The sequence below is a fragment of the Aegilops tauschii genome, chromosome 2, assembly GCF_002575655.3.
Source record: "Aegilops tauschii subsp. strangulata cultivar AL8/78 chromosome 2, Aet v6.0, whole genome shotgun sequence".
Lineage (NCBI taxonomy): Eukaryota > Viridiplantae > Streptophyta > Magnoliopsida > Poales > Poaceae > Aegilops > Aegilops tauschii.
The window spans coordinates 90034583-90105555 of record NC_053036.3 but is presented as its reverse complement, the minus strand read 5'-3'; the positions used below and the strand labels follow the sequence as shown (position 1 = coordinate 90105555).

At 44.2% G+C, this 70973-nt stretch overlaps 5 protein-coding genes across 11 annotated transcripts; 4 read left to right on the top strand and 1 right to left on the bottom strand.

The window, feature by feature from the left end:
- The first annotated feature begins 9015 nt into the window (after window positions 1-9015).
- LOC109774429 (uncharacterized) lies at window positions 9016-14925 on the top strand. The gene is made up of 12 exons (XM_020333145.4): window positions 9016-9288; window positions 9395-9456; window positions 9560-9639; window positions 9745-9888; window positions 9979-10061; window positions 10331-10382; window positions 10952-11044; window positions 12627-12695; window positions 12783-12884; window positions 13016-13084; window positions 13515-13571; window positions 14490-14925. Exons 1-12 carry the CDS (start codon window positions 9212-9214, stop codon window positions 14574-14576), a joined length of 975 nt encoding a protein of 324 aa, XP_020188734.1. The 5' UTR covers window positions 9016-9211; the 3' UTR covers window positions 14577-14925.
- Window positions 14926-15989: 1064 nt separating this feature from the next.
- LOC109774430 (uncharacterized) lies at window positions 15990-22989 on the top strand. 7 transcript variants are annotated; one of them, XR_005770658.3, is made up of 13 exons: window positions 16089-16490; window positions 16601-16662; window positions 16760-16839; window positions 16946-17056; window positions 17147-17229; window positions 17599-17650; window positions 18208-18300; window positions 19893-19961; window positions 20047-20148; window positions 20281-20349; window positions 21228-21284; window positions 22149-22447; window positions 22540-22989. XR_005770658.3 is itself a non-coding variant. In XM_040401713.3 (12 exons), the coding sequence occupies exons 1-12, from the start codon at window positions 16414-16416 to the stop codon at window positions 21992-21994; spliced, it is 990 nt and encodes a 329-aa protein (XP_040257647.1). In that variant the 5' UTR covers window positions 15990-16413; the 3' UTR covers window positions 21995-22136. The 7 variants fall into 7 exon arrangements, 3 of the variants coding, with proteins under 3 accessions (XP_040257647.1, XP_040257649.1, XP_040257648.1); XR_005770660.3 differs by having other exon boundaries at window positions 16112-16490; window positions 22149-22443; window positions 22545-22989; XR_005770661.3 differs by having other exon boundaries at window positions 16112-16490; window positions 22545-22989.
- Window positions 22990-29777: 6788 nt separating this feature from the next.
- On the top strand, window positions 29778-30572 carry LOC120973563 (uncharacterized). Its single transcript, XM_040399363.2, has one exon. The coding sequence runs from the start codon at window positions 29778-29780 to the stop codon at window positions 30570-30572; it is 795 nt and encodes a 264-aa protein (XP_040255297.2).
- Window positions 30573-38051: 7479 nt separating this feature from the next.
- LOC109774431 (cytochrome P450 734A5) lies at window positions 38052-41177 on the top strand. The gene is made up of 3 exons (XM_020333151.4): window positions 38052-38488; window positions 39645-40480; window positions 40575-41177. Exons 1-3 carry the CDS (start codon window positions 38188-38190, stop codon window positions 40992-40994), a joined length of 1557 nt encoding a protein of 518 aa, XP_020188740.1. The 5' UTR covers window positions 38052-38187; the 3' UTR covers window positions 40995-41177.
- Window positions 41178-41272: 95 nt separating this feature from the next.
- On the bottom strand, window positions 41273-46449 carry LOC109774432 (uncharacterized). Its single transcript, XM_020333152.4, has 11 exons — window positions 46187-46449; window positions 45104-45268; window positions 44912-45030; window positions 43773-43847; window positions 43191-43284; window positions 43030-43089; window positions 42836-42901; window positions 42654-42752; window positions 42076-42120; window positions 41836-41938; window positions 41273-41651 (listed from the first exon to the last, which is right to left on the bottom strand). Exons 1-11 carry the CDS (start codon window positions 46292-46294, stop codon window positions 41575-41577), a joined length of 1011 nt encoding a protein of 336 aa, XP_020188741.1. The 5' UTR covers window positions 46295-46449; the 3' UTR covers window positions 41273-41574.
- Window positions 46450-70973: the final 24524 nt, after the last annotated feature.

Genomic DNA, 70973 nt, shown 5'->3' with positions numbered 1-70973 from the left:
AGCTGGGCCAGCCCATTATGGTCCACAAAATCTCGCGGGCCTTTAGCTGGGCCGGCCCATTATGGCCTGCAAAATCTCGTGGGCCCTTAGCTGGGTCGGCCCATTATGATACGCAAAATCTCGTGGGCCTTTTGCTGGGCCGGCCCATTATGGACCGCAAAATCTTGTGGGCCATTAGTTGGGCCGGCCCATTTAAACTTTATGGGCCACTTTTGGGCCGGTCCACGTGTCAACATATCATAGGCGCATCTCGCCCATTGGATGAGTGACACCTGTGTCAACGCGGAGCTGACACGTGTTTCCGTCAGCCAATCAGAATTTTACACGTGGAAAATCCCCATTGGTCCGGGCTGTTAACGGGTTATCGGATCCAAAACCGGACCCGATAGCTTAACGGCGTTCCGTTACGGTGGATGCCACATGTCGGTCATCCTAGACGAAAGCACTTATGTGACGCGCGATTTATCGTCATGGAAGTGGACACTTCTGTGATGATAATTTTGGTAATGTCATGGAACACTTCTACGACAGCACAGGTATGACTATCTTGATTCTGTCATAAATTTGTCATGGATGTACATGCATGACAGAAAACGTGGCCTACTGTGACAAACACGTATCATCACGGAAGTGTATTTTTTTGTAGTGCTAGCTTGGAGAAGGATGAACATTGGAGCAAGAACAAGCATGGAGTTGATGGCATGCACAAGGGAGACAAGAACAGAGTTTCAAGTGATGATTTCAGGACTTTGAAGCCACCATAATGAGTGCGTGAAGCCTTGGACGAAATATACAAGATGCCACTTCATAATTTTCATCCAGAGGCTATTCTAGGTGTTGCGTCACCTTATTTTTGGGCCAGGCCCATGTATTTTCGAAATACTTGAATATAGGTTGTTTTTAGAGTCCGTATGTGTGGGGAAACAAGAGTTAGGGTTGGTTTCGGACCTCTCCTCCAAGGGCCATGAAATTTCCCCCTCTTCCTCCATATATACAGCCCTTAGGGCATCGTTTAGACTTTGGGTTTTGTTTAGATTAAAAGTTCGCCATAGCTGCAACTTCGCGTACTTCGTTTGTGTTCAACGACCAGACCAAGACGTCACAGAACCCCAGCTTCATTAATAAAGCTTTCCTCTTTTATTCGCAATATCCAGATTGCAATCTTGGTTTCTTGCTTGTTCTTCGTTTGCTCGCAGGAAATAGACCCTCGTGGTTAGGTTGATCGTGCTCCGGCGTGGTCAATAACCCCTCGGAAGTTGGTTTAGCGATTGCTAAGGCGCGACGTCTTCGCACATTCGTAGTCGGATCGTCAAAGTCGACTCCCTCAGAAAACAATAGCTATCTCATCGAAACATCGGGACACCCTCACCTCTATCAAGTGTTATCAGATTTCCAGGTTGCTCGATGAGATTTTATAGCTTTTCGTAGTTTAGATCGAGTCTGTTCTTCATACCTACAGTCCACGAAAAACCATAAAAAATTTAGGGTTAGTTCATCATATCCGAACCAATCTGAGCCTTGGCATAATCTTTTTAGGGTTTTTGCTTTGTTGAATTTGCGATTGCATCCTCGTGTCTAGTTGCTGGTCTTAGAGTCTAGTCTTTTAGAGTTTCGAGTTCTGGTCATAAGTTGTCACGCCGCTGCCGCACCATCATCATCGCCCCTGCCATCTACCACCACCGCTTATCCGCCACTGCTCTAAAACCGTATCCATATACCACCACCAGGTAGATATGTTCCTGATATATATCTTACTTGGGAGTTAGAAACTGAACAACGATTTACATGTTTACAATATCCTGAGGAGAGACGTGTTCCTGCTGCTGTTTGTGCTTTCACTAGCTTTGCATGTGTTTGGTGGTCTGAACATTGTAGATTATATCCTATTCCAGCTACTTGGGCTGCTTTGAAAACTGCTATGCGTACTCGTTGGGTTCCACCATATTATCAACGTGGATTACTTCAAAAATTGCAGCGTTTAAGACAAGGAAAAAATTCTTTAGAAGAATTTTATCAGGAATTACAAACTGGCATGATTAGATGTGGTATTGTTGAGGATAATGAAGCTATGCTTGCATGTTTTATGGGTGGATTAAATAGAGAGATTCAGACCATTCTAGAGTGTAAGGAGTATAATAATATCACTCGTTTATTCCATCTTGCTTGTAAAGCTGAACGTGAAGTGCAGGATCGACAGACATTGGCGCGAACTACCTTTTCTGCAGGTCGACCTTCATCATGGACACCACGTGCATCCTCTACTTCCACTGCACTAGCACCACCATTAGGTGCCACCTCCAGCCGTGATACAAGAAAGCAGGCACAACCACCACTATCTGCTAAGAGCACACCTGCCGAGCCTGCACAGAGCTCTTCTTCTTTGATGGCATCAACAGGGCACACAAGTGATATTATTTTTCGTCGTTGTAAGGGAAGAGGTCATTATGCGAAAGAATGCAAATCTCAACGTGTGATGATTGCTACTGAGGATGGTGGGTATGAGTCCGCTAGTGACTATGATGAGGAGACTTTGGCTCTAATTACACGTGAAGAACACGGTGGAGATGATTCTGATCATGAGACACAATACACTGCTCCTGAAGACGCTGACAGGTATGAATGTTTAGTTGCTCAACATGTTTTGAGTGTGCGGGTCACACAAGCTGAGCAAAATCAGAGGCATAATTTGTTCCATACAAAGGCAGTTGTGAAGGAACGTTCTGTTCGCGTCATCATAGATGGAGGGAGCTGCAACAACTTGGCTAGCATGGAGATGGTGGAGAAGCTATCTCTCACCACAAGACCACATCCACATCCTTACTACATCCAATGGTTCAACAACAGCGGCAAGGTTAAGGTAACACGTACTGTTCGTGTGCATTTTAGTATCCCTACATATGCTAATTATGTTGATTGTGATGTGGTACCTATGCAAGCATGTTCCTTATTACTTGGTAGACCATGGCAATTTGATAAAATATCTGTACACCATGATAGAAACAATCAGTATACCCTTGTTCATAAGGATAAAAATATTACTTTGCTTCCTATGACTCCTGATTCCATTTTAAAAGATGATATTAATAGAGCTAATAAAGCAAAACAGGAGAAAAATAAGAGTGAAAATCAGATTGTGGCAAAAGAATTTGAGCAACAAATGAAACCTAATAATAAACCATCTAGTGTTGTTTCTGAAATTAAATTGAAAAGTGCATGTTTACTTGCCACAAAATCTAATATTGATGAGCTAGATTTCAGCAAATCTGTTTGCTATGCTTTTGTGTGCAAAGAGGCATTATTTTCATTCAAGGACGTGCCTTCCTCTTTGCCCCCTGTTGTCACTAACATTTTGCAGGAGTTCGCTGACGTCTTTCCACAAGACGTGCCACCGGGATTACCACCTATTCGAGGGATTGAGCATCAAATTGACTTAATTCCCGATGCATCACTACCCAACCGTGCACCATACCGTACCAATCCAGAGGAGACGAAGGAGATTATGCGTCAAGTACAGGAGTTGCTCGACAAAGGTTATATACGCGAATCTCTTAGTCCTTGTGCTGTTCCTATTATACTAGTGCCTAAAAAGGATGGTACGTCGCGTATGTGTGTTGATTGTAGAGGCATTAATAATATTACTATTCATTATCGTCATCCTATTCCTAGGCTAGATGATATGCTTGATGAATTGAGTGGCTCTACAATATTCTCCAAAGTTGATTTGCGTAGTGGATACCATCAAATTCGTATGAAATTGGGAGATGAATGGAAAACAGCATTTAAAACTAAGTTTGGTTTATATGAGTGGTTAGTCATGCCTTTTGGGTTAACTAATGCACCTAGTACTTTCATGAGACTAATGAACGAAGTTTTACGTGCTTTCATTGGACAATTTGTGGTAGTCTATTTTGATGATATACTGATTTATAGCAAATCTTTGGAAGAATTGGAACATTTACGTGCTATTTTTATTGCTCTACGTGATGCACATTTGTTTGGTAACCTTGGGAAGTGAACCTTTTGCACCGACCGAGTATCTTTTCTTGGCTATGTCGTTACTCCACAGGGAATTGAAGTTGATAAAGCCAAGATTGAAGCTATTGAGAGTTTGCCGCAGCCTAAAACGGTCACACAAGTGAGGAGTTTTCTTGGACTCGCTGGTTTCTATAGGCGTTTTTTGAGAGATTTTAGCATCATTGTTGCATCTCTCAATGAGCTTACAAAGAAGGATGTGCCTTTTGTTTGGGGTACCGCACAGGAAGAAGCCTTCACTGCATTGAAAGATAAGTTGACACATGCTCCTTTACTCCAACTTCCTGATTTTAATAAGACTTTTGAGCTTGAATGTGATGCTAGTGGAATTGGATTAGGAGGTGTGTTATTACAAGATGGCAAACTTGTTGCATACTTTTCTGAAAAATTGAGTGGGCCTAGTCTGAACTATTCTACTTATGATAAAGAATTATATGCTCTTGTTCGGACCTTAGAAACATGGCAACATTATTTATGGCCCAAAGAATTTGTTATACATTCTGATCATGAATCTTTGAAACACATTAAAAGTCAAGCAAAACTGAACCGTAGACATGCTAAATGGATTGAATTCATTGAGACTTTCCCTTATGTCATTAAACACAAGAATGGTAAAGAAAATGTTATTGCTGATGCATTGTCTCGTCGTTATACTATGCTTTCACAACTTGACTTTAAAATATTTGGTTTGGAAACCATCAAAGATCAATATGTGCATGCTGCTGAATTTAAAGATGTATTGCAGAATTGTAAAGAAGGTAGAACATGGAACAAGTTCGTCGTTAACGATGGATTTGTGTTTCGTGCTAACAAGCTATGCATTCCAGCTAGCTCCGTTCGTCTTTTGTTGTTGCAGGAGGCGCATGGAGGAGGACTAATGGGACACTTTGGCGTGAAGAAGATGGAGGATATACTTGCTACACATTTCTTTTGGCCAAAGATGAGACGGGATGTTGAGCGTTTTGTTGCTCGCTGCACTACATGTCAAAAAGCTAAGTCACGACTCAATCCTCATGGTTTATATATGCCTTTGCCTGTACCTAGTGTTCCTTGGAAGGATATATCTATGGACTTTGTTTTAGGTTTACCTCGAACAAAGAAGGGGAGGGATAGCATATTTGTTGTCGTGGATAGGTTCTAAAAAATGGCACACTTTATACCATTTCATAAAAGCGATGATGCTGTTAATGTTGCTGATTTGTTCTTTCGTGAAATTATTCGCTTGCATGGTGTGCCAAATACTATTGTTTCAGATCATGATACTAAATTTCTTAGCCACTTTTGGAGATGTTTATGGGCTAAGTTGGGGACTAAACTGCTTTTTAGTACTAGTTGTCACCCCTAAACTGATGGACAAACTGAAGTAGTCAATAGAACATTGTCTACTATGCTTAGGGCTATTTTGAAGAATAATAAGAAAACGTGGGAAGAATGCTTGCCTCATATTGAATTTGCTTATAATCGTTCATTGCATTCTACTACTAAGATGTGCCCTTTTGAAATTGTGTATGGTTTCCTACCTCATGCACCTATTGATTTGTTGCCTCTTCCATCTTCGGAGAAGGTTAATTTTGATGCTAAACAACGTGCTAAATTGATTGTAAAAATGCATGAATTAATTAAGGAAAACATTGAGCGTATGAATGCTAAATATAAACTTGCTGGAGATAAGGGTAGAAAACATGTTGTGTTTGCACCTGGAGATCTTATTTGGTTACATTTGCGTAAGGATAGATTTCCTGATTTGCGCAAATCAAAGCTAATGTCACGTATTGATGGTCCTTTTAAGGTGTTAGAGAAAATAAACGATAATGCATATAAACTTGAGCTGCCTGCAAATTTTGGGGTTAGTCCCACTTTTAACATTGCAGATTTGAAGCCTTATTTGGGTGAGGAAGATGAGCTTCCGTCGAGGACGACTTCATTTCAAGAAAGGGAGGATGATGAGGACATCAATACCATTGTTACACCCACAGCCCCTACTACTATACATACTGGACCGATTACTAGAGCTCACGCACGCCAATTAAATTACCAGGTACTTTCGTTTCTTGGTAATGATTCTAATGTTCATGAGAATATGATGCTGCCTAAATTGGATACATTTGTTTTGCTTACAAATGAAGGGCCTAGCTTGTAGAAGGATGAACATTGGAGCAAGAACAAGCATGGAGTTGATGGCATGCACAAGGGAGACAAGAACAGAGTTTCAAGTGACGATTTCAGGACTTTGAAGCCACCATAATGAGTGCATGAAGCCTTGGACGAAATATACAAGATGCCACTTCATAATTTTCGTCCAGAGGCTATTCTAGATGCTGCGTCACCTTATTTTTGGTCCAGGCCCATGTATTTTCGAAATACTTGAATATAGGCTGTTTTTAGAGTCCGTATGTGTGGGGAAACAAGAGTTGGGGTTGGTTTCGGACCCCTCCTCCAAGGGCCACGGAATTCCCCCCTCTTCCTCCATATATACAGCCCTTAGGGCATCATTTAGACTTTGGGTTTTGTTTAGATTAAAAGTTCGCCATAGCTGCAACTTCGCGTACTTCGTTTGTGTTCAACGACCAGACCAAGACGTCACAGAACCCCAGCTTCATTAATAAAGCTTTCCTCTTTTATTCACAATATCCAGATTGCAATCTCAGTTTCTTGCTTGTTCTTCGTTTGCTCGCAGGAAATAGACCCTCGTGGTCAGGTTGATCGTGCTCTGGCGTAATAACCCCTCGGAAGTTGGTCTAGCGATTGCTAAGGCGCGACGTCTTCGCACGTTCGTAGTTGGATCGTCAAAGTTGACTCCCTCAGAAAACGATAGCTATCTCATCGAAACATCGGGACACTCTCGCCTCTATCATCATGTTCGTTAGTAGCGTGAAACAATGAAAATAATACCTTCAAGTAGTATTAAGCATTTACCTATGCAGATGTATCGAAGTGTCCTTGTACTTTGGCAGGGTCTCCTGATATAAGCCAAACTGTGTCATAACCCGATGTGGCTGATGAAACTCAACGACATAGTAACAAATCAATGGCAACACATCCGCCATAGGTTTGCTTCTTCATAACACTTTCGGTTCAATCTGAAAGTGAGACTTCTGCCAATATTGCCCGCCGTTCCGTATGGCTCCTAGGTCACCTGTAGCGTCAAATAATAAAATAGATGCTTACTATGATTTTTGGAAAACCGAAGGGGCAACACAGTCAACAAACTAACCTGCTCTGGGGTCATGATGTCGAGCTCGTTGCAATAGTGCAAATACATGGTCTTTGAATTGCCAACAAAACCTTCAACCTTGTCCCACTTATATGCCCATGTAGGCATACGGTCCGGGTCATCATGATCATCCCATGGCTCATAACCAAGACCCGCAGGCGTTGGCCGCCCAACTGGCAAGCGTTTCCAACTCCAGACCGACAAGAGAAGCATGGGACCACCGATGTTGGCTTCCTTTGCCTTGGCGGTGTTCTTTGGATCCACGCCCCTACCGCAAGCCTCGTCCAACTACACACAAATAGTAGATATGTCAGTACAAACCATATAAAATATCTACATTGTTAAGATACTATGCAAAACTAGTTACCTGCCGATACAAATAAGCTAGTGCTGCCGTACCCCAACTCAGTCCATGTTCCCACCCAGCAAACAACTTTAACCACATAAAGGAAGCATTCACGCGCGTGCCATCCGAGAAAAGAGTCCGGCTGACTACATACCATAAGTATGCCCTGCAATACTGTCGCACCGTTTCATCATCAACATCATCCGGGCACTTCCTAAAGTTCCCAGCAATCCAATGATAACTTGCACCGGCGGACTTCCCTTGCACCCCCGGCTCCTTCCCAATGAGTCCCACCATAGTCTCACGCCATCCCTCTGAATCTGTGCAAAAACAAATAGGCTCTCCTTTGATAGGAAGTCCAGTGATCTGTAACATCCTGCAAAGTCACCGTCATCTCTCTAGCAAAGAAGTGGAAAGCATGCGTCTCAGGGCGCCATCGGTCAACTAGTGCCGTGATCGCACAAGGATTCATCTTTGGCATCGAACGAGACACGAGTGAGACAAATGGGAGAAGCCCAGTCTTCCAGATATACTCTGTGTATCGCTCATCATATTCCATCTTCTCATGAACTGCACCAGACCTCAAGTGAAGCTCATCAAAAACCCTTCTTTCATCTGCCATGAACCGTGCACGATGAAGTAGATCGTACGATGGATGGATAAGAGAAGCCATCCTACAAAATTACAATGTACATCGTAAGCCTCCTTTTCATTTGTAAATATCCAGAGTAATGGAAATATAAACATAAAACCATGGTGCAAATATCCATATCCATACAACAAATGGATACATACAACTACAAATCTATACCTAAGCCAAATCATCCATACAAGTGAATATGCATACACACATTTGCACACAACCTTCTATTATCTATGTACCAAATACTAATCATACCATACATATACCTACCCATACATTTCTAATACAAATGCAAATATCAACAAATTTTGAAAAAGGGGATGAACTAGGGTTTCTACACATGGGGTGAATGCAACAAAATTAACCAATAAAAAGAGGAGAAAGTTGGGGGATTACCTAGAGGATTAGGAGGGGAAGAAGATCCACCGGTTTTCCCCTTCGATCTGTCCTTCTTGGCCGCGGATTTGGAGGAAGGAAGGGAGGGGCCGCGGGCTGGGCGATGAGAGGAAGAACAGAGACGAGCCTCTGTCTCTCTCTCTCTCTGTAGGGAATCGTGGCGGCAGGGGTAATTTCATCGAAGGGGCATGGCGCCCCCATCCAGGGCGTCATGGTCACGCCCATAGCGGCCCGCCCCTGGGGCGTCATGCAACCACAGATAGGCCCAGGCGCACCGACATGGCTGATCAGCGCCGCGACATGGCGCCCTTGACAGGGGCATTATGATGTCTAGCATGGCGCCCCGGATGCGGGGGCCATGAAGAAAGGGCCATTCTATGAAATATTTTGAAAAAGGGTTCATTTTGTGCTGAACTTTGGCCAAAGGGCCAATTTTGTGATTTTTCACTGGTTTCGCCGTTCTGTCAGTTCATTCTTCATTCTCTCGCCCCTTCCTAAACCCTCGCCGCCCAGTTCCGTCCCGCTCCTCGCACCTCCCCACCCCCGTCGCCGTCGCCGTCGCGGAGAAGAAACTTTGCCGATGTCTCTGGCCCGCCTCGGCCAGTCGCTGATCCGCCGCCTCCACCGGCCTCTCCACCTGCCTCCAGCGCCGCCGACGTAACCCCTCGCGTCCTCCCCCTCCATTCCCCGTCCGGTCTAGATCTCGCTCTCCACAATGTGAATCCGATAATTCTTACCCTCTTCTTTATCGCTTCGGCTGCAGAGACCACCATGCCGCCGTTTCCCGATCTTTAGCTCTGATCCACGCGAATACATCTGTAAGAGGTGCGCGACTGATATGGCTGCCTGCTGTTTGTTTCACCCCTCTTCCAGTTCCTCTATGGGCTTCATTTCAATCAGTTTTTGTGTGTGTGCGTTTAATCTTTAGGTTTTTCAAGCTTAACATACAACGGCGGCGGCTTGATTGCTGGCAAGTTTGGAGGTCCGTCGCCTCTGCACGCTGTTCAGGTTTGTGTACTAAAGTTCACTTTTTTGGTGAATCTAAAACGTTTTTTCTTACAAGGTCTGATACTTGATTTGGGTTACAAATTCGCGTTGGTTGCATTTCTGCAGGTTCTGGAGCTCGTAGTTCACCTAAATCATGCAAGACAAATGTCATCAGGAGCTGTGGCACCGGCACCGGCAGGGCCAACGCCATCAGGAGCACCGGTGACGCCACCGTCAGTGTCCAAAGGCGTTCCTGTTGGTGCTAAAAAGGTGCAAGCACATTGATTTTCCATTTTCATTATTTTTAAGTTGGACAAGTATTCTGTTAACTGTAGTGCCTTTGTGTATATGTATGTGCAGGTTGGTTTGAAAGTTTTCATGATGAGCCCTGGTTTTGTTTATGAGCCATACTGTGTCCGGGAACCTATCCCGTTTTGGAAAAGGTTGAATTCCAGTGCAGATATTGACTCTCTGTAATTCATTTCTCATAGATCATTATGTATATGCCTATATGGTAGTCAATGACCTCTCTGGTTTCTGTGAGGAGGTTTTTCTTCGCAAAACCGATCCATCTGTTAGTTGTCCAGGACTGACCATTTAAAATTGATGCCTAAGGTTCAAACTCAGTTTAATTGAATGCCCCATAACAAACTGCCCAATGCATGATAAAATCTTCATCATCATCATCATAACTAATTTTTCTTTGACTTAGATTGTTTACACGAAGTGGCTGGACTAGAACAAAGGAGGATGTTATTCTGGAGGTACTAACTTTTTTGTCTTGGGAAACTGCTGTAACGAGAAATCGAGTTCCATTTTTAACTTGTTACAATATTTCAGTATTTGTTATCTTGAGACTAATTTCAGTACTGTTACCCTACATGTTTAGAAATCTAAGATGTTACTTCTCATTGTTGGGAGCGCATTGTTTTTTGACTGCATTGACACCAATGCGCCAACATTGAGACAATCAAGTTCACTACTGCATTTTTCATTACCAGTCAAAATAATTCTTACATGAGAATAGAAAGACATGAGATATTTACCATAACTCATGATATACTCTTGGATACAGGTGCATGCTACTGTGTTATTTTCTATTTTAAAATTTCCATGTTATAATAATGATGTAATACTACATAGGAGGAAACCGTTTCGGCCTTTTACTGATGGATATATTTCCTACTTCCGATTCTCATCAATAATCTCTTTCTAGTATTTGCTTGCTCCCTATGCTGATCTTAAGATATTTGACTTAATTAATGCAGCTCTTCTTTTGTGCTACCGTCTGTAGTGAATCATGTGTTGAGTAGTTGGGTTTTTTACTTGACAGATGAAGAATGCATATGCTGTGTCAAGGTTGAGGAAGAAAACCGGATATACCAAAAAACAGTTCTACGATCAAGCGTTTAATATATACAAGGAGGTATGACACATTCATTACATGGAATTAAGTTGTACAAATTTTAAGGAGTTAGGTTGCATTGGCATGGGTTTAAGGTTTTCATGATTGGTGATCTAATAAGGGAAGATGAGATCATGAGAGTTGTTACTTGCAAAATATTGGTGATCTAATAAGTAAAATCACACTGCAGAATCCTTACCAGGGAAAATCATTGCTAAGGGGACTACCAAGTATTGTTGCATTTGAATGCTTTGTATAAATATCTGTCTGCAATCCCATTTCACCTACATAGATCCATATCAATATATGCTAGATTTGGTATGAACAATTGTGCTTGGGAACCAACTGTTGAAATTACTGATCTGTAGGCTTTATGGTTATGGGTCTTGTTGCTAGTGCTAGTTGCCAAACACTTCAAACACAATGTACTATTTATCTTTACTATAAATGGGAGTTAGTGGTGAGTGCCTGGTGGTGTCACACCCCTCCTTTCCTCACACCCTGCATCCACGAAACTACAGTCTTCCTTCCAAATATTCAGCACCGACATGTAGGCCCAATATCCTCATGCTATACAACCTCATGACCATCTCATAGTTCTTTTCTTTATTTCCTTAACAAACTGAACAACCTATGCAACTTCAACAAACCCAGGAAATCATTTGTAAAGTGTAAGAATTGAAACGGACAATTACTATTCTAAATGAAACAGGTTTATTTTTTAAGCATGAATATATTTGTGAAATCTGTAGCAACGCATGGGGCAATTAGCTATTTATAATAACAACCTTGGTTCTGATTATATTTCTGTGGATGAGTTGCATGATTTGTCACAATGGTTTCAACTATCTGCCATACATCGATTGCATGTCCACCCAGTTTAATTCTTAGTTTGTCATAGAAATATTTCTTTCTTCTATTTCCACCTAAGATTTCTTCTTTAATCAGTTATGTATGATTATTTCTTCTGGGTTTTGAAAGAATATGGTGTCCAGCCTTCTATACTCCCTCTGTTCCTTTATATAAGATGTATTTATTTTTTTGCTAAAATTTAATAATGTAAGGTATAATTCTTCTAATTCCCCAGAATTCAGCTTTTACCCTTCCACCACACCATACAGGCCAACCTCCCCTAGAATAAAAATCACGTACAAGCCAACCTCATGTAAGAATCAGTTAGAAAACATATCTCTAGCCGTTATTTGGGAAAGAAGATCATGCGAGCCAACCTTCCAATCGTTAGTCAGGAAGAAAATCTGCACGTCTAATCTTTACCGTGTGCATGGGCATGCAAGGCGAGCAGGAATTCTGCACACACAATCAAATTGCTGGATCCGGTCCACCTAATTGATTTACCTGCTGCTAACCACCGAATTAGCCAATGGCAATTTCGTCCTGAATTCTCTATATTTCCGTGCCTTGGTCAGCTCGCCAAAAATAATACGTCTTAGTACCTTACATAAAGGGATGGAGGGAGTATTATTTAAAAGCCCTAATGCAAATTGAAGTGCTTACTGATATTTCTAGGTATGATGGGATTTCCATGACATGAATTAGTTCATGGAATAACTCTGTCTACATTGTTCCCTTTCCTTGGATCCAGGTTAACAAGCTTATGGCACAAGGAGACACATCATCTCTCCGGAAAGCTCTGACGGACAGTATGCATTCTGTAAGCTTTCACCTACTGAATTGATGTCAGATAATGTCTTGTGCGGGGCTTTGGTGTTCATTCTTTACTCTCTTCCTTTTCCTGAAGACTGTTAAAAATGAAATAAAGAGAAGAGAATCCAAGTGGAAATCTGTACACTTGGAATTGGTGGAGCCTGCTGTAAGCATAAGAACTTTGAGGGCTCGTATGGTAAGCTATCTGTTGTTTTTCTATCCTGTTAGCTCTAAAAGTCATCTTTTTCACACATTTACATCTGTATGATGTATTGTCACGATTGAACCAAGCCAGTTGGTAATTGGTCAACTCTTTTTATTTTGCAGATTGGTCTTGATAAGAATGACCTTGACAAAGCTTTCATACAGCTTACGCTTGAGTTCGTCACTAAGCAGGTTTCATTCTGTAAAGTTCAAGTTTTTTATGTGTGATGCAGTACAACTCAACTATATTTTGTTCCCTCCTTACTTTTAAATTGCTGACTGGATGTTGAACAAATTCATCTTTTTGGCTTTCTATCCATACCTATTATTTTTTCCAAAGGCTAGGTCAATCTTGTATGTCCGTCATGTATTTAAGTTCTAGTCTATGTCTTCACAATGAACATATTCACCTCTTCTTTTGAGAACACACATGTCAGATGTGTATGTTTTGATATTTATGTCTTCTTTCTGTAAACTCCATTACTTGCTGTGATGTTCAGATTGTTGTAGTTGATACTAAGACCTTGTATTCTAGTCTAGCTACCATATTGTTACCAAGTATTTTATTTCATGTTGAACTAGTATGCAGCACCCTTGACCATTTCAATTATATTTCCTGTAGAAATTTGAAGCCTATAATTCAAAAGGAGAGGTTGTGTCAGGGGACAAGTCAAAGGAGGTAAATTAAACGTCACATTATTTCGAAATTTGGTGTAAAATATGTGATATTAAAAGCATGAAGTATATGGCTTTGCCCTCAAATGGCTTGCACTTTATTTTTGAAACGTTAATAGTTCCTCGTGCAATTGGCCAGTTTTATCCACAATATGTCTGCACATGCTCTTTACATTGCTTTAGTGGTACATCTATCATTACCTTAATATCATGTCACATTTCTGTGATCAAGACGAAAGGGTAAAATATCAGGAAGAGTGTACACCTTTATCTTCTGGCCACTAGTTGTCCACCGACCGCTTGCTGACATTAAGTACACATGAGTCAAAACTGGATCAACATTCCATATCGTTAGCATGCTGGAAGCCAGAATACAGACTGAACGGAAACTACCGTATTTAGCCATGTACTACTCCCTCCGTTCCATAATTTGAACTAAAACCATGACAAGAATTATGGAACGGAGGGAGTAGCTAGTAATAGTTCATGATTTGGAAAATTACTGTATTTGACCAAGTACCAGTCAATAACTAGTCCATGATTTTGTTGTCTGTCACAATTGTGATTGCTATGCGACCTTATTAGGCAAGTGTGCTTCCTGAAGTATCTAGTTTGATATAATAACCTGTAAATCGACGTCTTTATATTAAATAGCTGCTTACAGCCAGGTATTTGAACATTGGGGGGCATTACCTTTACCTACATCCCACTGCTTTACTGATATCTGTAATATACTCCCTCAGTAAAGAAATATAAGAGCGTTTAGATCACTACTTTAGATCACTAAAGTAGTGATCTAAACGCTCTTATATTTCTTTACGGAGGGAGTGCTAAGTAATACCTTTACGACAGTCGAACAGTTGGGCTTGCTTGGCAAAACAATCTCGTGATGTACGTTTGGCATCTGCAAATCATTGTGTAGGTACTGGTGAAAGACATATGGGTGTTTGAAAGATCCCTTTTCCACCCTGGAGCATACTGGCGTGTGTGTGGGCGAATCACATTGTGATAATCTCTTGGTTCCTTCCTGAATGATCTGAAGGATGGCTTTTGTTATGCGCAGCAGTTTGAATAAATATTTTGCCCTGCCGCCCTTTTTTGCCTGTCTAACTGACTGTCTAACGAAGATCTACAGACATGCTTATGAAAACAGTAATGGTAGGTTTTTTCTTGTTCCTTGGGGAATTGTCAGCTGAAGATACAAGTCTTGTCCCGTATTAGCTAGGGAAGCAACTTGGGCATACTGCATTTGGTAGTTTACTTTACTGTTACCAGATTTATCTCTATTGTGGTCATTTTGATAGAACATTGCCAATAACTTCAGTGATCATACAGTATTGGTAATTTTTGTTAGTAAATGTATTGTCTACATAATAATGCAGGGACATGCATGGGGGACTATGATACAAAAACCTGATATCTACAAATGAAATTTGAAAAAAAAAACTATGTACTATTGGTGAACTTTTTTATCTTGAAGTATCAATCACAGCGCAATACAAAACAAAAAAGGCAACTGCGCTTTCATGTACATGATGACTAATATACATGAATTATGGTAATTTTGCTAAATACTCCCTTCGTCCCAAAATAACGGTCTTAACCTTAGTGCAACTTTGTACTATTTTGGGATGGATGAATACATGCCTGGTAACTTGCATACAACAATGGTAATTGTGTATAGAACAAGATATTTGTAAACTATGCTTGGTAATTTGCCTACTACATCACTGGTAAAATCCCTGGTGAAATCCAACGCAACTGCCATGGTAAGTCCAAAAACACTCCCCTGGAAAATTAAAGCTCCATGCCTAGTACTCCCTTTGTAAAGTTTACAGTGGGAGTACCTGTGATGCAACTCCCTGTTAAATCCAATACAACTATAGGTAATTTATGTAACATTATTTGGCAGGGATTTGTGTACTGTTTGGGAAAATTTATGTAGACAATGTAACATTATTGCAGCAAGAGGGTAACTAAAAAAACAGGAATGGACCCAAATCATCTAGTCAATTCGCTACATCATACAGCAAAAGTGAAGAGGGTTGGTGTTAATTTGTTTTTTCTTCCAAAATCCGCCCCCAGAAAATCACCCAAAAATCGCCACAAAAAACCCCATCCCCCAAAATTAGCCAAAAAACTTCATCACTCGCTCAACCCCCTCCAAAAAATCACATGAGGACGTTGTTGAAAATGCTTTGGATGTCCAAGCCCCCTGCCCCCCCCCCCCCCCCCCCCCCCCACACACACACACACACACACACTAAGAAAACACAATATTCCACTCTCCCTCTTGCCCTGCACGTATTCAACCCAGAATGACCCACGCGGACAACGATTACAAACGCTCCATTGAAAATCGACCACGTCGAGCTAATCCCGGTGCTTACCAGGACCCCGTGACCTAACCTCTCTCCTCCACAAAATCATGTGCGCCGATGAGAGGAACGGTGAACGGCGCTGAGAAATAGAAACAGAGGATACACGAGGAGAAATGCACGGTCACCTCCGGATGTGCTGCCCTTGCCGCGAAGTCTTTGAGCACCGCCAACAACCGCCCGCCGATTCCATCATCATTGAGAGGAATGGATATGAGGGGTGAGTGCACACACTTTATTCAAGTACCAAGCAGAATACATATCAAGCAAACAATTCGTTTGCATCCCAGGCGTTGATTTCACAATGGAGGGACGAAATCAGTTGATCATATCTAGTGACTAGTGGTTTGTCGTTCTGTCAGTTAATTCCCTATCCCCTTTCTAAACCCTCGCCGCCCACTTCCGTCCCGCTCCTCGCACCTCCCCAACCCCCGTCGCCGGCGCCGTCGCGGAGAAGAAACCTCGCCGATGTCTCTGGCCCGCCTCGGCCAGTCGCTGGTCCGCCGCCTTCACCGGCCTCTCCACCTGCCTCCGCCGCTGCCGCCGTAACCCCTTGCGTCTTCCTCCTCCATTCTCCGTTCAGTCTAGATCTCGCTCTCCATCCATAATGCGAATCCGATAATTCTTACCCTTCTCCTTCTCGCTTCCGTTGCAGAGATCACTATGCCACCGTTTCCCGATCTTTAGCTCTGATCCACGCGAATACATCTGTAAGAGGTGCGCGACTGATATGGTTTGCCACTTTGCCTCTTTCAGTTCCTCTCCGGCTTCATTTCATTCATTTTTTGTGTGTGTGGGTTTGTTTAATCTTTAGGCTTTGCAAGCTTAGCATACAATGGCGGCGGCGTGATTTCTGGCAAGTTTGGAGGGCCGTCGCATGTCCACACCGCGCAGGTTCGAGTACTCAAGTTCACTTTTTTTGGTGAATCTGCAACGTTTTTGCCTACAATGTCCGATATTCGATTCGGTTTACAAATTCGCGTTGGTTGCATTTCTGCAGATTCTAGAGCTTGCAGTCCACCTAAATCATGCAAGACCAATGTCGTCAGGAGCAGGAGCAGCCCCAAAACCACCATCCCTGTCCGAAGGCGTTTCTTTTGGTGGTTACAAGGTGCGAGGGCATTAATTTGCCATTTTGATTCTTTTTAAGTTGGAGGAGTATTCTGTTAACTGTAGTGGCTCTGTGTATATGTATGTGCAGGTTGCTTTGAAAGCTGACATGCCGAGCCCTGGTTTTGTTTTTGAGCCATACCGTGTCCCGGAACCTATCCCATTTTGGAAAAGGTTGAATTCCAGTGCAGATGTTGACTCTCTATAATTAATTTGACTTGGATCATTATGTATATACTCCCTCCGTTCCAAAATAGATGACCCAACTTTATACTAACTTTGTACTAAAGTTAGTATAAAGTTGGGTCATCTATTTGGAACGGAGGGAGTATATGGTAGTCAATGCCCTCTCTGGTTGTTGTGGAGAGATTTTTCTTCGCAAGACCGATCCATCTGTTAGTTGTTCAGGACTGACCATTTAAAATTGATGCCTAAGGTTCAAACTCACAGTTCCTTTATTGAATGCCCCATAACAAACTTCCCCAGTGCATGATAAAATCTTTATCATCATCATAAGTTCATAACTATTATTTTTTGACTTAGATTGTTTACACCAAGTGGCTGGAGTAGAACAAAAGAGGATGCTATTCTGCAGGTACTGGCTTTCTTGACTGGGAAAACTGCTGCAATGAGAAATCAAGTTCCATTTTTTTCCTTGTTACAATATTTCAACCTTTGTTATCTGGAGCAAATTTGAGTATTGTTACCCTTCATGTTTAGAAATCTAAGAGGTTACTTTCCATTGTTGGGAGCACATTGGTTGTTGACTGCATTGGCACCAATGCACCAACATTGAGAGAACCAAGTCACAATAGTTCTTATTTACATGTGAATAGAAGACATGAGATATTTACCATAATTTTAGAGTTGATTTTGATATACCCTTTGATATAGGTGCATGTTACTGTGTTCTTTTCTATTTTAAATTTCCATATTACAATAATGGTGCAATACCACATAGGAGGAAACCGTTTGGGCCTTTTACTGATGGATATATTGCTTACTTTTCATCCTCATCAATAATCTCTTTCTTGTATTTGCTTGCTCCCTGTGTTGATCACAAGATATTTGACTTAATTAATGCTGTTTTTCTTTTGTGCTACCGTCTGTCATGAATCATGTGCTGAGTTATTGGGTTTTTTTACTTGACAGTTCATGAATGCATTTACTGTGTCAAAGTTGAGGAAGAAAATCGGATATAACAAAAAACAGTTCCAGGAGCAAGCGTTTAATATATACAAGGAGGTATGACACATTGATTACATGGAATTAAGTTGTATTCCCTCTGTAAACTAATATAAGGCTTTTTAGATCACTCTTTAGTGATCTAAAACGTCTTATATTAGTTTACAGAGGAAGTACAATTTAAGGAGGTAGATTGCATTGGCATGGGTTTAAGGTTTTCATGATTGGTGATCTAATAAGGGAAGATGAGATCATGAGAGTTGTTACTTGCAAAATATTTGTATGAACTCCAAACAAGTAAAATCACACTGCAGAATCCTTACCAGAGAAAATCACTGCTAAGGGGACAACCAAGTATTATTGCATTTGAATGCTCTGTATAAACATCTGTCTGCATTCCCATTTCTCCTACATAGATCCATATCAATATATGCTAGACTTGTTACAAACTGTTGTGTTTGCGAACCAAATTTTGAAATTACTGATCTATAGGCTTTATGGTTACGGGTCGTTGTTTGTGCTAGTTACTAAACACTTCAACACATTGTGTTATATATATCTTTACTATTACATAAATGGGAGTTAGTGGTGAGTGCCTGGTGGTGTCACACCACCCCTTTTCTCACACCCCCCATCCACAAAACCACAGTCCCTCTCCTTCCAAATATTCAGCACTAACATGTAGGCCCAATTTTCTCACGCTAAACAACCTCATGACATTCTCATAGTTCTTTCCTTTATTTCCTTAACAAACTGAACAACCTCTGCAACTTCAACAAACCCAAGAAATCATATTTAGAAGTGTAAGCATTGAAACAGACAACTATTATTCAAAATGAAACAGGTTTGTTTTTAGCACGAATATATTGGTGAAATCTGTAGCTACGCATGGGGCAATTAGCTAGTTATAATAACAACCTTGGTTCTGATTATGTTTTTTACGAGAGAGAGTTGGGTTAGCTCCGATTGAAGAGAAGCTTGTCCAACATCGTCTGAGATGGTTTGGGCATATTCAGCGCAGGCCTCCAGAAGCTCCAGTGCATAGCGGATGGCTAAAGCGTGCTGATAATGTCAAGAGAGGTCAGGGTAGACCGAATTTGACATGGGAGGAGTCCGTAAAGAGAGATCTGAAGGATTGGAGTGTCACGAAAGAACTAGCCATGAACTAGCCATGGACATGTGCCAGAACCATGAGTTGGTCACGAGATCTTATGGGTTTCACCTCTAGCCTACCCCAACTTGTTTGGGACTAAAGGCTTTGTTGTTGTTGTTATTGTTGTTGTTGGTTTTGATTATATTTTTTGTGGTTGAGTTGCATGATTTGTCAGTGGTTTCAACTATGTGCCATAGAGCGATTGCATGCCCACCCAGTTAATTCTTAGTTTGTCATGGAATTCCTTTCAATGACATGATTTACTGAGATAGACATTTTCCTTCTTTTATTGCTATCTTACAATTGTTCTTTAATCAGTCAAGTTCGATTGTTTCCTCTGAGTTTCGAATGAAAATGGTGTCCAGTCTTCTATATTATTTTAAAAGCGGCAATGCAAATTGAAGTGCTTACTGATATTGCCAGGTATGATGGAATTTGTATGACATGAACTAGTTCGTGGAATAACTCTCTCTACATTGTTCACTTACCTTGGATTCAGGTTAACAAGCTTATTGCACGAGGAGACATACCATCTCTCCAGAAAGCTCTCACAGATGATATGCATTCTGTAAGCTTTCACCTACTGAATTGATGCCAGACAATGTCTTTTGTGGGGCTTTGCCGTTTATTCTTTCCTCTCCTTTTTTCTGCAGACTGTCAAAAATGAAATAAGGAAAAGACAATCCAAGTGGAAATCTGTACACTGGGAATTGGTGGAGCCTGCTGTAAGCATAAGAACTTTGAAGGCTCGTATGGTAAGCTATCTGTTGTTTTTCTATTATGCTAACTCTAAAAATCATCTTTTGTAAACATTTACATTTGTATACTGCATTGTCACGATTGAACCAAGTCAGCTGGTAATTGGTCAAGTCTTGTTTATTTTGCAGATTACTCTTGATAAGAATGACCTTAACAAAGCTTACGTACAGCTTACGCTTGAGTTCATCACTAAGCAGGTTTCATTCTGTAAAGCTCGTAGTTTTCTTTTTGTCATGCAGTACAGTTCAACTATATTTTGTCTCTTCTCTACTTTTACATTGCTAGCTTGATGTTGAACAAGTCCACCTTTTTGGCTTTCTATCCATACCTATTATTTTTTCCAAAGGTTATAGGTCAATCTTGTATGCCCATCATGTATTTAAGTATTCTCTGTTTTCCCAATGAACATATTTCACCTCTTTCTTTTGAGAACACGCATGACAGACGTGTATGTTATATTTATGTCTTCTTTCTGTAAAACTCCATAACTTGCTGTGATGTTCAGATTGTTGTTCTTGATACTAAGACCTAGTTTTCTAGTCTAGCTCCCATGTTGTTATCAAGTATTTTCTTTCATGTTGAACTAGTATGTAGCATTGAACTGCCACTTCACCCTGTTCGCATGTAGTGTTTTGTATTTGTAATTTTGTACTGCCTGACTGCCTACACAGTTTAGAGGGTATGTCCCCAAGACCTTTGAAGAAAATGCTATGTGTTCTTTTCTCTTTTTTCTAGAACACTGATGTCTACGTCATTCAAAGAAGGCAGACACTTTGGTTTGACTTAATATCAACGATCTGTAATATTGTAAGCATCAAAAGCCATGCACTGTAAAATGTCCACTAACGTAAGGTGCACTGATAATAGTAAGTTTACTTTGTTAATAATTGTATTATTAGGGTATCCATATGTTTCTTTTGTTTGATCACACTGCATTATTAGGCTGTGTCTGTTTCTCATTTTTTTGTCTTTTGTGCTACGAGTAGATGGCTTGTTTGCTACCATGGATATGCACTATATATTATTCTGTCCTTGTATGTGTACCCCTTGACTATTGCAATTATATTTCCTGTAGAAATTTGAAGCCTATAATTCAAAAAGAGAGGTTGTGTCAGGAGACAAGTCAAAGGAGGTAAATTAAACATGTCAGATTATTTCAAATTTTGGTGTAAAACATGTGATATTAAAAACATGAAGTACATGGCTTTGCCCTCGAACTTTCTTTTCGAAATGTTTAGTAGTTCCTCGTGCAATTTTTTCCACAGCATGTCCTCTGCATATGCCTTTACATTGCTTTAGTGGTACATCTACCATTACCTAAATATCAAGTAACATTTCTGTGATCAAGACCGATAGATAAAATATCAGGAGGAGTGTATACTTCTATCACCTGGCCACAGGTCACCCACTGACTGCTTGCTGGCATTAAGTACACATGAAGTCAAGGTTGGGTCAAAATTGCACGCTGAACAAAAAATACCGTATTTGACCAAATACTAGCTAGTACCTAGTTCATGATTTTGAAAACTACTGTATTTAGCGAAGTACCAGTTAATGACTAGTTTATGATTTAATTGTCTGCCACAATTGTGATTACCATGCGAGCTTTACTAGATTGACTAAAACTGATCGAAATCCACCTTATTAGGCAAGTACGTTTCACTTCCTGAACCTGATGTATCTAATTTGATAGCTGCTTACGGTCAGGTAACTGCATTGGGGGCATCACTTCACCGACATTCCGCTGCTTTCTGTTTCCGTAAATTCCATGAAAACAAAGTAGAGAAAATATATTACTTGGTTGCACCCGTCCATGATGTATCACGCAGAAGTATATATTAGAATGCTGTTGAGAACTTGGGACAGTTTTTTTTCTTGTCTGCTTGTTATATCAAGCAGTGGTGCGTTTATTACCTTTACGACGATCGAACGGTTGGGCTTACATGGCTAAGCATTCTCCTGATGTATGTTTGGCATCTGCGAATCATTGTGTCAGGTGCTGGTGAAAGACATATGGGTGTTTGAAAGATCCCTTTTCCACCCTGGAGCATACTGGCGCGTGTGTGCGCGAATCACGCTGTAATAATCTCATGGCAAGTGCATTCCATCCCGCATGAGTTGAGTGACGGCTTTTATTATGCACAGTAGTTTGAATAAATATTTTGCCCTGGCGCCCTTTTCCCCTTCTCCTGTCTAACTGATGTATAACAAGATCTCTAGACATAGGCAGCAATGGTAGGTTATTTCTTGTTCCTTGGGGAACTGTCAGCTGAGCTGAAGATAAAGGTTGGGTAAGTAAGTAACCTGGGCTTATTGCCTTGGGAGGTTTTCTTTACTGTTACGAGATTTCTTTCGATTGCGGTAACAAGCTTCTTGTAATTTTGTAGCTCAGTCCGCCTGGTGTGCTGTTGCGCTCTTTGACTGCTGCTCTAGTTTCTTTTCCGCTCCCGGAAGGCAGTAAGCCGCGCCAAATTCCATATAATCATCCTGTGCAACCCGGCGCTCGATTTTTCCGAGACGTCGTTTTGTGGGGAACCAGTTGAGCATTGCGCCATGGAATGTTTGCCATCCTTCTTCTATAGTGCATCCATTTGTACTGCTCCCATGTTTTAGAACCATGTCCGTGCTGGAACCTGGAAGTTTGCCTTGGGCGCTCACAGGTGCCCTGTATGTATTCCGTAGTATCTTCTACACTAGAATCCCTGATGGACGTCATGATACCGTTGCCCCATCTGTCCTTTCTGGAAAGTAGAATGTGATGTGGATAGAGTAGTCATCACTGGGAGCTCCGGAATTTTAAAGTATTTGCGCGATATTATGTACAGTTACCCGGGAAATTCAATTCATTCCTCTGTCGTGCGCCAACCGCTGGGGTGCGCGCGACGACACTTGGCAACAGCAAGCCGCTGGCTGGCTGGCTGAGCCGCCTCTAAGGCCTTGTACAATGCAAGGTAATTAGATAAATAAACCAGGCTTTCCTTGAGCATCGGTGCTTATTTACACAGGATAGACGCTTAACTAAGCGTCTCTTCTGTGGAAATAGGCACCGGTACTCAGAAAAACTCGGTTTATTTTTCTAAGCACCTTCCTAAGCATCTCCCATTGTACAAGGCCTAAGCAGCCTCATACTACTTGCCTATTCTACTACTTCCATGTTTATCTTCCAACCGAAATAATAACTAACAGTAATATCTTAAAGCCAGGCCGTAGGTTGTCAACCTATACATACGCTCAGCGATGATGCTCGAGAAGCTGACTTTGGGTGGCGGCTTATCGGGTTGGTTTGTTAAGCGAGCGAGGTCCCAATCAAAACATGGATGGCATCGCCGTATCCCCCCTCTCATGCAGTGTCAACGGGGGTGGCGGCAAGCGAACCGAATGTCGTCGCCGCGTCATTCCTGCGTGTCGCCGCGGTAACCAGCTGTCAACTCAACGCCGCGGCACGCGATGACAGCAGTTTGCCTCGCGCTTGCTTTGCTAAACTAACTTAACTTGATTGGGACTGCGGCGTATGCAGTGCTACTTGATAACACCAAGTGTCAAAAGAAAATGTTTATCGACGCAACCGCCCCCGGGATATGACGACGCGATAGTTAAAGACTAGCGGGAGCAGATCGGACCGGGGGGTTGTTGCTCTTGCCTGGATCGTCAGTGGGAGGTGAAACTTAATCTATGTTTTCAAACCGAGGAAAAATGCTTTTCATGTTTTTGTAATCACGGAGAAAATTACCCCCTCTATTCCAAAATAAGTGTCGTGACTTTAGTTCAAAAATTTCGCATGTTTCAATAAATAGTAGCTCGTGTTGGATGTATTAGCACTTTTCCGGTTGATTTAATCCCTAAGTAAATCATGAACAAGGCAACAAGAGTATGAATTTCATATTGAAATCTAAACATGTGGGTCCGGACAGAACATAGAACCAGGGCATCTATGACCACAACATATCAGACTAGCACATGAATGAGTAACTAGGGGATGAAAGAATCACACCTTCCCATCGGCCAGGCTTTATGCGGCGGCGGCGGCTTCGTCCGCGGCCTTCTTCTTGGCGGCGTCATCCTTGAGCATGTCATTGAGAAAGTATTTGAAACAATGGACAGCGACGAGGACGAACTGTGAGCAGTTGGGTTGAGCCGCTCCCCAAAAACCTTATCATCCTTCTTCCGGTGCAGGATCGCAAAGGACGGAGTTCCGAACGCCTGCTCTTCCGACCGGCCGTGCATGCGGTCGGCAGGATTGGATCGCGAGAAGCAGGACAAAGAGATTAATTAAGCGTTTATGTCCGGCAAACATATAGCACAAGCATGGCGTAGCTCTAAGCTCAGCTCGGCTCATTCACGAAACACGAGACGCGTGCGGGGGCGTGGCGGACGATGGAGGAGCGCACGAGTACCACTCCTCTCCCAAGCTCCCACTGGAAGAGGAAGAGCAACCCTTATAAAGGAGTCTTTACTCGTCTCAATCTTGTGAGGTGATGCTAAACTTACCATCATGCCATGCACCCTCATGAGACTTAGAGATGAATTAGGCCCAAAACTCATCTATAATCCAACAGCTCGTACCTTCCAAGTGATTTGAACATGCGTTTTACCAAAAAAGAAGCGATTCATAAAGAAAAAGAGTAGCTCGTTTCTTCAAAGTGATTCGTGCTCACCTGTCTCCTGAAAAAAGAAAAGGCAAAAGAATATGGACACAAATATGCAATGAATGTCGGATTTTTAGGCATGACAAATTAGATGTTTTTCATGACAAATTATGTCCGTCGCTCAGTTCATTTTCTTGCCAGAAAATTGGTGTGCTTGCAAACTAAAATTCGCTATCATCGCACCAATATGAATTGTCATAAAAACATTCGATTTGCCATGCCTAAAACCCCGACGCCAGGAGGTTTTCAGCATTTCGGAAAGAAAATTGCCTCTGGCTATTTGACTTGAAACCCGGTCACTGCTGGCAGACGATGATGTACGTGCGTACCCCTCGTCACCGAGACGTCTGTGCCGCGTCGACGTGGTGGCGCGCAGTCTGCTACGCCAGACGTTTTGTATCTACGTGGAGTAGAAAACAAATGAAAGAAGAAGTCGCACAGTCTGGAGTAAATTGCTTAAAATTATCATTTTCCGTCCTATGGTTCCAAAAAACTACCAATTTTTTGTTTGTGACTGATAACTACCAGAATCGGCGTAGGCTGTTTCAAAAAACCCAAAATGCCCGTTGCTAAAAAATTAATCGGGTTTATGACAGGTGGAGCCCGCAGCTAAATGAACCGTCACTTTGACCGTTTGTTTGACCGTTAACTGCCATGTGGGGCCCACATGTCAGTGTCCCTTCCTCATAAAAAAGCAAGCAGATCCCTGCAAACATTTAAGAAACGCAATCGGGTCCCTGTGAACATTTAAGAAACTCTAATGAAAACTCGCCGACCAGCAGCCGCCGTGACGAGCTCGCCGGCCAGCACCGCTGGTGTGGGTGCGCCGCCCCAACGGGTCGTGGTGGCCCGGCAGGGTGGCCTCGCGCCTGGAGCTCCCCGACGGCTGCCCGGCGCCGCCCCGCTCGCCGGCCACCCCCATCCTGCTCCTCGGCCGCCGCGACGGCCCCGCCTTCGTGTATGCCGCCCTCCTCCCTCCTCCCTTCTTCCTCCTCCGCTCTCCGCCTCCGCCTCACCCTTCCTCCCTTCCTTGCAGCCAGCGCCGCCAGGAACGCCCGCAAGGAGGACGCCGTGCTCCAGGCCCTCGACATCGAGCGGGCCCGCCTCCGCCTCCGCCCCAGGGCACTGCCCCCCTCCTGCCCGCCGCCGCCGCCGCCCAGGAAGCGCAAGACGCCCAACGACTCCGAGGACGACGCGCCCGCCGCCAGGCGCATGAGGGACCTCACCGCCCCTCCGCGGTGGCACCATGGCTGCTGGCCGGCGAGCTCGTCACGGCGGCTGCTGGTCGGCGAGCTTGGCTGCGGGATCACGGCCACGGCGCCACAGGGACCCGATTGCTTTTTTGTAAAGTTCACAGGGACCCGATTGCTTTTTTGTAAAGTTAACGGTCAAACAAACGCGCGGTGCTGACGTGGCCTGACAGGCGGGCCCGGACCGTCAGAAAACGGTTTAAAACGCTAGCAACGGGCGATTTGGGTTTTTTGAGACAGCCGACGAGAAAAGTGGTAGGTATCCGTCACAAACAAAAAATTGATGGTTTTTTGAAACCATAGGACAAAAAGTGGTAGTTTTATGCTATTTACTCCACGGTCTGCGATGCTGCTCTTTTCTTACATGTAGGAGTATGTATGCATGCTAGACCTTTTCTACAGAAGAGCGACCACTTGTGGCTCGTGAGGTGTGTGAGAGCGACGCGCGCTTTGCTCCCGGCGGAAATACGGTACCGAAGGAGCCTTGTTTCTACGCGAGAACGTATCGGCAGACGACCGCAGCACAGTAGAGTAGCAGCTGGAGTGGTGGATGGATCCATGGAAGATCGGGCAGTGCGTCACTTTGGCGGATAAACAAAACGGCACGAGAAGCTGGCGTCGATAGGAAACCCCGATCCGTTCGTCATCTGATCTCTGATGCTAGTAGCAAACAGAGACGCGGCCCCTCCGTGAAAGCAACCGCTCTGCGTCTTCACGCTGCAGCCAGGTGTCTCCCATCTGAACTAATGATGATCTAAAGACAAGGAAATCACGTAGCTGTATACTCCTATACAAGATTGTGAAAGAAGAGAAACAATTCAAGGGAGACCAACACAACACCTGGCTAGCAACCGATCTACAGATACATATGCAAATGCAACGCAAGGGAGCCCAACCGATCTAATTCTAAAAGTGTTGTGCTACTGGGATTTTTGTCCAGGCAGACAGGTCACAGGAGGGGAGGTTGCCCCGGCCCGAGCGAGCGTGAGACGACCAGACAGAGAGACAGGATGCCGACCGGTGCGACCTGTATCTATGCTTTTTGCAGTGCCTGCGGGGGGCACAGACAGCAAGCCAACAAGAGAGAGAGAGATACCCCAAATCCATACGCCCTTCCCTGCGCCAGGCCACCCTCCCATATCTCCATGTCAGCCTGCCCTTGCGCCCCACGCCCCTCAAAACGCCTGGCCAAGAAAATAATTCAGGGCAGGCAAAAAGGCTCAAGTACCACATTTGTTTTTCGTCAAAGTTCATGTGTGTGCTCCATGTTTTTGGGATACTTTTGTTCACCTTAATCAAATCGCCCCCTTTCCTTTGTTCCTAACCATGTTTCGACCGTGTCCCATCCATCCGTCCATCCACGTCCACACTTGCGACCGATCGCCAAAAGAATCGTGGGAACACGGACCAGATACTCCCCACAAAAGATGCGGTGCAAAAGCCACTCACCTTTGACGAATTACCAGCATTGACGGCTCACCGCTGCTTCAAGAAATTAACCAACCGTCCATCCATCCGTGTTGTTGACTTACTGCCATGGGCAATCATGCCATGGGTTTACTTGTTAGTTAAAGGGTAGTGTCTTTTATACCCGAATGTTTTTCCCTTGGTTCCTCTGCGTGCTTTTGGTATCGGCGGTGATGGACGTGGAAGCTTTGCGACTTCTCCTTCACTTCTATCAGTGTTTTTGGAGTCGACGGTATCGCTTCAAGAAATTAACCATCCAAGTTATTGACATTGTCAATCATACGGTCGTTTATTAGTAAAAGGCCTCTTTTGCAGAATGTTTTCCCCTTCGTTCTTATCCGCGTTTTTGCTATCGGCGACTATGAGCGTGAAAACTTTGTGGTTTTTCCATTCCTTCGCAATTGTGTTTCCCAAAGTGGACGGCGACGAGCAAAAACTTTTCTGTTTTTTCCTTATCATTGTTTGTAGTCTAGCATCATTACCACACGAAATTAGCCGTCCAAGCTGTTGACTTGGGGCCACTGTCAATCGTCGAATGTTGTTCCATTCGGTCCTAACTGTTGGGAAACCGGCCCACCACGAGGGTGGCGGCGGCTAGCGCACGAAGCCCTCGGGATAGCCCCTCCCGGTTCCATACTTTACGTTAAGTGGGTACTTATCTCTTGACCCTGTACTTCTATATAAAGACACGAGGAGCAACCATTGTAACCCCTGATCATTGATTAATAAAGCTGATCTCCTTTATACTTCTCTGTGTCATTTACTTTCGCGTGTTCGACTACTTCGTCTACGACGCTCGCCCTCGCTCCGCAACCTCGGACCGGACTCGCCGGCGGAGTTGCGGAACACGTTATCAGCACGCTTTGCTCCATCAACTCTCCGTCAAGCCTGCGTCAAGCCTGCATCACGCAGGCTTTCGTCGATCCCGCGGAGGTATAAGATTCGATCCCCACTTTTGAAAAAATGGATTCCTCTCGTTACTACGATTCCGTTTTTGCGATTAGATTATTTTTCGGATTTGATCTACCTATGGTGCGGATTTTCCTCCCAAAAACCGAGCGGACGAACACGTCGCCGACCAATGTCGATGTTCTTGGACTAAGAGGAACTTGTTGACTGCACTATAGGGAGTCGGTACAGATCGCGACCCAGATGGTCGCGGTACCGCCGCAAAAGCACCAGATGTGCCATGCGCCGTCGGAGTTCCGGATGAACGCGACGAAGATCCGCATCCCGAGGCCGGCGTCCAGATGACGCCGTACCAAGCCATCAACGGCGTCGCCCTGGCCCTGCTGGCCACGCGCCGTAGCCATCTGCCGGCCGCGACCCCGCTGGTCGCGCGCGCCGCGCGTCCTGCTGACGCCGCCGCCGCCGTCCCGGTGGCCGGCTCGTCGCCGTCGCGCCCTGCTGGCGCGCAGCCCGCCTCGATGGCCGCCACCCGCGCGTCGCTGTCGACGCCGCGTTGTGTGGCCGTGGCCGCCGCAGCCGCGGTCGTCGCCGTCGCTTGGCGTGGCCGCCGCAGTCGCGCTGGTCGTCGCCTCGGCCGAGCCTGTGCACGGCCAGCTGCCGTCGCCGGGGCTCGAGCTGCCGTCGCCAGGACTCGTGCTCGGGCCCAACGCGCACCCGCGCGCCCCGTTGCCGCGCCGCCGTCGGTCGCCACTGCCACCACCGCCTCCAGATAACGCCGTCGGGTGGCGCCAGCCCCCGCCGCGCGAGCTGGCTAGCCGCAGGCCGCCGCCGCACCCACGCTGTGGGCGCTAGGGGAAACCCTAGCGTCGCTGCGGGAAGGCAGCACAGCTCCTGGGCCGGCCCGCTGGCTGCTGGGCCCGGATGGGCTGCGGCAGTAGGGATCTTTCCATAAAAAAAGGGTGGCGCTGGCTGTAGCGTGAAAATTTGTGCTTTAGCCCCTGTAGTTTCATGCGTTTACGTGAGTTTTATTCCTGCAGTAATATTTCGCGCAGAAGCCCCTGGAACTGCCTGTTTCGCTGAAATATGCGTTTTTGGGCTTTAAAATGCCTCGGGAATTCAATTTTTGGGCTAGTTTTCACATACTAGATGCGCTTAACATGCTATCTTTTGTAACATGATATTATTGTATGATTTTACTGCTATAGATTAATTGTTTAGCACTCTTAATCATTTAGTAAGTCATATAATAGCATGTTTTAAATATTGGAACGTCTTTTTATTGAATAAGTTATCAACATCGCTTTGTGCAAAAGATTACCTGCTGTAATCTCATGATTTTTGCATAAATCGCAGATGGCCGGAATTGTCAACAAGGAGTTTCCTGAGTTGGCCCAGACAGGGCTGAACTACCTGTCATGGTCTTCGGACTGCGAGATCTTTCTCCAGGGCGAAACCCTCCTGAGGGCGATCGGTAAGGGGGCCCAGCTGGCCGTCACTGATCCCAAGTTCGAAACTGAGAATGCGCAGGCTCTGCACTTTCTCCGTCATCACCTGTCACCTACTCTGAAAGATGAGTATATGGCTGAGCGCAGTGCTTCTGGCCTTTGGACCGCTCTTAAGCAGCGGTTTGAGCGGCTGAAGTACACTGTGAAGCCACGTGCAGAGGCAGAGTGGATCCGTCTGAGGTTTGCGGACTTCAAGACGGTTGGGGAGTACAATTCGGCTCTGCACCAGATTTGTACGACTCTTCGGTTGTGTGGTACTGAGATTACCGACTCCGAGAAGATTGAGAAAACCCTATCCACTTTCCACCCCGACGCGGTCCAGTCCTCACGGAACTACCCCCATGGGAACTACACGAGGTATTCAGAGTTGATTGACGTCCTCCAGGTGGCGGAGGCACAGGACGAGGTTCTCAAAAAGAACTTTCTCGTGCAACCACTTGGGGGGAGTTCTCGCCAGGAGGTGAACGCTCTCAAAGTCCGCAAGCCTCAACAGAAGAAGTGGGGCCGGAAGGGCAAGAAGAAGGGCCCTCACCCCCCCACCCCGGCTAAGCAGAACAAGCCGGGCAAGGGAGGGCAAAGGCCTCAGGACTGCTTCCGTTGTGGCTCGGTGGAGCATTTCTCCCACCAGTGCCGCGCATCATAGGAGGTCGTTGATGCATATAAGGCTCGGAAGGCGCGTGAGACGTACCTCGCCTTGGTTCAGGAGGGAGCACCACCGGCGCCCATGGCGGCACCCGTGATGATCGCTACTCCCCCTGCTGCGCCCATAGAGGCGACCCCCATGGTGCCCATCACGGCAGCTTTGGCGGTCTCTACCGACGCCCACGTCGCCATGGAGGTTGACCACATGGTCGCCTCGGCGGCGCCGCCACTAGACATTGATGCTGCCTCCAAGATGATTTCTAAGGAGGATCAGCTCACTAGTATGGAGATTGCGGCGGAAGTGAATGGCTTCTTCACCGAGTCCACTTAGCATACCTCTTTGGTTATCATGATTCCGTGATTTGATACAATAAAATTGAATAAATTCGATTTGGTTGTAAGCTCTATGAGAGCATAAACGTATTCTTTAATTTGGCGATTGGATGACATTTATTCATTTATTCCATTATTTATACATGATAGCATGTTATGTTCTGAGATGTGTGCATTTATTTTTAATGTATTTTCTTCCTCATTACATTAATTAGATGTCATATTTTAGAACGCGTGTGGCGCACGAATGGAGGAAACGTGCCTTGCCGATAGCGCCACCACTCATACCATTTTACGAGAAACTAAGTACTTTAAGTCCATTAAAAAATCTCCGGGAAGTATTATGACAATCGTCGGCTGCGGTTCTCACATAGTTGGCTCCGGACGAGCCACTATTATACTCCCCATGGGAACAACTTTGATCATTAATGATGCGTTGTTGTACCCGGAGTCGACTCGTACTCTTTTGAGCTTTAGAGACATCCGCGCTAATGGTTTCCATGCTGAGACCGATGATGAAAACGGCAAGGAGTGCCTACTCGTCACAAAGCGGGATGCAGGTGGTAAACATGTTATCGAAAGGCTTCCTTCGTTTGACACAGGGCTATACTACACTAAGATAGTAGCACCGCCCGTGTACACTACCCTCAAGACCGTTTTTAGAAGCTTTGAACTCTCTTGCCTCTGGCAGGATAGGTTAGGCCACCCCGGACTTAGGATGATGAGAAATGTAATTAACAACTCAAATGCCATAATGTTAACGTGAAGAACTTCCCGAATCCCAATGATTTCGTGTGCTCCGCATGCGCTAAGGGGAAGTTAGTCATTAGGCCATCGCCCCTCAAGGTGAGGGATGAAATCCCCGCGTTCTTGGAACGTATCCAAGGGGACATATGCGGTCCAATTCAACCCCTCACGGGGCCGTTTCGGTACTTCATGGTTCTCATTGATGCTTCCTCTAAATGGTCCAATGTTTGCCTGCTGTCAACACGGAACCATGCCTTTGCAAAATTGATCTCACAGATCATACAAATGAGGAATAATTTCCCGGATTATCGTATAAAGTCTATTCGAATGGACGACGCCAGACTTCAAAGGCGTTCGATGATTATTGCATGGCAATGGGAATCAAAGTTGAGCACTCGGTACCTCATGTTCATACACAAAATGGACTTGCCGAGGCATTGATTAAAAGAATTAAATTCATTTCCCGACCGCTCCTTCAGGGTTGTAATTTACCAACTTTCGACCGTCGGCCTACAACATCCACTCTCCTGTTCAACTTGCGCAAGGGTCGACACCAAAAATTTCCCACCTTCGTAGGTTCGGTTGCCAGGTATATGTACCAATACCACCCCCTCAGTGATCGGCGATGGGCCCGCTCCATAAGTCGGGGATATACGTTGGTTATGAGACTGTGTCCATAATCAGGTATCTGGACCCCATGACAGGTGACTGTCACACGGCTCGTTTTGCTGATTGCATTTTTGACGAGGATCTTTTCCCGACTTTAGGGGGAGAGAATCAACCCCTTGATGCTAAAAGTCGAGAAATCACGTGGCAAGCCACGGGAATCCACACTCATGACCCGCACACTGCTGAGACTGAGAGAGAAGTCCAAAAGATAATAGATTTGCAGTCATTAGCAAATCAACTGCCTGACCACTTTAGTGACTTAAAGACTGTAACAAAATCGCATGTGCACACGCGCAATGCACCGGAAAGGGTTGAAATACCGAAGAAAAATGATGGTATACCCGCTCCCGTCCAAAGGCCTAAAAGGACGAGAGATCCGGCTTCTCAAATCCCAAGTACTCGGGGACGCCCGACGAAAAAGGATAAGAGAGATTTATTACAGCCTGTCGCCAAAGTACCCCAAAGTGAAACGGGGAGCCAGTCGAGACCTGGCACAAGTACGGAAAATTCAGTGCACGAAATTCCGGACTTAAACTTTCCCATAGGGGAAACACCCAGCGGAGATGTGTGCGCACACGTCGGCGTGGGAAATCTAAAGGACCTTGCTCCCATAATGGGAAATTTGGTAGAGCAAGTGTTTGCGCCGGATGCGCTCCATGACGAAATGGCCATAAATTATATTTATACGAGGGAGTCCCTGAACCGAGCAACGGTGATTGTCGACATCAACTTTGCTATGAAAATTGCCTCAATCATAGATCTTGACCCTGAGCCTAACACGCTCGCTGATTGCAAGAAAAGGTCGGATTGGAAAGATTGGCAGCAGGCAATTACTGCCGAATTATTATCTCTCAACAAAAGGAAGGTGTTCGGACCAGTTTGTCAAACTCCTCCCCACATTCGCCCTGTTAGCCATAGGAGGTTTTTGTTCGAAAGAGAGATGAAAATAATAAGGTAGTACGGTACAAAGCAAGGCTCGTAGCTCAAGGCTTCACTCAACGACCAGGTGTCGATTTTGAGGAGACTTATTCCCCGGTCATGGATGGAGTTACCTTTAGATACTTGATCTCGATGGCAGTGAACATGGGCTTGAAAATGAAACTAATGGATGTTGTCACTGCTTACCTATATGGTAACTTGGATTCGAACATATACATGAAGGTTCCAGAAGGTATCCCTGTTCCGAACCATGATAGAGCAAACATGGGTCTATACAGTGTTCAACTTCAAAAGGCACTGTACGGACTCAGACAGTCTGGTAGAATGTGGTACAATCGCTTACGTGATTTCCTTCATGAGAAGGGCTGCACGAGCAATAAAGATTGCCCATGTGTTTTTATACGGCGATCCCAAGATGGATTCTGTATAATCTCGGTGTACGTGGACGATTTAAACATAATCGGTACGCCTGAGGATATTGAGGAAGCGAGTTCCTACCTGACGTCGGAATTCGAGATGAAGGATTTGGGTAAAACCAAGTTCTGTCTAGGTCTGCAACTTGAACATTCCCCTGATGGGATTCTAGTGCACCAGTCGGCCTACACCCAGAAGGTGTTGGAGAGATTTGGATTTGATAAGGCATATCCCTCTAAGACCCCGATGGTCAGAAGATCTTTACAGCCAGACAAGGACCCGTTTAGGCCAAAGGAAGAGGGGGAGGAAACTCTGGGACCAGAGGTTCCTTACCTGAGTGCAGTTGGAGCACTCATGTACCTCGCAAATTGTACACGGCCAGACATTGCGTTCGCCGTCAGTTTGCTTGCTTGGTACAGTTCTGAACCTACCAAGAGGCATTGGAAAGGTGTCAAGGACGTCTTCCGTTACCTGCAAGGGACCAAAGATCTTGGCCTGTTTTATAAAAGAAATCAAGACCTATCTATTATAGGCTATGCCGATGCTGGGTACCTATCGGACCCGCATGATTGCAAATCACAGACTGGATATGTTTTCCTTTGTGGTGGAACTGCGTTTTCCTGGAAATCGTCCAAGCAAACACTTGTGTCGACTTCCACGAACCACTCGGAAATCATGGCACTATTCGAAGCATCAAAAGAGTGTGTATCGCTTCGACGGATGATCGGCCACATTCCGCAGACATGTGGGCTGAACACCGTACAAACCCCTACCATTATCTATGAAGATAATGCTGCTTGTGTTGCACAAGTCCAGATGGGTTATGTGAAGAGTAACCTCACAAAGCATATTAGTCCCAAGTTCTTCTATGCACATGAGCTGCAATAGTTGAACAAGGTGAGAGTTTTGCATACTAAGTCCTGTGAAAATCTTGCTGATATGTTCACTAAATCATTACCGGCATCAACCTTGGAGAGGTGTGTGCGTGGAATCGGTATGATGAGACTTAGAGAGATGCAAGGTTCAGGGGGAGAAACTGTTGGAAATATGCCATAGAGGCAATAATAAATTGGTTATTATTATATTTCCTAGTTCATGATAATCGTTTATTATCCATGCTAGAATTGTATTGATAGGAAACTCAGATACATGTGTGGATACATAGACAACACCATGTCCCTAGTAAGCCTCTAGTTGACTAGCTCGTTGATCAATAGATGGTTACGGTTTCCTGACCATGGACATTGGATGTCGTTGATAACGGGATCACATCATTAGGAGAATGATGTGATGGACAAGACCCAATCCTAAGCCTAGCACAAGATCGTGTAGTTCGTCTGCTAAAGCTTTTCTAATGTCAAGTATCATTTCCTTAGACCATGAGATTGTGCAACTCCCGGATGCCGTAGGAATGCTTTGGGTGTACCAAACGTCACAACGTAACTGGGTGGCTATAAAGGTGCACTACAGGTATCTCCGAAAGTGTCTGTTGGGTTGGCATGAATCGAGACTGGGATTTGTCACTCCGTGTAAACGGAGAGGTATCTCTGGGCCCACTCGGTAGGACATCATCATAATGTGCACAATGTGACCAAGGAGTTGATCACGGGATGATGTGTTACGGAACGAGTAAAGAGACTTGCCGGTAACGAGATTGAACAAGGTATCGGGATACCAACGATCGAATCTCGGGCAAGTAACATAGCGATTGACAAAGGGAATTGTATACGGGATTGATTGAATCCCCGACATCGTGGTTCATCCGATGAGATCATCGTGGAACATGTGGGAGCCAACATGGGTATCCAGATCCCGCTGTTGGTTATTGGCCGGAGAACGTCTCGGTCATGTCTGCATGGTTCCCGAACCCGTAGGGTCTACACACTTAAGGTTCGATGACGCTAGGGTTATAGGGAATAGATATACGTGGTTACCGAATGTTGTTCGGAGTCCCGGATGAGTTTCCGTAATGGTCCGGAGGTAAAGATTTATATATGGGAAGTCATGTTTTGGTCACCGGAAAAGTTTCGGGTGCTATCGGTAACGTACCAGGACCACCGGAAGGGTCCCGGGGGTCCACCAGGTGGGGCCACCGGCCCCAGAGGGCTGCGTGGGCCAAGTGTGGGAAGGGACCAGCCCCTAGGTGGGCTGGTGCGCCTCCCACAAGGGGCCCAGGGCGCAGGAAGGGGGGGAGGGGGAAACCCTAGTCTCAGATGGGCCTAAGGCCAATCTAGTGGGGCGCCCCCCCTTGGCCGCCCCCCAAGTCCCATCTGAATCGCTACGAGTACGACTCCTTCATCCGCGTTCTTGCAACGCTTCCGCATCGCGATCTACAAGGGTATGTAGATGCACTCCCCTTCCCCTCGTTGCTAGATTACTCCATAGATTGATCTTGGTGATGCGTAGAAAATTTTGAATTTCTGCTGCGTTCCCCAACAGAAACTTCACAAATTCGTCGTTAAAATCTCGATCCTGGTGATCGAGTACTCAACTTGATGGTTGAGTGGATTGTACTCTTTTTCCCTTGAGTGAGTTTTCCTGATGTTTCTCACGCGAGGTTTTTGACGAGGCAATTCGTGCAATACAACAACGTATACTGTGTGCTCTTTCTCCATATATTTTCCCACTGGGTTTTTCGGAGTTTTGAGGTATGGATATACGGATAATTATCCAAGGGGGAGTGTTGGGAAACGGGCCCACCACGAGGGTGGCGGCGGCTAGCGCACGAAGCGCTCGGGATAGCCCCTCCCGGTTCCACACTTTACGTTAAGTGGGTACTTATCTCTTGACCCTGTACCCCTATATATAGAGACGAGGAGCAATCATCGTAACCCCTGATCATTGATTAATAAAGCTGGTCTCCTCCATACTTCTCTGTGTCATTTACTTTCGCGTGTTCGACTACTTTGACTACTTCGTCTACGACGCTCGCCCTCGCTCCGCAACCTCGGACCGGACTCGCCGGCAGAGTTGCGGAACACTAATCATGTTTCCAGAACCGGCCGGCGGCGATGAGTGTGGAAACTAATGCAGTTTTCCCTTACTCCTTGACCTTGACCGTGTTTTCGGAATCTGTTTGTGATGAGTGGTGCATACTTTGTGGGTTTTTTCTTCTCATTTCTTGTGCTTTTTCCGGAGTTGGTAGAGCGATGAGTGCGCAAACTTTGCGACATACGTGACGAAGTTTTTTCACCGCCTCCGTCGTCAATTTCGCATGACGCCACCACCAAAAACTACTTTTTAGTTCTTGTTTTTTTATTTTGGGGGTTATATGTGGTTTTGGAGTTGATGATTTTTTTTTACGAGAAAACTTTTAATTTATTCATCTTCTATCATAGCAGTACAACGAACACTAGAAATAATAAAAATTACATCCAGATCCGTAGACCACCTAGCGACGACTACAATCACTGAAGCGAGCCGAAGACGCGCCGCCGTCATCATCCCTCCCTTGCCGGAGTCGGGCACAACTTGTTGTAGTAGATAGTCGGGAAGTCGTCGTGCTAAGGCCCCGTAGGACCAGCGCACCAGAACAGCAACCGCCGCTGATGAAGAATAATGTAGATCGAAAGGATCCAACCTGAAGACACACGAACATAGACAAACCACAACCAGATCCGAGCAAATCCACCGAGGATAAAACCGCCGGAGACACACCTCCACATGCCCACCAACGATGCTAGACGGACCACCGAAACGGGGATTAGGCGGGGAGACCTTTATTCCATCTTCAGGGAGCCGCCGTCGCCTTGTCTTCGTGAGTAGGACACAAACCCTAACAAATCTCGAAGAAACGACTAACAACGGAGCCCTCCCGCCGGTCCTTGCCAGGATCCACCGCGCTCCCATGGTCCTAGGGCCACCGGAGACGAGGCGGACCTGCGGCGGAGCCGGCGAGAGGCACGAACCCTAGCTTTCCTTGGAAGAGGAGGCGGCGGCTGAAAAGAGGAGCACATCTTTGGAGTTGATGATGACGAGTGTGGAATCTTTGTAATATGATGAGGGATTTATTCCGGTCCTCCGTCAATTACACATGATACTACATTCGCAGAATAAAAATAAAGTACTTCCTTCATAAAGAAATATAAAAGCGTTTAAATCACTAGATTATTATTTTAGTGATTTGAACGTTTTTATATTTGTTTACGGAGGGAGTAACTCACATGGTACCACTTGCAAAAACTACCGGAGTGAGTGCTGGATTAGGTAGACATTGACCGCTGTTAATCCAAACCCGTTTAACCCCCGTCGAACCACACACACACACCTGGATTTGCAACTAAACAAAGCACGTCTTAATAACTTAATCAGGTCAGCACCCGGCAGCCAATGGTGCAATCGCCCGAAATTCTTCTCCCGCCGCCGCCCACCACCAGCTAGCAGCCCGCGTATATAAGCCTCGGGACCGGCGCCGCACATTCGCCGTCGTCGTCGTCCTGGCGCTCGCCGATCGAGGCCAGCAGGTAGATAGACATCCGCTACGCGGGCTCGCAGCTAGTCAGCTAGCCGCCGCCATGTGGCCGTCGTCATGGTCGTGGCCGTGGGGGTGGGGGTGGGGCGCCGCCGTGCTGGTGGGCGCGGCGTGCCTGTGCGCGCACGCGGCGGCGGAGGCGCTGTGGCTCCGGCCCCGGCGTCTGCAGCGGCACTTCGCGGAGCAGGGCGTGCGCGGGCCCGGGTACAGCTTCTTCGTGGGCAGCTCCATCGAGCTGGTGAGGCTGATGCTGGACGCGTCGTCCCGGCCCATGGCGCCGCCGGACTCCCACGACATCCTCCCCCGGGTCCTCGCCTTCTACCACCATTGGAGGAAGCTCTACGGTAAGCCATATCTCTCGATCCACGACACTAGCTTACGCCAACTAGCTAGCTATCTGGTGACAATCTCTTCTTCTTCTTCTTCCAATTTTGCTTTCGATCAATTTTCCGTTGTGTTCTTCATGCATCGATCGAATTTGCTTCGCTTTGTCGCCGCGATTAATTCATATTTTTAAGGAAAAGCGCGTGCATTTGCACATATAGGAGGAAATAAACAAAGATTAGACGACGAGACAGTGTGACGCGTGAAGCCGGCCGGAGGAAAGGAGGGGACATGCTTCCATGCTTTTGCAAGTAGGAACAAGAACTGAGGATTTTTAAAAACCATGGTGCCTCCCTGGTTTGGTTAGGTGACCCCCTCCATTTTACCCTTTTTGACGTAGTAGTATGTACGTACTACACATAAATATAAATATACACTACTTGCTTCATTCGCTTTTGTAAATCTTAATAAATGATAGTAAAAATTACTACTACTAACAAGCAGCAGCTAGCATCGCCAGCCAGCAAAATCGGCATATGCAATAAACTCCATCGCAAGTCAAACCCGGTGAGATGTTGGCCATGATCGGCCGATCGTTCCACCAGGCTGTCGACGCGCGATAATGCGACTAGATTAAGCAAGCGGCGAACCAACCCGACCTTGCGGCGAGGAGAATCGCAGATCCATGGCCACATGCGCGCTTGCTTAATCTGTGCTTAAGTCGTCGTTCGGTTGATGCTGCCTGCGTATGAGCATGAGCAGCGCATTGCCAGCCAGAGCATGCGGCATATATCGGTTCAGGATCCAAGTTTGATTCCGGTATTTTGCTCTCATTAGTTTAAAATCGTGCGGTGCGCCACGGCTGCCGACGATAATTCCCTCTCGTTTTCAACGGCTGTGGTGGTGATTACTTAGTGCAGTTAGTTAGTTCGAGTGTGGAATCTTGTTGCTGTGGACGATCATGAGCAGATCACGAGCATGGCATGAATATGAAAAATTACGTATACATTTGTAAATTCTCTCCTGCCTCAATCTCGACCGTCCAAATCCAGATCGAACGGCCAGGAAAAAGCAAAATGCGCATCGTGTGAACTTAATTCTGACGATGGATTGACCCGAGCTAGTTCGGACGGCGATTTTGTGTCGGCCAGCTAATCTGCGTGTGTTGTTTGGCAGGCCCGAAGCATCTGATCTGGTTCGGGACCAAGGCGAGGCTGACGATCAGCTCGCCGGAGCTGGTCCGGGAGGTGCTGCTGACGCGGGCGGAGCACTTCGACCGGTACGAGGCGCACCCGCTCATCTGCCAGTTCGAGGGCTACGGCCTCGGCAACCTCCGGGGCGACCAGTGGGCGCGCCACCGCCGCGTCCTCTCCCCGGCCTTCCACACCGAGAACCTCAAGCCACTCGTGCCCTTCATCGCCGCCACCATGCGCCGGATGCTCGACGAGCTCGCGGCCAAGGCCGTCGGCGGCGAGGCGGAGGTGGACGTGGCCGAGTGGTTCCAGCGCGTGCCGCAGGAGGTCATCACGTTCGCCACCTTCGGGCGCCGGAACTACGAGGACGGCAGGGTGGTGTTCGAGCTCCAGGACGAGCTCGCCGGCCTCGCCGCCGACGCCCACAGCAAGGTGTACATCCCCGGGTACCGCTTTCTGCCGCTGAGGAGGAACCTGCGCGTGTGGCACCTGGTCAGGGAGATCAGGAAGGGCCTCGCCGCCTTCATCGCCAACCTGCCCAAGGATGGTCGGGACGACGAGCAGCGGCGGGACGGCGGCGGCGGCGGCATGAGGGACCTGATGAGCTTCATGACGCCGGCCATGACGACGGAGGAGATCATCGAGGAGAGCAAGAACTTCTTCTTCGCCGGCAAGGAGACGCTCGTCAGCCTCCTCACCTGGGCCACCGTCGCCCTCGCCATGCACCCGGAGTGGCAGGACCGCGCCCGCCAGGAGGTCCTCGCCGTCGTCGGCCGCGACGACCTCCCCACCAAAGACCACCTCCCCAAGCTCAAAACCGTACGCACCGTGCTCTCTGTCACTCGCTCCCATGCACGAGAGCAGCTCTCATGTTTCCAGCTAATTAATGGCGATGTGCTATGCATGCATGCAGGTGGGGATGATCGTGAACGAGACGCTGAGGCTGTACCCGCCGGCGGTGGCGATGATCCGGACGGCGAACCGGGACGTGGAGCTGGGCGGGTGCGTGGTGCCGGCGGGCACGGAGCTCCTCATCCCGATCCTGGCGGTGCACCACGACGAGGAGCACTGGGGCGCCGACGCGGCGGAGTTCAACCCGGCGCGCTTCGGCGACGACCGGCGGCCGCGGCACCAGATGGCGTTCATGCCGTTCGGCGGCGGCGAGCGGGTGTGCATCGGGCAGAACCTGGCGCTGATCGAGGCCAAGGTGGCGCTCGCCGTCGTGCTGCAGCGGTTCGCCTTCCGCCTGTCGCCGGCGTACGTGCACGCGCCCAGGGTGCTCATGATACTCAACCCGCAGTACGGCGCGCCGGTCATCTTCCGGCCGCTGTGATCACGCCGGACCAACGCCGGCGGCCGTCCATCCCCAATGTCGATGTTAGTCGGATTCAATTAATTCCTTGCTGTATATTACCACCGTCTCCTCTGTCAAGTGAAAATGTATAAAGTTATAGTACCATACGTACGCAACAAGTGCCAGATTACAAAGAGAAGCATATGTAGCCGTTCATTGTCAGTTTTGCCACATTTACTTATTTTGCTCAATCTTCATGAATTTCATACTGGCAACATAAACCTGCAAGTATTCGCAAACATGAAAACAACAAAATATACAAAAAATGCTAGGCTTCATGTTGCCCCCGAATTTATCATACAGGTGCGGCGCGCTCTCACATCTTCAGGATGACAACAAATTACGGTATATATATCGAATCTGGTGCGGCAGATTTGTTTGAACCATATATGCATGCAGCAATGCTTCATGCTCTTGTGGAATGACGAGCTGTTTCTGTAAATATGATAACAACACTAGACAATTCTATACAGGGTATCACATTACACAGGAAGAAATGGATTGCCTTTCTCGACCACTGTTTTTTTTTTCAAAGGGTAATTTTGAATTTCTTGAGGGTCTATACTGACAAGCGCACGAGCTTCTCGATTTCCTTGATAATTAAGTCTCGCTCCTCGTCAAGTTGTTCATCTTCACCTAGTAAGAGGAATGCACCACAAGTGTCACACTCTGCATACATCTCTCACAATCTAAAAAGGAATCCTCCTGAAAACTAAAGTCGAAGCTTTTATGTTTGGTTGCTCCATTACTCGCATCAATTGCTTAGTCAGAGCACACAAACTGTTAATCCAGTAGGGTTAAGCTGGAAGTAGAGAATTACCCTTGCTTGCAGGAAGAGCATGGAGTAACTTCAATAATTCTTTGTGGTTGTCTACCAAAACTTGAATGATATCACGAGGCTTGTTTGGATTGGCAACAAATACCTAATTCCATGCAGCAAAAATGAACCACCGATAAGGTAAATAGATGTGCTCATAAAGTCATATTTGACCAACCATAACTACTTGCAAAATTATGAAAATCAAACAAGTACGAAGGTTGGAAAGAGATAAAGGAATACCTTAAAAATGTGAAAGGAACATATCCTGATATTTTTGCTTGAATCCTACAAGTGATTCAGTATAGTGGAGGTATTAAGAAGGGATAGGGATAACCAAAAAAATGCTGGTTAGCTGTGAAGCTCGAAGGAAACCTATAACCACTTCCCAGCTTTTATCTAGCGTATTGATTGTGTCTATTCAAATATTTCTATATTAGAAAAGCAACATGATTGCTTCAATTGCCACTTCAAGATAACAAGCCTGACACTCAAACAGTACAAAATTTGTTGCAGGAAACATAATTGCCAGTTATATTATATCACCTTTCTATCAGCTAGGCTGTAAATAATTATGCCATTTATCATGGTTACAAACAGAAAAACATTCAGCTCTGGACCAGTAGTAGCCACAATTTTGAATATCATGGTGGCTGGCAAGCCAGTAATACAAAAGCAGTGTTTCTCATTTCTCATACTAGTACCACCAGCCTCCATTGTAAAAAGCAAGGCGAGCAGAACATAGGAAGTGAGAACGATAGTAAGTGCATGGACGATTACTGAATGTAGAAGCAGGAAATATATGACTGACAATTTAATACCTTTAGTAGACCCATCATAATGTTCAAGTAACGAACTTCCAAAATGTACCGCTTCATTATCTGAGCATTTGGGGCCTCCAACAGAAACTCTGAAAGAAACTGACATACAGTAACACACTTTTATGTTTCCTTTCTCAGCGTGCAACAATAAATGTTAATGGAGTAACCAAAAACAGGCTAACCTTCACTGATTGTCTTCTTGTCACATAATTATCTGAAGTTAAAAGCCTTTTGTAGAGTTCAAAGAACTGCACATATTTACATAATCAACATGACACGAAATGTGGATCAGTCGATTCAAAACATATTTATATTGTTAACATGAACGTGGTGGAATTCACTCATTTCGCAAAAAATATACTTTTCTCTCATCTACCTGTTCATAATGGGAAATGAGAAACTCGGAGACTGCATCTTCATGTCTAGTGAGCAAATCCTGCAAAAATCATGCCAATCACACATGGCAACAGTGAAGAACCAAGCATAAAGCCCAATCACAGTCTACCATAAATACCAAATTAACAAAACTGGATTTACCTTGAACGTATTCAGAGCATCAGAAGCAATATCAAAGTTTGGCAATTCAACATACTGGAAAAACAACTCGAAGCTATTTGACTCCAATATATATCTGAAAGAGCACTACAAAATCAAAATGCATGTAAAATTAATCAACTATATGTAATTAGTTAAATCATTTCTCTGTACGTTGCTTCAGGCAACCATCTCATAGCTCACGAACAAAGCCAACTGCTCATACATACATTTAGAAGGTAAACTGAAGGAAAAACTGTTTCAAATTCAACAGCATCACAATGCTTGTCAAACCAGGATTAGTTTAGTGGGGAGTCGACTTGGGAAGAAGAACTAACTTCTGCAGGAAAAAAAAACTTTCCCATGGGTGACTGCGACTGTATGCGAAATCAATGAATTATTTTACTGTAGCTGGCACTATGTACGATTACAGAGTTTCTATGGAGAAAAAATCAAAATATATTCAATACATATTTTCTTCAAGGCACACATGTCGGAAACCATATGTTAAAGCAAGTCGTTATTAGCCCATAATAACCACTAAGAGATAGAAAATATAGTTTAATGGAGACTTTGAAGCCTTACTTTGCAAGTGAGGGATATTTTATGCATTCTCGCAACATGTTTCCACAGTTCAATGCGACTTCCAAGTTCTTGTAGCTAGCACAACATAGTTAATCAATCAAGCACGAAAATATTACAATTGCATATATTGTATACATGAACCATAAACAAATACCAAAAAATGGAAGTATAGGTGGGGAAATATATTGAAAATGCTCCAACTCAACAACCGAAGTAACCAATGGCTAGTGACTAGCAGAAGTTCATGGCAAAATATAGCAATCATACAAATTCATGAAGAAAATGATGGGACCAGAAGGAAAGGGATGGAACATTAAGCAGTTGGCTACAGGTAGGGATGAAAATGGAGCGGAAATCCACATTTTCCGCGGAAAAGGAAGCAGAGGAAATACGGAAACAGAAACGAAATATTGTGAAACGGGAGCGAAGGCGGATTTTTTTTACACGGAAACAGAAACAGAATGGCATTTTCCAGCGGAATAGTCGTGGAAACAATTCTGTTTCCGTAAATACAGAACTTTCCATCTTTGCCATGGCTGCTACGTGGCCTAGTACAGCACGAGATGAAGCCCGTGTTGTGGCCCAACAACCAGAATGCTAATACCTAGCCTAATCTCCTACGCTTCACCATTCCTAATTGGGCACGCGAGCACGCCACCGCCGCTGCAGCGCCGCTGCGGTGCCACGCACCCATCCCCAGCCGGCCGGCCCACACACCACCACCGCAAAGCCACCCACCCATCCTCGCTGCAGTGCGCAGGCACCTCTACGTTGGTGCAGCTGGTTTAGGAGTTAGGCCATGGGCTTACGAGATTGTCGAAAGACATTGTAGTCTATGGTTCAACAGGTTTGTTTGTTTACTTGTGTTTTTCTCTATGGTTCAAGAGGTCGCTTAGTTTCAGTGGACATCCGCTTATTTCCGGTAGTATCGGTTTGGTATTTGTTTCCGGGGTTTATGTATTCATTTTAGCTTCAGAGAAAAAATGTGGCAGCACTCAGTTACGTCTGTTTCCGCTCCGTTTTCATCCCTACTTATAGGCAGCAGATAGATAGCTTCCACATGGTAGCACGATCGGATTACTACTAATAAACTAATCGACATGTACAAAGTGTGTCAATAACTCGACAATAGGTCTTACCATACAACAAGGAAATCTAGAAGATCAACATGATTTTCGATATACTGCACGCAGCAGTGACTTTCATCAACCTTCTGCCTCAACAAAATGCACCAGCAGTGGGCAAGATCCTTTCTACCCTGCAATGTGAAAGTAATAAGTCTAATAAGCTTAGCAAAAAATGGCATCACATTCAATTGATGAATACAATACCTCCCAACCCAGCGAAGGCAGGTTCTGAACAAAAAGAGAAAGGACACCCTCCTTGCAAATTTCAAGGGCTATCTGTAACACATGATCCTGGTTTGGTTCAACTTCTCCATCACCAGAAAGTGTCTCTCTCAAGGTGAATATGTTTTTCTCAACATCTTCAAGGGCCTGATAAAGGAAGGCGACAAGGCGTAGTATATGAGCAACCAGTGGTCTGTATCCATGGTGTAGTGTGTGTTAAATAATTGTACAAATAGACACACAACAGTCACGAAACAGCAAAAACAATAAATAGTAACAAAAAAAACATTCCCATGATTGTGTGCAGGCTCCAAATGTGCTTCACATTTGCAGCCCACCTGTATACAGACACTGTTATAAAGCATTAACAGCAAATGCACGTTTGGAGGTACAAGTAGTGAGACTTCTGTAATTCTTACACTTACAAACCAGATGCTAATTTGTAAACAAAGCCAATTCCAGCATAACCCTCTTTTAGATGCATGGCGTAACGCTTTTAACGGATATATAAAAGAAAACATCCTTTTGTTAGAAGGAAAAAAGAAGTGATGCACTGAGCTATTCCCTTATCAGGCGGAACCAGACTCGAGGATAAGCTAGTTCTTGAATTAGATTCACCCTGACATGGATGCCTTTATGAGCACCAGCATTGGGGCAAAAGGAGCACTCGACTGCTAAACACATTTTCTCCAGATGCCATTACTGTCCAGAAGTCAGTGACTTCTGAAGCTTTGGCCGACACACTAACCCTTGCATCCACACAGATGACAGATCACTGGCAATTACGGTTCCTGCAAGTCACTTGCTTGCACGACGGATTACGCTGCGAAGCTCCAATCATATGAAGACACAACTTTCACTGCCAGTAAACATTCGTCAACTACAATGGACTGAAGCACTGGCATTAAGATCTGGAGAGAACACTCCTCGGTGCAGAAGGCAATCCCAACTCCCGTCCCCAATTGGGATGAGAAGATGCTAGCCCCGATCCGGGGCGCACAGATCGGCCGGGAAGTGCGCGGAAATGGTCAGAGAGGGTAAAGACGCGAGAGAGGGGAGCAGCACCTTGGCGCCGGTCTTGGTGTCGAGCGCGAGGAGGGAGTCCTTGATGGAGCGCACGAGGTCTTGCTGCGACGAACGCGGCCGCGACGCCGCGCGGAAGAAGAAGGACATCTCGCCGCCGGCGGAGGGGACTGAACCGGCGGCGGGGAGCGGTTGGGGCCAAAGCCGAGCCGAGACGAGGAGTTGAGGACGACGACCGAGCAGTGCGCAGCGAGCTTCAGCTTTCTTTCTTTCCGTTTTCACAGGCCGATGGCGTAGTTTGGGGATTTTCGGGGGTCGTTTTTTATTTTAGAAAAATCCCACTCCTCTTTATTCACTGTTCATGGGATAATTACAAATGGGGACAGTTGCCTTTTACCCCTAGTTGGTTCCTACCCACGCGTTTTGCCCTTACTTTTCGAGTTTGCTCAGTTTTGCCCTTACTTTTTCCGTCGAGGTCCCTCGAATGCCCTTTGACCGTTTGACCAAAAGTTTGAAAATTCATAACTAATTAATATCAACTCGGAAAAATGCAAATAAGATATCAAAATGTTCAGAAAAACATTACCTTTATGTGCATATCATTTGCATTCAGGACAAAAGCACCATTTAAATTGCCTACATTTGCATGTAATTTTTATTCATGAAAAAAAATTTGTTTATACCTTTTTATTTTTAATAATGTTAATAACATTAATTACCTCGGGTAGTTTAAACGGTGCTTTTGTCCTAAATGCAAATGATATGCACATAAAGGTAATGTTTATCTAAACATTTTGATATCTTATTTGCATTTTTCTGAGTTCATATGAATTAGTTATGAATTTTCAAAGTTTTGGTCAAACGGTCAAAGGGCATTCGAGGGACCTCGACGAAAAAGTAAGGGAAAAACTGAGCAAGCTCGAAAAGTAAGGGCAAAAACCCGTGGATAGGAACCAACTAGGGGTAAAAATGCAATTGTCCCTTACAAATGGCATGGGGAGTATCAAGCCAAATATGGCGTCCTACCCACGAGAACGAGAAAAGTTAGCTAGATAGTGGGCTTCAAAATTATTGTTTCTACTCTCATGGCTAAATTGGCAAGCTTCAAACTCGTATCTCCTGAAGTTAATCCCTCGAACAATGGCTGCATTGTCACCTTCCTTGACCTTCCTCTATATATTTTATTGCTGACAAACAATCCGATGCAGCAAATAATCGTTGGACCAGAAGGTCATTTGCTAAAGCTTGTGCCTCCCTGCAGACCAGGGTCTCTAGAATGGACGGATCTGCAACATGCGAGAAAACCACTTTTGAAGAGCCAAGAAATTCTCCTGAACCGCTGCGACAAACAACACCTTAGCCCACCAGGCCGTTCCTCGCTACTGCTCCGTCTACATTGAACTTGCAAAACCCCAAGGGCGGTGCTACCCAAACACCACGAATGTTTCTCGGGTTCTAGATCGGAGCTGATGTGGGAGTCATATCCAAACTGTTCAGATCTTCGATGAACTTTCAAGCAAACCTCTTTAAGTTTGATCAAATTTTGTAGAGAAATATACCAATATCCATAATATCAAATCGGTGTCATTAGATTCATAATGAAATGGATTTTTATTTTTATTTTTATTTATTATTTAGTATTGTGGATGCTGATATTTTTGCGTCCGAACTAGGTCAAAGTAAAACAAATTTAAATTTCAAAAAACTAATACACCTTATATTTTGAAACTGGGGGAATATTTGGTTTGGCAAGTGGGGGAGGTGATGGAGTATGCTTTCCTCTCTTTTTTGTAATGGGGTGTTTTGGTGGGCTTTTCAATATGTGATTCTTTGTTATATGCTAATCAACCCATACTTATGCGGGGAATTTTTTTGCGTCAGTGGCTGCATGTATTATATTGATGTTATGGTATCACATTTTTATGCTTCTTTTTTCTGGGTGGTGAGAGGGTGCGCGGGATTGATACGTTTTTATAGGTCGGTTGCTACTGATTGATTTAAAATTTTGTTGACTCGGTCAAAATCTGAACCAAATTGCAAATGAAATACCTCAATCAAACGGGAAAGCTTCAAAATCACGGAGCACGAGAAATTGTTGACCCGGTTAAAATCAGGTGAGCCAATTTCAAATTGAATATCTCAATTGATTATGAGGCCTTAAAAATTAGGGAGCATAGTGTAATCATTAGAAGGATTGGGGTGCTTTGGAGTGCCATTTGTGTTGTTGGGTTTTCTGACTCCCTCAGTTCAAAATACAAGGTGTATTAATTTTTTTAAAAGTCAAATCACTTTCAGTTTGACCAAATTTGTAGAGAATATATCAATATCCATAATATCAAATCGGTATCATTAGTTTCATGATGAAATAAATTTTGAAGGAAATATGCCCTAGAGGCAATAATAAAGTTGTTATTCATATTTTTTTTATATCATGATAAATGTTTATTATTCATGCTAGAATTGTATTAATCGAAAATTTGATACATGTGTGGATACATAGACAAAACACAGTGTCCCTATGTGCCTCTACTAGACTAGCTTGTTAATCAAAGATGGTTAAGTTTCCTAACCATAGACATGTGTTGTCATTTGATAAATGGGATCACATCATTAGGAGAATGATGTGATGGACAAGACCCATCCGTTAGCTTAGCATAATGATCGTTAAGTTTTATTGTTATTGCTTTCTTCATGACTTATACATATTCCTTTGACTATGAGATTATGCAACTCCCGGATACAGGAGGAATGCCTTGTGTGCTATCAAACGTCACAACGTAACTGGGTGATTATAAATATGCTCTACATGTATCTCCAAAGGTGTTTGCTGGGTTGACATAGATCAAGATTAGGATTTGTCACTCCGAGTATCGGAGAGGTATCTCTGGGCCCACTCGGTAATGCACATCATGATAAGCCTTGCAAGCAATGTGACTAATGAGTTAGTTGCGGGATGATGCATTACGGAACGAGTAAAGAGACTTGTCGGTAACAAGATTGAACTAGGTATCAAGATACCGACGATCGAATCTCGGGCAAGTAACATACCAGTGACAAAGGGAATGACATATGTTGTCATTACGGTTTGACCGATAAAGATCTTTGTAGAACATGCAGGAACCAATATGAGCATCCAGGCTCCGCTATTGGTTATTGAACGGAGAGGTGTCTCGGTCATGTCTACATAGCTCTCGAACCCGTAGGGTCCGCACGCTTAACGTTAGATGACGATTTATATCATATGAGTTATGTGATTTGGTCACTAAATGTTGTTCGGAGTCCCGGATGAGAACACGGACATGACGAGGAGTCTCGAAATGGTTGAGAGGTAAAGATTGATATACTGGACAATAGTATTCGGACACCGGAAGTGTTTCAGAATGTATCGGGTACATATCGGAGTACCGGGGGGTTACCGGAACCCCCCCGGGGAAGATATGGGCCATAGGAGGGAGGCACACCAACCCACATAGGGGTGGCGCGCCCCCACAGGTAAGGAGGCCGAATAGGATAGGAGAGGGGGCGGCGCCCCCCTTTCCTTCTTCCCCTCTCTCTCCTTCCCCCTTTCCCATCCGGTAAAAGGAAAGGGGGGCGAATCCTACTAGGAGCCCAAGTAGGACTCCTCCTACTTGGGGCGTGCCTAGGGCCGGCCTCCTCCCCCTCCCTCCTCTATATACGTGGGGAGGGGGCGCCTAGAACACACATCAATTGTTCAAGGCCATGTACGGCCCCCCTTCACAGTTTATGCCTCCGGTCATATTCACGTAGTGCTTAGGCGAAGCCTTGCACGGATCACTTCACCATCACCGTCACCATGCCGTCGTGCTGACGGAACTCTCCCTCGACACTTTGCTGGATCAAGAGTTCGAGGGACGTCATTGAGCTGAACGTGTGCAGAACTCGGAGGTGTCGTATGTTCGGTGCTTGATCGGTTGGATCGAGAAGACGTTCGACTACATCAACCATGTTAAGCAAACGCTTCCGCTTTCAGTCTACGAGGGTACGTGGACACACTCTTCCCCTCTCATTGCTATGCATCTCCTAGATAGATCTTGCGTGAGTGTAGGAATTTTTTTTTAAAATTGCATGGTACGTTCCCCAACATTTAGTACTGTGAATGTCGATATTTTTGGCTTTGAATTTGACCAAACTAAAAGAAATTTATTTTTTCAAAAAACTAATACCCTTATATTTGGGAATTGGGGGAATATTTGGTTTGACGAGTGGGAGAGATGATGGAGTGTTTTCTTTTATAATGTGGTGTTTGAGTGGGCCTCGCGGGGTGTGATTCTTTATTATCTATTAATCAACCCATATTTATGTGAGAAAAATTTCTGCATCGGTGACTGCATTTACTATATTTTGTGCTACGGTATTACATGTTGGCGCTTCTTTTTCTAGGTGGGGAGAGGGTGCGCGGAATTGATATGTATTTTGTTGCCGATTGATTTGAACAATCATTGACCCGGTTAAAATGTGAACCAAGTCCAAAATTGTATACCACAAATCGAATGGGAGAGCTCCAATAGTAGGAAGCATAGTGAATTAAAAAATTGAATGAGAGAGCTACTTAAGAAATAGCTGACTCGGTAAAAATCGAATTGACCCAATTTCAAATTGAAGGCCTCAATTGATTGTGAGGCCTTAAAAATTAGGGATCATGGTGTATATTAATAATAATATTGAAAAAATCACTGACCCAATCAAAATGTGAACCAAATCCAAAATTGAATACCTCAATCAAATGGGAGAGCTCCAAAATTATGGATCATAGTTCATTAACAGAATAGAATGAGAGAGCTCATTAAGAAATTTGTTGACTGGCTTAAAAAATTATTGGCCTAGTCAAAATCGATTGACCCAACTCCAAATTAAGGAGCATAATGTATTCATAGATAATGATGAAACTACTAGTAGTGATCCCACATGAGCGGTTGCATATAAAGCAGCACAATAAATTTCAATAGGAAAAGTATAGTCATACTCCCTCCGTTTCATAATATAGTGAGGATAGATTTTTTTAAAAAGGTCAAACCTCACAAAGTTTGACCAAATTTGTAGATAAAAATATTTAAATTTAGAATGTCAAACATATATCATTAGATTCATCATGAGATGTACTTTCCTATATTATATATTTGGTATTATAGATATAAATAGTTTTCTCTATAAACTCGGTCAAAGTTTGCAAATTTTGACTTTTCAAAATTTCTATAAGCCCTACATTATGAAATGGAGGGATATGATGGAGCAAACATCTCGTGGCTCGACCACAAGGAAATAATATATAGCGCACGATCGTAATCTCCCAACCAAAACATAACAACGGGCTAAAGTCAAAAATAGCACAGTAGCGATGTGAAGTAGTCTACTAGTGATGGAACCGGATGGGCGGATTTATTGTGAGGTCTTGTCGAAGGGGTCAGATGTGCCCGTGTAGGAGCCAAAGCAACACGTGCGCGGTAGGACGCATCCGGTATTAATGCCCTTGGAGTCAACAATCCTCCTAACGTCGTCCATGAAGTGAATATCTTCATATTTGTAAAGTACGACAAAGACGAATCAATCCCCAGCTAGATCACCTCTCCAACAAGTGACACGTAGTGCTGCCACTCAGCTTTGCTAATATCATGGTTAACTGACAGCCTATACACAGGGATAGTACCTGTCCAGTTTAGACAGCTAGTCATGATGAGCATGAGCAGATCTCATGTTGTTGACTCTATGTGGCGCCTCTCGAGAATATTGAGGTCATTTATCAATCATGTCATCCACGATTATTCCTCCACTTTTAACCACACGTCACCTCTGCATCTCTGGAGAACCGTTGGTATGTCGAATCACCCTGATTAGGCCTTCATCTCGCGTAAGCAAATGAAACGCGCCACGGTAGTAGCACATGTCCACGATGCTCAAGTCGACTACCTCGTCATCCCAAGCTTTCACTGGTCTGCTGACCTCTAGCTAATACACTGCTTCTGGGCTCCACAAATGCAATGATATGCTCATCACTAGGTTCCTGGTTGAGCACCATGGCGACCTCATATCCAGTGCATGACGAAGACATGGACAGAGCGCACATCAAGAGCGACGTCTCACCTCTTACTATCCCCTACATGTTTATGATAGTGCTGGGAAGAGGACCTGTTGTCCAGACTTATTCTACAACAGATGATCATGTCCCGATACTTCGCCGTACAAGAAGAGCCAACCTCCAGGGTAAGATCCACACGGGTTCGTTCCCTTGATGCCCTCTGGAAGAGCTGTAAGTTGGTGAAGACATGCTTTCATTGGGTTGAAGAAGTATAGTCTCACTGAAGATGGCGGAAAGAGTCAGGGCTGATTGGTGGTCATCTCCTCCACACGAATGGTGCACTTGCGCCAGTGCCTATTGTGCAAGGAGGCGCATACGTAATCAACATCACATAATGTGTCATCCCTGACGATCATCTGGATAACATCTATTGGCACTTCTGCCCATTCCACCGGGCCGATAAATGCATGCCAGACTCCCAGCAGTGACGGAGTCAGCATTTCAAATTTGGGTTTACAAATCTCCAAATAAATCAAGTCATCAATTTCAGTTTAATTGGCCCGCTCCTCTTGATATATACATATTTTATACTAAAATTTTATACTTACTATACTATTGTGTTAAGAAATATAATTTTTCATTACTTGTTTGACACACTTATAACAACGAAACAAAGTTATATATTAGTTGTATTTATTTATTTATTATATATTTGTCATGTATATCATTGAAAAACTACTCATCCGTTGCGCAGAATTGAATTTCGACTTTGTAATAATTATTTATTTATCTGATACTTGTTACAAAGTCAAAATATATTTGTCAGCATTTCGACTTTATATATCAATGTTAGATATCTCTAAAACTTATGATTTAACAAATATTGTAATAGTGATTGCACTATATGATTAGGAAAACATATTTGTAGAGAATTCTAGAATTCAAATTTAATCATATGTGAGGGACTGCTTTAGATATATTGTTTTTGAAGCACCGATGTACAAATTTAACCATATACTCCCTCCGTTCCTAAATATAAGTCTTTGTAGAGATTTCACTATGAACTACATGCGGATGTATATAGATGTATTTTAAGTGTAGATTCATTCATTTTGCTCCGTATATAGTCCACCTAGTGGAATCTCTACAAAGACTTATATTTAGGAACGGAGGAAGTACTTATTAAAACATACGTGAGGAATTACACTATGTACAAATTTAATGGTACATTTATTAAACCATATGGTTTAACATGTACCCATATACTCTTTTCTTTAAGAAATAATGGGTGTACATGTGTACACCCATGTACTCACCTAACTCCATCCATGACTTCCAGAGAATTGTTTTTTTTGCCGAGACCTGCATGAATGTCATTTTGTCATGAAATTTTGCATGCATGTGAAAAAGATATCAATGTTTGTTGCCAAAAAAATTCAGATTTTTTTTGAACTTTTTAAATATTTTTTCATTTGTACTGTAGCAAAGGGTGCCTGTGAGCTCGAGCTCACAATAGCACTTCCGTATACTTTGTCCATAGTTTAAGAAAACCCACTCTATTACCAATTGATACATTACTCTTTGTTACCACATTGTTTTTCTTGAATTCCCAGTTTAGCATTATATTCTTTCTTTGGAAGAAAACCCTTAAGGTCAACTAGATGTCACGCAACAACGCACGGGGAAACATCTAGTTGAGCTAAAATCCTATTTGATGGAGTACAACTCTTGACATATGGTGAACTAGGAAATATCGCATCTAGCATCTCCAACGCCGAACCCCCAAACCGTCTCCAACCATTCGGACCGCATGGTCCGGACGTGTTTTGCCATCCAACGCGGGCATATATCTGTCCGCAGGCCGGTCCGGATGTGTTTTCTCCCGCAAACCGGAGACAAAGTGGGGGTGGGTTGCGGGCGTCCAGACCGCTGCCACGTCCGCCTCTGGCAACCATGCTTTCCTGCCCGATGTCTGATACGTCTCCAACGTATCTATAATTTATGAAGTATTCATGCTATTATATTATCTGTTTTGGATGTTTATGGGCTTTATTAAACACTTATATATTATTTTTGGGACTAACCTATTAACCCAGAGCCCAGTGCCAGTTCCTGTTTTTTTCCCTTGTTTCAGTGTTTCGAAGAAAAGGAATATCAAACGGAGTCCAAACGGAATGAAACCTTCGGGAGAAGTTATTTTTGGAAAGAAAGCAATCCAGGAGACTTGGAGTGCACGTCAGGGGATCAACGAGGAGAGCACGAGGCAGGGGGGCGCGCCCACCCCCTGGGCGCGCCCTCCACCCTCGTGGCTCCCCTTACCGACTTCTTTCGCCTATATATGTCCATATACCCTAAAACCTTCAGGGAACAAAATAGATCGGGAGTTCCGCCGCCGCAAGCCTCTATAGCCACCCAAAACCAATCGGGACCCTGTTCCGGCACCCTACCTGAGGGGGGAACCCTCACCGGTGGCCATCTTCATCATCCCGGCGCTCTCCATGATGAGGAGGGAGTAGTTCACCCTCGGGGCTGAGGGTATGTACCAGTAGCTATGTGTTTGATCTCTCTCTCTCTCTCTCTCTCGTGTTCTTGAGGTGATACGATCTTGATGTATCGCGAGCTTTGCTATTATAGTTGGATCTTATGATGTTTCTCCCCCTCTACTCTCTTGTAATGGATTGAGTTTTTCCTTTGAAGTTATCTTATCGGATTGAGTCTCTTATCTTTAAGGATTTGAGAACACTTGATGTATGTCTTGCCGTGCTTATCTGTGGTGACAATGGGATATTCACGTGATCCACTTGATTTATGTTTTGGTGATCAACTTGCGGGTTCCGCCCATGAACCTATGCATAGGGGTTGGCACATGTTTTCGTCTTAACTCTCCGGTAGAAACTTTGGGGCACTCTTTGAAGTACTTTGTGTTGGTTTGAATAGATGAATCTGAGATTGTGTGATGGATATCGTATAATCATACCCACAGATACTTGAGGTGACATTGGAGTATCTAGGTGACATTAGGGTTTTGGTTGATTTGTGTCTTAAGGTGTTATTCTAGTACGAACTCTATGATAGATCGAACGGAAAGAATAGCTTCATGTTATTTTACTACGGACTCTTGAATAGATCGATCAGAAAGGATAACTTTGAGGTGGTTTTGTACCCTACCATAATCTCTTCGTTTGTTCTCCGCTATTAGTGACTTTGGAGTGACTCTTTGTTGCATGTTGAGGGATAGTTATATGATCCAATTATGTTATTATTGCTGAGAGAACTTGCACTAGTGAAAGTATGAACCCTAGGCCTTGTTTCAACACATTGCAATACCGTTTACGCTCACTTTTATCATTAGTTACCTTGTTATTTTTATATTTTTAGATTACAAAAACCTATATCTACCATCCATATTGCACTTGTATCACCATCTCTTCGCCGAACTAGTGCACCTATACAATTTACCATTGTATTGGGTGTGTTGGGGACACAAGAGACTCTTTGTTATTTGGTTGCAGGGTTGCTTGAGAGAGACCATCTTCATCCTACGCCTCCCACGGATTGATAAACCTTAGGTCATCCACTTGAGGGAAATTTGCTACTGTCCTACAAACCTCTGCACTTGGAGGCCCAACAATATCTACAAGAAGAAGGTTGCGTAGTAGACATCAAGCTCTTTTCTGGCGCCGTTGCTGGGGAGGCTAGGTAAGCGGCACTAACACCCCGTCAACTAAGCTCTTTTCTGGCATCATTGTCGGGGAGGTGAGTGCTTGAAGGTATATCTTTAGATCTTGCAATCAAATCTTTTAGTTTCTTGTTTTATCACTAGTTTATATTATAAAAGAAAATTACAAAAAAATGGAATTAAGGTTGCCTCATATGCTTCATCTTTTTAATGTCTTTCGTGAAAATGATGGGAAGGAAAATTGTGCTCAAGTACTAGAAGAAGAATTACATAGAATGCTTGGCATAAAATATGTGAATGATGAGCATGATTGCAATGTTGTTAGTATGAATTCTATGAATATCCATGATCCTAATGATATGCAAAGCCACAAGCTTGGGGATGCTATGTTTGATGAAGATGATATTTTTTGTCCCCCAAGTTTTGATGAGCAAATTTACTATGATGAAAGCATGCCCCCTATCTATGATGATTATTGTGATGACATGTATGCTATAAAGAATAATGATAACCATGAAACTTGTCATCTTGATCCTAATTTTCAATCACATGATAGTTATTTTGTTGAGGTTGCTCCCACCACTATTCATGAGAATAAATTTGCTTATGTGGAGAGTAATAAAATTTCTATGCTTGTAGATCATGAAAAGAATGATTTATGTGATGGTTATATTGTTGAATTCATTCATGATACTACTGAAAATTATTATGAGAGAGGATCATATGCTTCTACATATTGCAATAATATCAAGTTTCCTCTCTATGTGTTGAAAATCTTGAAGATTTGCTTGTTTTGCCTTCTTATGCTAGTTCATTATTGTTCCCATAAGTTGTTTGCTCACAAAATCCCTATGCATAGGAAATGGGTTAGACTTAAATGTGCTAGTCATATTCTTCATGATGCTCTCTTTATGTTTCAATTCTTATCTTTTATGCAAGCATCATTGAAATCATCATGCCTAGCTAGGGGCGTTAAACGTTAGCGCTTGTTGGGAGGCAACCCAATTTTATTTTTGTTCCTTGCTTTTTGTTCATGTTTAGTAATAAATTTTTGTTCTAGCCTCTGGTTAGATGTGGTTTTTTGTTTTAATTAGTGTTTGTGCCAAGTAAGACCTATAGGATCTTCTTGGATGATAGTTATTTGATCTTGCTGAAAATTCCAGAAACTTTCTGTTCACAAAAACAATTGTTTAAAATCACCAGAACGTAATAAAATACTGATTCCAATTGCAGCAGATCAATAATAAAATTATCTAGGCCTTCCTATTTTGGTAGAATTTTTTGAATTCCAGAAGTTTGTGTTAGTTACAGATTACTACAGACTGTTCTGTTTTTGACAGATTCTGTTTTCTATGTGTTGTTTGCTTATTTTGATGAATTTATGGCTAGTAAAATAGTTTATAAATCATAGATAAGTTGGAATACAGTAGGTTTAACACCAATATAAATAAATAATGAGTTCATTACAGTACCTTGAAGTGGTGTTTTGTTTTCTTTCGCTAACGGAGCTTATGAGTTTTCTGTTAAGTTTTGTGTTGTGAAGTTATCAAGTTTTGGGTAAAGATTCGATGGACTATGGAATAAGGAGTGCCAAGAGCCTAAGCTTGGGGATGCCCAAGGCACCCCAAGGTAATATTCAAGTACAACCAAGAGCCTAAGCTTGGGGATGCCCCGGATGGCATCCCCTCTTTCGTCTTCGTTCATCAGTAACTTCACTTGGAGCTATATTTTTATTCACCACATGATATGTGTTTTGCTTGGAGCGTCATGTCATTTTATTTTGTTTTGCTTGCTGTTTGAATAAAATACCAAGATCTGAAATTCTTAAATGGGAGAGAGTATTCACATAGCTACATAATTATTTAACTACTCATTGATCTTCACTTATATCTTTTTGGGGTAGTTTGTCATTTACTCGTGTGCTTCACTTATATCCTATGAGTAAATGGTTGAATGATTTGAATGTCATAAATCTGAAATTATATATGTTTCATATGCTTATCCCATGGGGAGTAATGACTTCACATATAATAAGTAGAGGTGGTAAATTTATTGAAAGTTAGCTAACATTGTATTGGTCACTTGAACAATTCATGAAAGAATATTGAAGGAAGAGAGATTTCACATATAAATATACTATCTTGGACATCTTTTGTAATTGTGAGCACTCATTAAAATATGACATGATAAAAGGTTGATGTTGGACAAGGAAGACAACGTAATGGGTTATGTTTTCTTATATCCGAAATGAAGTATATCGTCATGGATCGCCCAACACATTGAGCTTGCCTTTCCCCGTCATGCTAACCAAATTCCTTGCACCAAGTAGAGATACTACTTGTGCTTCCAAACATCCCTTAAACCAGTATTGCCATGAGAGTCCACCATACCTACCTATGGATTGAGTAAGATCCTTCAAGTAAGTTGTCATCGGTGCATGCAATAAAAATTGCTCTCTAAATATGTATGATCTTTTAGTGTGGAGAAAATAAGTTTTATATGATCTTGTGATATGGAAGCAATAAAAGCGACGGACTGCATAATAAAGGTCCCTATCACAAGTGGCAATATAAAGTGACGTTCCCTCGCATTAAGATTTTGTGCATCCAACTATAAAAGCGCATGGCAACCTCTGCTTCCCTCTGCGAAGGGCCTATGTTTTACTTTTATGCAAGAGTCATGGTGATCTTCACCTTTCCTTTTTTCATTTTATCCTTTGGCAAGCACCTCGTGTTGGAAAGATTCTGATATATATATCCAATTGGATGTAAGGCATCATGAACTATTATTGTTGACATTACCCTTGAGGTAAAAGGTTGGGAGGCGAATCTATAAGCCCCTATCTTTCTCTGTGTCTGATTAAAACTTTGAACCCATAAATATCGCGTGAGTGTTAGCAATTGTAAAAGACTAAATGATAGTTGAGTATGTGGAGTTTGCTAAATCAAAGCTCTGACATAGACTCTCCCTGAAAATAAGATGAATTGTAATTGTTTGATGACTAATAACACAGTTTGTTAGTTTTAAAGAAAGTTTATGATCTATACTTTAACATGTGAATAGTTTGTTACTTGATCATGCGAAGTTTTATGAGATGAGCTACTGTTATGACATATAATGATGCTAGAAAAGGTGATTGAAATTATCATTGATCAAACTTGTGCACCTGCTAGCATTCACACTTCATAAATTATTTCTTTTATCATTTACCTACTCGAGGACGAGCAGGAATTAAGCTTGGGGATGCTGATACGTCTCCAACGTATCTATAATTTATGAAGTATTCATGCTATTATATTATCTGTTTTGGATGTTTATGGGCTTTATTAAACACTTTTATATTATTTTTGGGACTAACCTATTAACCCAGAGCCCAGTGCCAGTTCCTGTTTTTCCCTTGTTTCAGTGTTTTGAAGAAAAGGAATATCAAACGGAGTCCAAACGGAATGAAACCTTCGGGAGAAGTTATTTTTGGAAAGAAAGCAATCCAGGAGACTTGGAGTGCATGTCAGGGGATCAACGAGGAGAGCACGAGGCAGGGGGCGCGCCCACCCCTCCTGGGCGCGCCCTCCACCCTCGTGGGCCCCTCGTGGCTCCCCTTACCGACTTCTTTCGCCTATATATGTCCATATACCCTAAAACCTTCGGGGAACAGAATAGATCGGGAGTTCCGCCGCCGCAAGCCTCTATAGCCACCAAAAACCAATTGGGACCCTGTTCCGGCACCCTGCCGGAGGGGGGAACCCTCACCGGTGGCCATCTTCATCATCCCGGCGCTCTCCATGATGAGGAGGGAGTAGTTCACCCTCGGGGCTGAGGGTATGTACCAGTAGCTATGTGTTTGATCTCTCTCTCTCTCTCTCTCTCGTGTTCTTGAGGTGATACGATCTTGATGTATCGTGAGCTTTGCTATTGTAGTTGGATCTTATGATGTTTCTCCCCTCTACTCTCTTGTAATGGATTGAGTTTTCCATTTGAAGTTATCTTATCGGATTGAGTCTTTAAGGATTTGAGAACACTTGATGTATGTCTTGCCGTGCTTATCTGTGGTGACAATGGGATATTCACGTGATCCACTTGATGTATGTTTTGGTGATCAACTTGCGGGTTCTGCCCATGAACCTATGCATAGGGGTTGGCACATGTTTTCGTCTTGACTCTCCAGTAGAAACTTTGGGGCACTCTTTGAAGTACTTTGTGTTGGTTTGAATAGATGAATCTGAGATTGTGTGATGCATATCGTATAATCATACCCACGGATACTTGAGGTGACATTGGAGTATCTAGGTGACATTAGGGTTTTGGTTGATTTGTGTCTTAAGGTGTTATTCTAGTATGAACTCTATAATAGATCGAAGGGAAAGAATAGCTTCATGTTATTTTACTACGTACTCTTGAATAGATCGATCAGAAAAGATAACTTTGAGGTGGTTTCGTACCCTACCATAATCTCTTCGTTTGTTCTCCGCTATTAGTGACTTTGGAGTGACTCTTTGTTGCATGTTGAGGGATAGTTATATGATCCAATTATGTTATTATTGCTGAGAGAACTTGCACTAGTGAAAGTATGAACCCTAGGCCTTGTTTCAACACATTGCAATACCGTTTACGCTCACTTTTATCATTAGTTACCTTGCTGTTTTTATATTTTCAGATTACAAAAACCTATATCTACCATCCATATTGCACTTGTATCACCATCTCTTCGCCGAACTAGTGCACCTATACAATTTACCATTGTATTGGGTGTGTTGGGGACACAAGAGACTCTTTGTTATTTGGTTGCAGGGTTGCTTGAGAGAGACCATCTTCATCCTACGCCTCCCACGGATTGATAAACCTTAGGTCATCCACTTGAGGGAAATTTGCTACTGTCCTACAAACCTCTGCACTTGGAGGCCCAACAACGTCTACAAGAAGAAGGTTGCGTAGTAGACATCAACGTCGGCGCGGATGTGGCCTCGCACTAACGGCATTGAAGCGGCGCGTCGGACGAGAGAGCACCGCCCACTGCACACCCAGCTGAATAGGCCTGTTCGCCGCATTCAAACGGCTACAGACTGCCTGCCTGCTTCCATTAAATACACACATGTGTCGAGAAACTTACTTCGGCCACACATCCGTTCATGAGCTGGCGGGCATTAAACACAACTGAAAGATTGAGAAGATAGGTCTAGAGGGGGGTGGGGGTGAATCGACACTTAATAAGGCAGATTTTAGCACAAGTTAAATGGCAACCAATACAATTGAGCAGCGGAAAATAAACAACATGCAAATGCAAGAAAGTAAAGGGAGATAGAGATAGGAATATCAAACGCAATGAAGACAAAGTGATTTTGGCGTGGTTCTAATAGGTGGTGCTATCGTACATCGACATTGATGGAGACTTTGACCCACGGAGGGTAATGGCTGCGCGAGTCCACGAAGGGCTCCACTCACGAAGGGTCAATGAAGAAGCAACATTGTCTATTTCATCATGGCTTACGTCCATGAAGGATCCACGAAGAAGCAACCTTGTCTATTTCATCATGGCTTATGCCCACGATAGTGTCCGATTTAGGAGATAGAGATGCCCAAACTGCCACTACAAAATGCCTTTGTTTTTCCCGCATTGTTATTCAGATGAGGGAGCTTGACTCTCTAAGAGCATCTCCAATAGGTGCAAAAAAATTTCGCGCCCTAAAATAGTTTTAGCGGGCCACTATAGTATTTAGTGCGCCAGACCCAACATTGCTTTAGAGTATCTCCAACAGACGCGCTAAATAAGCGCCACACCGCAAATTTGTCCTTTTTAGCGCGCGCACAATCGATATAGGGGCTCCAACGGACGCGCAATAAGTGTGCGCGCGCTTGTGTATTTGGTGCGCCCGCTTCCGCGCGCCGCACACTCGAGCGCTCGCGCCGCACTCTATCCGCTGCGCCACCTTCGCCCCTCCCGTGTCGCCGCCGGCGAATTGACCCGATGGACGCCCGCGCCGGCACCCCCCTCACCCCTTCCTACACCCACGACCCCTCCGCCGCCACCGGCGCACCGCCGCAAACCCTAGCGCGATGAGCTTTGGCTTCGCCTCCGCCAGAGCTCCTCCAAGCACCGGCATCACGCGCGGCCTTTTCATGCCGCCACGGATGACCTTGGCGGCGGGTGGCGTCGCGTCGGCGCCTGCCGTGAAGCCACGTGCCCCCCTCTCAAAGCTCCCAAATGTGGCTCGGTCAAAGAAGGGCAAGGTATCCGCGAAAAAAACAAGGCGGACGGCTCCGGCTCCTTGAAGCCGTTGAGGAAGAAGCTTGCAGGGCGTGTGACGGGCGCGGCGGCTACCGAAGCGCCGGCGAGCTCACTAGTTGAGCCGGGGGCCGACGTGCACAAGGTGTTCAAGGAAATGCCCCAAAGGTATAAAATTTCGCCAGCTGTTTTGTTCTTTTTTAATGCATACATATAGATAGCTTATTTGCTTCATTGTATATACTTTGTAGTTTCAACGATGAGGCATATATGTCAACTATGGGTGTTGGCTCCAACAATTCACATTGGTCTCAAACCAATGACATGCATTTCGATGACCATGAGTTCGAGGTGGACAAGGATGGTGAGGGCATTGTCGACACACCGAAAGGAAGAGGAAGCAACTACACTAATGAAGAAGACGTCTTGCTATGCAATACTTGGTTGCAAGTGTCGAGGGATCCATCCGTTGGAGGTGATCAAAGTAGAGATGCTTATTGGAACCGGATGAAGGAGCACTTTGATCTACACAGCAAGAGTGGAATTGACCGCTCCGCCCAATCTCTTCGCTCCCGGTGGTCGACAATGAACAAAGATTGTCAAAAGTGGGCGGGCGCACAAAAGGCGGTTGACAAGTTGAACCCAAGTGGCACTAATGATGAAGATAGGGTAAGTGCCATTTCATCCATGTTCATCATGCTTGTCGTTGGTGTTTGTAGTGCTAACTTGTTTTGTTTTTATATAGTTCAATATTGCACAAAACTTGTTCAAAGGAGAGGAGAAGAAGAGCAAGAAAGGGAAGATCAAGAAAGGAAGACCATTTACCTTGCCTCATTGCTATGAAGCATTGAAGGATGATGAGAAATGGAAGAAGCGTGATGATATGGATGATTTGGATATAAGCAACAAACGCAAGAGAACAATTGAGTTGGATGATGATGAGGAGGAGGCATCAAGTGATGGCGGCAAGAGAAGCCCCACACCAAACTCGGTTTCATACTCGAAGCCAAAACGACCGGATGGGTGCAAGAAAGACACAAAAGAAAAGAAGAAGAGAAAGGAGATGATGGGCTCAAGAATGGTATGGAAGCTATTGTGAAGGCAAGAAAAGAAGCGAACGAGGTGAGGAAGATGGCAAGGAACCAAGATGCCGCGACCGAGGAGAGGAGGGTGGCTGCCGAGGAGAGGAAGGTGGGCATGGAGGAGCGATCTAGGTTGTTGGATTGGGAGAAGTACTTGTTCTTCATGGACACATCTATCCTCAATGAGGCACAAAAGGAGTATGTCAATCTTGCCCGTGAAGAAGTCTTGATCCGAAAAAGAGCCATGATTCGCGGCATGGGTGGCGGCGGCCTCGGCGGCATGGGTGGTGGTGGCCTTGGCGGCATGGGAGGCATCGGTGGCTTCGGAGCGACCATGGGCGGCATGGGTGCCATGGGTGGCTTTGGAGCTACCATGGAGACGGATACGTCTCCGTCGTATCTATAATTTTTTATTGTTTCATGCCAATATTATACAACTTTCACATATTTTTGGCACCTTTTTATATGATTTATTGGACTAACCTATTGATCCAGTGCCTAGTGCTAGTTCATGTTTTTTGCATGTTTTTTTGTATCGCAGAAAATCCATATCAAACGAAGTCCAAATGCAATAAAATTTTACGGAGAATTATTTTGGAATATATGTAAATTTTGGGAGTTGGAATCACCGCAAACGGAGGCCCACACAGCCCACAAGACACCAGGGTGCGCTAGAGGACCCTGGCTCGTGGTGGAGGGTTGTGCTCACCTCGTACGACGGTTGGAGCTTTACTTCTGGCGCAAGGAAGCTAATATCCAGAAAAAATCATATTAAAATCTCAGCGCAATCGGAGTTACGGATCTCCCGGAATATAAGAAACAGTTTTCGGCCAGATCTAGGGAACGTGAAACAGAAGAGAACAGAGAGGGAGATCCAATCTCGGAGGGGCTCCCGCCCCTCCGCCGCCATGGAGGCCATGGACCAGAGGGGGAACTCTCCTCCCATCTAGGGGGGAGGCCAAGGAAGAAGAAGAAGGAGGGGGGCTCTCTCCCCTCTCTCCCGGTGGCGCCGGAACACCGTCGGGGCAAGGATCGTGATGGTGATCTACATCAACAATCTTGCTACTGTCAACACCAACTTTCTCCCCCTCTATGCAGTGGTGTAACACCTCTTCTCCCTGCTGTAATCTCTACTTAAACATGGTGCTCAACTCCATATATTATTTCCCAATGATATTTGGTTATCCTATGATGTTTGAGTAGATCCATTTTGTCCTGTGGGTTAATCGTGATCTTGGTTGGTATGATTGTATATTTTATTTATGGTGTTGTCCTACGGTGCCCTCCGTGTCGCGCAAACGGAGGGGGCCCCGCTGTAGGGTGTTGCAATATGTTCATGGTTTGCTTATTGTCGGTGTTGCGGGGGTGACAACAGCCTAAACGCGGATAAGTGGGTTATGGTGTATGGGAGTAAAGAGGACTTGATACTTAATGCTATGGTTGGGTTTCACGACCTTAATGATCTTTAGTAGTTGCGGATGCTTGCTAGGGGTCCAATCATAAGTTCATATGATCCAAGTAGAGAAAGTATGTTAGCTCATGCCTCTCCCTCATATAAAATTGCAAGAATGATTACCGGTACTTGTTATCGATTGCCTAGGGACAAATGACTTTCTTGTTGACAAAGCTATCCACTTTTATTATCTTGCAATTTATCCGTAGTTTTATTCTCGCAAAGTACTCGTAGTTTTATTCTCGTAAAATAGTTTCATACTTGTTTTAGGTAAAGCAAACGTCAAGTGTGCGTAGAGTTGTATCGGTGGTCGATAGAACTTGAGGGAATATTTGTTCTACCTTTAGCTCCTCGTTGGGTTCGACACTCTATACTTGTGGGTTATTAAGACCTTTTTCTAGCGCCGTTGCCGGGGAGCAATAGCGTGGGGTGAATATTCTCGTGTGTGCTTGTTTGCTTTATCACTAAGTAGTTTTTATTTCCTGTTCTAAGATGTTCTCTATCTTTAGTTATGGATATGGAACACGAAACACCAAAAAAATTAGTGGTACTTGCTACTCATGGAGATGGGGAACCTCCTAAAACCCTCGATGCTCGTTATGCGAAAGATATTATGCACTACTTTGATAATCTTGAGAAAACTTCATTCAACTATATAATGGGAGTAACGTTGGATCAACGTGAATACTTTAGGGATTATTGCTTGACTCATAAAGGGAAATTTTTATGGGATCAAATTCATATGTTGCATTGGTATGCTCGGGAGCTATGCTTGAGATATGATTATACTTGTTGCTCTAGGATGAATGCTCCACACCTTCCGTTTTCATGCAAATTTAATGCTAATGAAACCTTGGTTTCTTATGCTAATGGTATATATGATTATTATGATGTGGAACGAATAGAAGAATTTGTTGCTTTTAAGGGTGCTTATGAAATTGAATCTTTGTTTTTAAAGTATGAAGCTTTTGATGATGATGTTTATAGACCTGATAATTTTGCCATCCTTAAATATTGCTATGATAATTATAATTATAATTGCGATATTGATGAATTTATTGAGAAAATCTCTGTTGTCCAAGAAGATACTAACATTTTGCAGGAGTCTATGGAAGAATAAATTGATGAAACTATGAGCTCATTGGATGAAAAAGATGAGGAGGAGAGTGAAGAACAAAAGGAAGAAGAGCAGTTTGATCAGCCGTGCCCACCTTCTAATGAGAGTAACTCTTCAACCGATACATTATTTAATTTCCCTTCATGCTTACCGAAGGATGAATGTTATGTTAATTGCTATGGTCCCATTGATTCGTTTGAAATATCCCTTTTTGATGATGCTTGCTATGCTTCTGGCCAAGATGCCAATATGAATTATGCTTATGGAGATGAACTTGCTATAGTTCCTTATATTAAGAATGACATTGTTGCTATGGCACCCACACATGATAGTCCTATTATCGTTTTGAATTCTCCGAACTACACTATATCGGAGAAGTTTGCTCTTATTAAGGATTACATTGATGGGTTGCGTTTTGCTACTACACATGAAGATTTGATGAATGTAATATGCATGTGCTTGCTGCTCCTACTTGAAATTATTATGAGAGAGGAACTACATCTCCGCCTCTTTATGTTTCAAACATGATAGAATTGCAAGAAACTGCTTATGCTATGTATTGGCCTTTACTTGATGTGCATGAATTGTTCTTGTATGACATGCCGATGCGTAGGAAGAGAGTTGGGCTTCGTAATTGCATGATATATGTTGCTTTGTGCTCACTACTAAATGCCAAATCATTGTTAATTAAAATTGGCTTTGATATACCTTGGGATCCGGGTGGATCAATTACTTGAGCACTTTATGCCTAGCTTAATGGCTTTAAAGAAATCGCTGCCAGGGAGACAACCCGGAAGTTCTAGAGAGTAATTTATTTCTGTTGAGTGCTTTTATAAAGTTTTAAAAACAAAAAAAATATAGAGGGGAACTTAAAACTTCACAAAAAGAAAAGTGAAAGTGAGATAGACGAGCACCGTGGAAGCGGGAGCATGCCTTGAACTTTGTTCATGCCCATGGAAACTTTGTGAATATTGAATTGTAGAAACTTTTCAACAAAAATAATTATCCCTTTGTACAAATTCATTGTATTATAAAAATAATGTGCCAATACTTGCCTTTAGGATGATTAGATTACTTGTTGGTATGTGCGGTGCAAAAACAGAAACTTTGGCTGTAGTGCATGATTTTACATTTTTTATTGGAATGTCAAAAGCTTCTGAAACTTTTTGCACAGTGTTTCTATAAAAATTGTTTATTTTTTCCTAATTTTTCAAAAAAATTGGAGTACCAGAAGTATGGTGGATGTTCAGATTGCTACAAACTGTCCCGTTTAAGACAAATTCTGTTTTTGATGCATTGTTTGCTTGTTTTGATGAAACTATCGATTTTATCAGTGGAATAAGCCATGAAAAAAGTTATATTACAATATCTAAAATGCAAAAATAAAATATGAATTGATTTGCTTTCTGAATTTTCTGCTGAGTTTTGTGTGGATGAAGTGATCAAAGATCGAGGAGGTCTCGATATGAGGAGAAGGAGGAGAGGCAAGAGCTCAAGCTTGGGGATGCCCAAGGCACCCCAAGTAAATATTCAAGGAGACTCAAGCATCTAAGCTTGGGGATGCCCTGGAAGGCATCCCATCTTTCTTCAACCAGTATCGGTATGTTTTCGTCTTCGTTTTGTTCATGTGATATGTGTAAATCTTGGAGCGTCTTTTGTGTTTAGTTTTTATTTTTCTTTTATGCACCTTTCTGGTATGAGATCATGTGCTTCACTTATATCATTTATAGTGTGGATTGCCTGTTTCTCTTCTCATAGAAAATCGTTATTTGTAGAATGCTCTTTTGCTTCACTTATACTTATTAGAGCATGGTCTTTTGTAGAAAGAATTAAACTCTCATGCTTCACTTATATCTATTTAGAGAGTGAACATGAATTGGTCAATTGCATGGTTAGTCATAAAATCCTACATAAAACTTATGGATCACTGAATATGATATGTTTGATTCCTTGCAATAGTTTTGCGATACAGAGATGGAATATGTGGGAGGTACTACTAAATGGTTGTGTTTAGTAAGAATATTGGTGTTAAGGTTTGTGATCCCCGAAGCATGCACGTATAGTCTCTCGTTATGCTATGAAGTTGGAGCATGATTTATTATTGATTGTCTTCCTTATGAGTGGCGGTCGGGGACGAGCGATGGTCTTCTCCTACCAATCTATCCCCCTAAGGGCATGCGTAGTAGTACTTTGCTTCGAGGGCTAATAAACTTTTGCAATAAGTATATGAGTTCTTTATGACTAATGTGAGTCCATGGATTATACGCATTCTTACCTTTCTGCAATTTGCTAACCTCTACGGTACCGTGCATTGCCCTTTCTCACATCGAGACTTGGTGCAAACTTCGCAGGTGCATACAAACCCCGTGATATGATACGCTCTATCACACATAAGCCTTATTATATCTTCCTCAAAACAGCCACCATACCTACCTATTATGGCTTTTCCATGGCCATTCCGAGATATATTGCCATGCAACTTCCACCGCTTTCGTTTGATGACTTGAGCATTCATTGTCATATTGCTTTGCATGATCATATAGCTGACATAGCAGTTGTGGCTCAGCCACCATTCATCATTTTTCATACATGTTACGCTAGATCATTTCACATCCTGGTACACTGCCAGAGGCATTCATATAGAGTCATATTTTGTCATAGGTATCAAGTTGTAATTTTTATTTCTTTTGAGTTACAAGTAAATTGAAGTGTTATGATCATCATTATTCATTTTTATAGCAGTGCCCTAGTGAGGAAAGGATGATGGATACTATGATTCCCCCACAAGTCGGGATGAGACTCCGGACAATGAGAGAAAAAAAAGATAAAGAAAAAAAGGAGAAAGAAAAGAAAAGGAAAAAAAGAAAAATAGAAAAAGAAAGGAAAAGAGGGTGACGCCCGGATAATTAAGCTACAGTAATTCCCTCTAATGATGCCACGTCACCATAATTACCGTTAATTAAACTTGCATTGATTCAAACGGAATTCAAATTCAAATTTAAACTAAAGCCAGACACTAAATGTTCTCAAACATTAAAACTAAAGTGTTCTAAATGTGAAAAATAAATGCAAAGGCTTATTGGTAAAGGAATCGACTTTTTATAAAATATTTAAATGGCCTTACTTAAATAAAACGGCAGCTTAGACACATAAATAAATGCCTTTTTCAATTAATAAAATATTGACTAAGTTATTTAATTGCCCAAAACTATTGGGGCAGTGGCATGTTTATTAAAACTAAATTAGGTACAACTTTGGTATTTTACTAAAACTGAAGTATATTGGAAATAATAGAAAATAGTAAAGAAAAATAAGTAAAAAGAAAAGAACAAAACAGAAAACAAAAATAAAAGAAAAAGGACCACCCCCTGGCCAACTAGGCCAGACGGCCCGACCGGCCAGCCCACCAACCGGCCGGCCCAACCGCCCTCCATATCCCTACCAGGGGGAAACCCTAACCCCCGATCCACCCACTTCCCCAACTCCCCCCATATCGTTCGCTCCTCTCTTCCCCAGATCTGGATCGAGATCAGGGGCAAGGACCCGACGCCCCCGACGCCGCTGGACCTCTCCGCTAGGAGCCCGTGCCGCCACCTTCCCGGACTGCCTCCCCGTCTCCATCGCGCGTCCCCGTCGTCCTCCCCACGCCCCGCTGCCAAAATCCATACGGCCCTCGTGAGCTCCCCCTCTCCTCCTCTCTCCCTCGCGCACACGCGCTCACGGCTGCGGCCTCCTCCCCGCGGCTTCGGTGGCCGCTCGCCCGCTTCGGCCGCTCACCGACTCCGCCCGAACGCGCCCGCCTCTGCCGCTCGGGCCGCGCCCCCTCGCTCCTGCTAGCTGCTGCTCAAGCTGCCGTCGGCAGCGACCTGGCCAAACGCCCGCGCCGCCGCGCCCGGTGCGTGGCCGCGCCCCTGCTCTCCAGCGCGCCACTGCGCCCGCTGCGCTGCTCTCCCCTACGCCTCGCCTGCGCGCACGCCCGCAGCCCCTGCCGTGCGCTGCCCAGCATCGTCGTCGCTCGCCGACCCGCCGCTCACCGCAGTAGCAAGCTGCGGTCGCTCCTCCTCCTCCTCCACCGTTGCCCCGCTCCGGCCCGTCTCCTCTGCCCGCCGTCAACCGCTGCTCGTCGCGCGGCGTTGCCAGCCACCGCCCGCGCTCGGATCCGCCCCAGTCCGGTGCCCGCGCCCACCAATGCCCTCCTGCCGGCGTCCCCCTCCGGCGACCGCCCAGCCTCACCGGCCTCGTCCGCCACAGCGCCCCTGGGCGTGCGCGCGATCGGGTCGCGCCCGCACCCGTTAGGGCCACTGCCAAACGGGGCCCACTGCCCAGAACATTAAAAAACAAAATTGAAATTAGTAAAATTAATAATTAATTAATTAATTAATTAGTGGGTTAATTAAGTTAATTAATTATGTTTAACTAAACTAATTAAAATTAGTTAATCAAATCATTTAGTTAAACTAATTAACCCGGTCTAGTTAACCTGAGTCTATGACGAGTGGGACTCACGTGTTAGTTTGACCAGCCAACGGTTAGAGTTGACCGCTGACATCATGCTCACATCATGATGATGTCGTAAAATGATTTCTGATTTAATTAATTATGTTAATTCTATAAATGAAATAAAACTTTGAAAATTAATATAAAATAATCCGTAGCTTGGATGAAAATACTGTGTACATAAAAGTTGCTCAGAACAACGAGACGAATCCGAATACGCAGCCCGTTCGTCCGCCACACGTCCCTAGCATAGCGAACCTGCAACAATCCACCTCCGTTCCGTCTGTCCGAAAACGCGAAACATCGGGAATACTTTCCCGGATGCTTCCCCCCTTCGGCGGTATCACCTACCACCGCGTTAGGGCACACTTAGCACCGCTCATTGTCATGTCATGCATCATCATGCTTATGTTTGCATTCTATTTATTGTTTCTCCCCCCTCTTCTCTCGTTAGACACCGAGACCGGCGCCACTGCTACCCAGCACGACTACGGTGTTGACGACCCCTCCTTCTCAGCTGAGCTTCCAGGCAAGCCCCCCCCTTGATCAACCCGATATCGCATATTCCTTCTCTCTACTGCTTGCATTAGAGTAGTGTAGCATGTTACTGCTTTCGGTTAATCCTATTCTGTTGCATAGCCTGTCATTGTTGCTACAGATGTTACCTTTACCTGCAATCCTAAATGCTTAGTATAGGATGCTAGTATGCCATCAGTGGACCTACATTCTTGTCCGTCTGCCATGCTA

Excerpts from the sequence above, each read along its gene's own strand:
- LOC109774429 (XM_020333145.4), top strand. The coding sequence starts at position 9,212 with ATGTCTCTGGCCCGCCTCGGCCAGTCGCTGATCCGCCGCCTCCACCGG. Across the intron at positions 9,289-9,394 it reads CTGCCTCCAGCGCCGCCGAC|AGACCACCATGCCGCCGTTT; the intron begins GTAACCCCTCGC and ends CTTCGGCTGCAG. Across the intron at positions 9,889-9,978 it reads TTCCTGTTGGTGCTAAAAAG|GTTGGTTTGAAAGTTTTCAT; the intron begins GTGCAAGCACAT and ends ATGTATGTGCAG.
- LOC109774430 (XM_040401713.3), top strand. The coding sequence starts at position 16,414 with ATGTCTCTGGCCCGCCTCGGCCAGTCGCTGGTCCGCCGCCTTCACCGG. Across the intron at positions 18,301-19,892 it reads CGTTTAATATATACAAGGAG|GTTAACAAGCTTATTGCACG; the intron begins GTATGACACATT and ends CCTTGGATTCAG. Across the intron at positions 20,149-20,280 it reads GAACTTTGAAGGCTCGTATG|ATTACTCTTGATAAGAATGA; the intron begins GTAAGCTATCTG and ends TTTATTTTGCAG.
- LOC120973563 (XM_040399363.2), top strand. The coding sequence starts at position 29,778 with ATGGCCGGAATTGTCAACAAGGAGTTTCCTGAGTTGGCCCAGACAGGG.
- LOC109774431 (XM_020333151.4), top strand. The coding sequence starts at position 38,188 with ATGTGGCCGTCGTCATGGTCGTGGCCGTGGGGGTGGGGGTGGGGCGCC. Across the intron at positions 38,489-39,644 it reads CCATTGGAGGAAGCTCTACG|GCCCGAAGCATCTGATCTGG; the intron begins GTAAGCCATATC and ends GTTGTTTGGCAG. Across the intron at positions 40,481-40,574 it reads ACCTCCCCAAGCTCAAAACC|GTGGGGATGATCGTGAACGA; the intron begins GTACGCACCGTG and ends GCATGCATGCAG.
- LOC109774432 (XM_020333152.4), bottom strand. The coding sequence starts at position 46,294 with ATGTCCTTCTTCTTCCGCGCGGCGTCGCGGCCGCGTTCGTCGCAGCAA. Across the intron at positions 45,269-46,186 it reads ACACCAAGACCGGCGCCAAG|GCCCTTGAAGATGTTGAGAA; the intron begins GTGCTGCTCCCC and ends TTCCTTTATCAG. Across the intron at positions 43,090-43,190 it reads ATGCTCTGAATACGTTCAAG|GATTTGCTCACTAGACATGA; the intron begins GTAAATCCAGTT and ends TGATTTTTGCAG.